This window comes from Arachis hypogaea, chromosome 10, assembly GCF_003086295.3.
Source record: "Arachis hypogaea cultivar Tifrunner chromosome 10, arahy.Tifrunner.gnm2.J5K5, whole genome shotgun sequence".
Classification (NCBI taxonomy): domain Eukaryota; kingdom Viridiplantae; phylum Streptophyta; class Magnoliopsida; order Fabales; family Fabaceae; genus Arachis; species Arachis hypogaea.
In genome coordinates, this window is record NC_092045.1 from 30,796,305 (window position 1) to 30,861,674 (window position 65,370).

At 33.0% G+C, this 65,370-nt stretch overlaps 4 protein-coding genes across 7 annotated transcripts; 3 read left to right on the plus strand and 1 right to left on the minus strand.

The window, feature by feature from the left end:
* The first annotated feature begins 5,255 nt into the window (after positions 1-5,255).
* Positions 5,256-13,001, plus strand: LOC112715508 (methyl jasmonate esterase 1-like). The gene is made up of 3 exons (XM_025767282.3): positions 5,256-5,893; positions 10,802-10,933; positions 12,600-13,001. The coding sequence occupies exons 1-3, from the start codon at positions 5,420-5,422 to the stop codon at positions 12,882-12,884; spliced, it is 891 nt and encodes a 296-aa protein (XP_025623067.1). The 5' UTR covers positions 5,256-5,419; the 3' UTR covers positions 12,885-13,001.
* Positions 13,002-21,361: 8,360 nt separating this feature from the next.
* Positions 21,362-36,377, plus strand: LOC112715510 (methyl jasmonate esterase 1). Of its 3 annotated transcripts, XR_011866554.1 has the most exons (4): positions 21,363-21,956; positions 22,207-22,338; positions 31,541-35,373; positions 35,855-36,377. XR_011866554.1 is itself a non-coding variant. In XM_025767285.3 (3 exons), the coding sequence occupies exons 1-3, from the start codon at positions 21,483-21,485 to the stop codon at positions 22,953-22,955; spliced, it is 678 nt and encodes a 225-aa protein (XP_025623070.1). In that variant the 5' UTR covers positions 21,362-21,482; the 3' UTR covers positions 22,956-30,058. The 3 variants fall into 3 exon arrangements, 2 of the variants coding, with proteins under 2 accessions (XP_025623070.1, XP_025623069.1); XM_025767285.3 differs by lacking the exons at positions 31,541-35,373; positions 35,855-36,377 and adding an exon at positions 22,884-30,058 and having other exon boundaries at positions 21,362-21,956; XM_025767284.3 differs by lacking the exon at positions 31,541-35,373 and having other exon boundaries at positions 21,364-21,956.
* Positions 36,378-47,677: 11,300 nt separating this feature from the next.
* Positions 47,678-52,576, minus strand: LOC112715511 (uncharacterized). 2 transcript variants are annotated; one of them, XR_003812010.2, is made up of 6 exons: positions 52,355-52,576; positions 50,227-50,593; positions 49,877-50,115; positions 49,583-49,798; positions 49,361-49,447; positions 47,678-48,810 (listed from the first exon to the last, which is right to left on the minus strand). XR_003812010.2 is itself a non-coding variant. In XM_025767286.3 (5 exons), the coding sequence occupies exons 2-5, from the start codon at positions 50,297-50,299 to the stop codon at positions 49,415-49,417; spliced, it is 561 nt and encodes a 186-aa protein (XP_025623071.1). In that variant the 5' UTR covers positions 50,300-50,593; positions 52,355-52,576; the 3' UTR covers positions 49,199-49,414. The 2 variants fall into 2 exon arrangements, 1 of the variants encoding a protein (XP_025623071.1); XM_025767286.3 differs by lacking the exon at positions 47,678-48,810 and having other exon boundaries at positions 49,199-49,447.
* Positions 52,577-59,065: 6,489 nt separating this feature from the next.
* LOC112718220 (methyl jasmonate esterase 1) lies at positions 59,066-62,807 on the plus strand. Its single transcript, XM_025770073.2, has 3 exons — positions 59,066-59,623; positions 61,047-61,178; positions 62,429-62,807. Exons 1-3 carry the CDS (start codon positions 59,150-59,152, stop codon positions 62,711-62,713), a joined length of 891 nt encoding a protein of 296 aa, XP_025625858.1. The 5' UTR covers positions 59,066-59,149; the 3' UTR covers positions 62,714-62,807.
* The last annotated feature ends 2,563 nt before the right edge of the window (positions 62,808-65,370 follow it).

Sequence of the window (65,370 nt, forward strand, 5' to 3'; positions counted from 1 at the left end):
CATTATCTATTCGCTCTTTTTTCTGAAAAAATGAGTGAATTGTTTTTGTCTTGACATTTTTACCTTAACTTGAGCTATCTAACAAAAAAAATTGTATGTGTTATTTTTTTAAAAAAAATTAAACCTATTGAAAAATAACAAATAAATTTAAAAAACACAAATAAATAATAACCAAGAGTAATAAGATTAAAAAGTAAAAGAAAAAAATTATTGACTTGTCTTATTATTTTTTGTTCGAAGTCTCACCTAAAAATAATTTTGTTGAGTCTTTCTCTCATCCAAGTCTTACTATCTTTTGAACGGTTTTCTTTATTATTTGGGTATAGTGTAGATACTAAAAAGAGAATTGAATAGTTACCCAAAAAAAAGAGAGAGAATTGAATCGGAAGTTAAAAAGTCTACTAATTCACAGTGATAAAGAAGAAGGGTATGCTCTGATGACTAATGGGATAGAAAATAGAATTTTAATTAAAATTTTAATTAAAACATAGATAAATGAATTTTTTTTTTTTGGACAGTGCCAGGCCCACAAAGGGCCCAAAACACAACAAGCGGTTGAACCACCCGAGACCTACCCGACTTGGAGATCAATCCCCATTAGTTCCCTTGTGCGCCATTCTTCCTAGTTCTTCCTAAGGTGGCCAATGAAGCCTAAATCCTCTCTACTGTCACCTACAGAATCCAGACGCTTGAACCCCGTTCCACATCGGCGCATCTCCGCCGAAGGGACTAAGAAAGTTGTGTGCCATTAGCTTCAACTCAGATTCTAGAGATTCCAACTTCAAATCATTAGTTTGAGAGCTCCAAGTGTCTTCATGCATATCCACCACTCCAGAGGTCTTGTTCGAAGCCATCATTAGTTGAGTAGAAATCACAGGACTAGAGCTAGAAAAAGAGTGAACTATTGAAGAGGATGACAGAACTGGGTCACAAGGACATCGATGTTTGAGACTCTTGTGCCCTATTTGCTTCAACTAAGATTGCAGGGATACCAACTCCAGATCATCAATTTGAGAATGTTGTCCTATGCTTTATCATAGTACTGATTAAGCTTCCTTTCTTTTTTTTTTTGGGGGATGGGACCACAGCTGTACTTCATTTGCCACCCCCTCAACACATCCTTCCGATTACATACATTCCCTTCAGAATAGTTGCCCACACATGCACCCGCCACAGCCCTCCAAACTATTAACTCACCTGAAAACCGTAGATTAATGAGAAGTAGCCCACCCTAGCTAACTCCTCCGGTAATGCAACAACTATCCTAACCTTCTCTACTTCAGCTCCAATCTCTGCCGCTGCTATCCGTACTGACACTTGGAGCGTCGAGTTGTCCGCCAGAGAAATCTCATTAGACCTCCTGTCCTTCCAAAAAAGCTTATGTCTTTAGTCATGATCTTTTTTCCAAACTTGACACAGCCAAATTATCCTTACGAAGGATGTTCCTGATGAAAATTGGCTTATGCATGATCCAATTTTGGTGGAGAGTTTCCTAACGTGTGAGTTTCATCACTTCATGCGCTAATGAATTTACTTTTCTGAGCACTCAGGTAAAACTATAATTTAGAATGCCTCTTGCTAACTGTACTATGTTATTTAGTACAACTTAAATTTTTGTAATTGATGCATGTGACTTTAATGCCTAAATGAGTATCTGATTGTCTGATTCTATGATAACCTTCTGCATTAGAAAATTTTGTGACATAATTAAAGTTGTCCTAACCGCTAATGCCTCCGCAGCCAATGACGAGACCGCAACTATGGTGGAGTTACTTCCTGAGAGAAGGGTTCCAAATGGATTACTTACTATTTTAATTGAGATAAAAATGGACTAGTATTATTTTTAATGGGCTCCTCTAGCAATTACCAATAATCCAAAAATTATCTTCTTTTTTAATGGGCTAGTATTATTATAAAGTTACTGTAACATATTTTCTTTTTTTTAATCTAACTAATATCTAACTAATATACCAAAAACATATAAATTGGTATTATATTGCTAATTTAAAAAAAATGGAGTGAGCATGGCCACTTTAAGAAATTTTTTATTTTAATAAATAAAATAAATGTACAAAAAAATAATTTTAAAAAATAAATATAATATTTATCAAAATATACAATTTAAAAATAATTTATCAATTTAAAATTTTCTCTCTTATCTCTTTTATACTGCAAACAAGATAGCTTTTCATGTATCTCGTTTACACTGTAAATAAAATATGACACGGCAGCCTGCCACAATCAAATATGATAGTCACTCTAAATTTATAAATGTGTTCATTTTAAAATTTAGATTCTAAGTGTTTTTTTTATCACATATTTTTTCAGTTTTGTATTTTGGTGTAATTTTTAAAAGTACTAAAATAAACTCTTTTTCGTCTTACCTATAACTAAGACTGTGTTTGGTCTTGAGAATAATATAAGATAAGATACTGAGAATAAGATATAAAAAATAGAAATATAAAAATTAGAATCTTTGTATTCTGTTTGGTGATAAATTATAACAAATTATGAAAGTCAATTTTATTTTTATTTTTTTTTCATTCAAAATATTTTTGAAAAAAATATAATAATAGAAAATATTATTATAAAAATTAACAAGAATAATAAAAAAATCGAAAAATAAATTGTGTCTCTTGTTAGTGTTTTTGTGTCTTCCTATCAGAATAGATACAAAATACTCTAATTTAATGTCTATAAACATAATATCTCTATTCATATTTTATCTGTCAAATATAATTTTATATCTCTTTATTTCTATTTTAATATTCTATTCCTATAAACAAACACGGTCTAAGAATCTAACACTAAATCCTAAAAAAAATAAAAAGAGTGCGACTTGCCTCTTAAGTATTTTCGAAACCGTTCAAAATATTAATTAAATATCATGTCCCCAAGCCCCATTATTAATGTTCAAATCTATGATAAATGACCCAAATATATTTTATTAAAATTAAAGAAAAATACCAGGTCCAAAAAAGCAAAATAAAAAATAAATTTAGTTGGTTGAATGGTTAATTTATTTGTTTGCTTAAATAAATGTTAAAGGTTTGAATCACATCTTATGCATGCAATAATTTATTGGCTAACAACGGACACTTAAATAGAGCTCAAATTTGCGAAGGAAGTCGGATTAGAAAATATCGCCAACCAGAAAAGAAAAAAAATTAAAGAAAAAACAAACCGAGAAAAAAAAATCGAAAGATCATTATGATCCAAAATAAAAGCACCTAAAAATCTTGTTGGTAATATTATTTTCTAGCAGAGCAGCAGTAGTAGTTTTGATACTTCACTCTTCTGATAATTTGCAAACAAATAACCTCTTTACAAATAAAAATATAGATAGATAAGTATGCATTAACTCATTATAGTTAAATTGTGTTTTCAAATAATCAAATACAATGAATGACTCTTGACCCCAAAACAATAAACTGTACATTGATGTGGATCCTCTACAAGAGTTAACAAACGACAAGAACCCTTCAAAGTATAGAGCAGTCAACTGGGGCAACTTTCGAATTGAAAGAATGAGAAGTAATTTTACCAAGTCCAATGTTGAAAACCTCCAAATTTATCACTTCAAATTGTCCCAGTAACTTGGTTTCAAGTTCATATTTCATTACAGCAATACAGCAGTAGAAGCATATACTAGTGGTGAGTAATAATACCAAAGAGATGGAAGTTGTTGTAATTTGATGCACATGTGATGATGTAAGACTATAAATAATGAGGTTAAAAAATAAGCTTAAAGGTATACAACCTTTCAGAAAGATAACAAGTATGGGTGGTAAAAAAATTTCAATTTATCGGAACGGTTGAGACACCATGATCTACCATTTTAACTAAATTTTCAACTGCGGAAAAATTTACACCCTCTTAAAATGAAGGTTTAGGTTAGGCGGGCATGCCACCAGAGCAAACCGTTGATCGCTGTCAATATAGTATTTTAGCTTTTTAAGATGATATATACTTATAAAAGAAAAATTCAAAGTCCATCAAATTTATTGTTTTTAGTTATTAGTACAATTTTTTTTAATTTAATAATTTAATAATATATTTTTAGTTTATATTTTTAAATATTGTTGACAAATTATTCGTCAAAGACAATAATTTTTGTTTACTTTCTAATATTATTTGTGTTATTTTTTTATATATTTTAAGTCGAAGTGTATGTATATAATATTTTTTAGTTTTTCACAGTATCTTCAATTCGATAAGCCAATGATTAATTTATGATGAATTGCAACTCTATTTAAGAGTTAACTGTTTGCTAATGAATTATTGCATACATAAAACAAAATTCGAACCACCGATAATTACTTAACCAAACTAGTCATATTTTGTAGGAATGAAAAAAAGTTCAAATCCAAAAGACGAAAGCTTTGTATTTTTTGTCAAAAGCAAAAATCCTTTCAACTTTTTTTTTATACTTAAACCCAAAAGGAAATAAAATGTAATCTTTTTAAAAAAGACTTCAAACAAATAAAAAAGAACCGGTTTGACTGCCACGAAAGAGACAGACTTATAGTTTCAGTTCATATAACAAAACTTGCGAAAATTTTGAAACAATTTTAACAGTCATACATAATAAAGAAAATAAAAATAAATTTAAATATTTATTAATATATAAAATTATATTAAATTTTTAAATTTTAAAAAATAAAAACTAATTTTTAAAAATGAAAATTATAAGTTTATAATATTTTTAATTGATCAAATACAATAATATATTTAATTATTTACGCTTTCGAAAATATAAACATCTTTTCATTCAACTTTGCCAATTTTACTAGAAACAAGACCGAGTCCATCCTTTATTTGGGAGACAGAGTATCCGCTGCTCCACTCCTAAATTTTCAATTAAGGATAATCATAATCTATTCCGATGCGACACTATTTACTACATAATTTACATAGACTAATTCATGTTGACAGCTGGAAAAAAATGCACTTTTTATTTTTTATATTGGGTTGATATAATATATTTTTAAATTATAAATAATTAGATGTTAATTTTAAATTTGACACCATTTGATTTAGGATAAAAAAATTAAATTATTTAATTTTTATTTTAAAAAATTAAAAATTTTAAAATACAAAAATTAAACCTTTCAATTTATATATTTTTAATAATTTCAAAAAATACTAAAAATTAGAATATCTAAATATATCACACGTTTCACTTCAATACAAAAAAATAATAATAATAACCAGAAAAAATACTCATTGAATCATTCAACCTCAAGAAAAAAAATATCATTTTCACGATTACCCGATCCCAACACCTTGCAATGGCCCACTGTTTTTTTTTTTTGAAATCTCTCTAGAATCTTATTGCTGCTGCTTAAAAGACTCCTTTCCCTTTGTAACGGAAGTACCAAATAACCACTGAAATAAATATTTTTTATAAGTTGAATTAATGGAACATGTAAAGAAGAAGCATCACCAAACACTAGTTTTCATCTTGTTCTTGATTATCCTATCGTCTTTAACAAGTAAGTCAGGATCATCATCACCGGAGTCATCACAAAATAGAAAGCATCACTTTGTTCTAGTGCATGGAGCGTGCCACGGAGCATGGTCATGGTACAAGGTTATTACACTTCTCAAATCATGGGGTCACAATGTGACTGCCTTAGACTTGGCAGCTTCAGGGGTCAACCAAAAGCAGGTTTTGGAGCTTAGATCAATTTCTGAGTACTTTGAGCCTCTGACTGAGTTCATGACTTCATCAGTGGGTGAAGATGAAAGAGTGGTTCTTGTTGGTCATAGCCTTGGTGGCTTGGCCATATCCCATGCCATGGAACATTTTCCTCACAAGATTTCTGTGGCAGTCTTTGTCACTGCTTTCATGCCTGGTCCAACAGCCAACATATCCGCCATGTATCAAATGGTAAAACTATTCTTCTTCGTCTTTGTTATTCAAATAGGCCAATTCTTTCGTGTCGATAACTTTCGTGGCTAATTTTTTTTATATGAGATAGACATGTGAGTTATGCTGAGTTATGGAGTATTGGAAAGATATACACGGTTGTGACGGCATTCAATTTTTTGTTTTAGTGGAAAAAAATCCGACCATTTCAGTACAGATGAGAGAGAGAGGGATATAAATTGGACGGTCCAATTTGTGTGGAGCAGAATTTCGTGAATACTAAAATTGGATCTAAGATTTTCTGTCAGTACACAAATTGGACTCAGAGTTCTCTGCCAATACACAAATCAAATACAGGATTTTTAATACCTCTAATCAGACAGTCCGATTTATTTTACGCGGTTTTCATATCCTGGTGAAACATCATATACCTTTATAATTCTGCTGTACACTAACCCTCTCTCCATATTAAAATTAAAAAGTTCAACTTTCGTTCTGAATTTGCCTAACTTTTTTTTAGGATAAATTTTAATATTTTAAAATTAGATATTTTTATATTATTTAGATTAAATATTAATTTTTAGTTTTTTTAATAAATTAAACACTAAAATTTAGACACTATAATCATGATCGTACAAATAAATTACGTGAAAAGAAAATATTGATATTAAAAATTAGAGTTGGGAGCAGGAGTGAATTCACAGTTCCATTCATAATAAATAAGAAGTAAGTTATATGGTGGCGTTATTTTATATTCAATTTTTATTTAATTTATTTTTTATAATAAATTTTAAATATTTAATAATTATTTATTTATATATTTAAAAAATTAAATATTAATTTTAAATTTTTTTTAATAATAACTTAAGTAAATATTTTTAAACACCGTAACAATACCTAAATAAAATTGGCACGAAATGAGTGACATAATAGTTGAAACGTTTAATTAAAAAGCTGTTTACTATCTCACACTTACAAAGATTATAGGAACCATATATTGATACATGAGGGACATATAATATACTTTGATTCATAAATCACATTAAGTAATTTAGATTTAAGAAGATGCCTAGCTATTTCTTCAAAAATAGAAGCTACGTATATAGATTTAAGTTGAAGGCTAAATCTCTATAACTTCGTGTGATTTATATGTATAAGTATTATCAAGAATTTTTTTTCAATTTATATTATTGCTATTTATGAGAAAATTTTAAAAATTTTGCAACTTTGTTAGGATTTATCCGTAAATAAAAAAGACACATTTTAAATATTTATAGAAGAAGCAATGCGTAAATATGCATTTTGTTTTTATGTTAAATATGTGATAAAAAAATTCTAAATGTAAAGTTCACCTAAAATATATAAATCAATGTTTTTATTCCTAATCTTTGTTCTAAATCTCATATTTGTCTTTAATTTTTTTATTCATTCTATTTACCCTTCTAGTATCCAATTTTCCTCTTACTATATCTTTCTGTTAAAATTGCTTCCGCTCCACTTCTCCTCAAAAGAAATATTCATGTGGAGAGAAAAAAAAATGAAAATAATGATTTATGATAGGAAGGGTAATATTGAGAGAAAAATTAAATGAGTAAATAGTTATTTTTGGATAAAATTGATTAAAAAATTAAAACTAAAGTTATACACATATAAGATAAATTTTATTCGATAACAATGATTAGTTGTTAAATTTTTGTTATTAATTTTGTAAATATTTTTTTTTTCTCTTTATTCTTCATTTTCCTTTTATAACCACCACCATCTCCGCTGTAAAATTTACTATCCCACTAAATCTATTTCTCTACTCCCACCTCTCTTAGATAGTTATATCTTGTCACAACCACCACAAATTTAAATTACAACAACAATTCCCAATTTGCAATTAGAACTTTAGAAACCAACCTATTTGAATGCCAGAACACATGCTTTGGTGAGAGGCTCTACGGAGCCACCCCTACTACAAGTAATGCGCTTAATACCGTCGAATTTACTGCTAGATTTAGTGACAGATATTATCGGTAGATTTTCAACGATTACGAGTGAAAATTCGTCCCTCAAATAAATTACTATCGGATTTAAAATTCCATTGCTAAATCCGACGGTAAATATAGAAGCGCGAAAATTAATTTTAACAGCACCAAATTTAGTGTGAGATTTTTCGTCGAAATTTTTTTACGGTAACACAATTTAGTGAAACGCAGCGTTTAGGCAACGACGAACACCTTACTATTGGAATTTTTCGCTAGTAAATTCCACAGTAAATTTGGGATAAATTTCAAATGCAAAAACTCTTCCTCCTCACTTTTGCAAACTCTCTCTCTCTCCCCCCTTCTTCTCTCTCTCTTTTAGTCTCTCTCTCTCTCTCTTCCTCTCTTCCATTGAAGAAGGTCGTTGCGCCAATCCCCGAAGCTGCCGTCGCTACCGCTTAGCCCATTGTCATTGCAGATCAACACGACATCATCACTATTGCTGGAGCCTCCGTGAAAAGCCTCCAGTGCCGCTATTGGTGTCCCTTACCATCAAAGGTCGTTATCGCGTCACCGTCGCCACGGCTGAGGCCCACCTCACCAAAGTTAAAGTTGTTGTTCATTTTTCTATTTGGTTGTTTGTTATATTACTAAACCTAGCTCCACCACCGTAGATTTCACTACTGCCTTCTGTCACCACCATGCTTCTACCATCCTGTAGCCACCATCAGAGGTAATGTTTCTATAGTTTTTGTATTTTTTTATATTTTTATGTTTGTTTAGGATTTTATTAAGAATTTTATTAAATTTTTGATTAAATATTTTCATGATATGTGCGATTAGGGTTTATTTGTTATATTAATTTAGTGTAATTAGAAATTAAATAATATTAGGTTAAGTAGAATGTAATTTAGGGTTTGTTTTGAGTTGATGGTATTTTGATTGATTGTTACTTTTTTGAGTTAATTATTGACTTATTTTTTATTGTTGTTAATTTTCTAAGTTTATTGTTGTCTGAGTTAATTTTTTGAGTTGATTAGTGTTAATCATTGTTAATTCTCTGAATTAATATTAGCTTGTTAAATTTTTTGAGTTAATTATTGACTTATTGTTGATTGTTGTAAATTTCTAAGTTAATTAGTGTTGATTGTTGATAATTCTCTGAGTTAATCTTAGCACTACAAAAAATGAGCTGAGTACCGTCAGAATTATCGGCAAATTGAATTTGACGGTATAAATAGCGCTATAAATTTTTACCGGCAGATTATTTCGTGAGACGCTAATTACTGGCGGATTTTGCGTCAATTTTTTCAATTAATATGACGAAACTAAGTTGATTATTACCGTCGAATTATTCCAACGGTAACTTTGACGCCATATTATGTTTTGTGGCGCTGAATTACTGTCAAATATTTTCGCCGGTAAATCCTACGGCAGTTGTGTTCTTTTTTTTCACAATTAGTCCACAATTAGAAGTCAAATTAAAATTTTTGTTTACCAAATTATGGCAGAAATTTAAAATTACCAGAAATCAACTAATGATTTTATTAAATCCGATGGTATCTGGTAATTTTCTTGTAGTGCGCCTAACCTACTACTCGTAGCCACACCACCGAAGAAGTCGCCGTGGCTGCTGTTGTTGCTTTTGCTTCATGATGATCCTCATCGTCCTCATCCTTTTCCTTCTAATCGGTATCGATAGTGTCGTCATTTATGTCCTCTATCGTTCTCACTGTCCTGACTTACCGTCACGTCCTTTACACTCTCATACTTCAACCTTATTGCTTCTTTCACACAGCTTAAAATTCATGATTAGCGTAATCGCCACAAATCCTAACAAAAACATCTCATTCTCCTACATTTTATCTCTATCTTGATCCTCTTTGGTGACATCGACGTCCTAGACGACATTCTCCCCACCTTCGGCCACGGAAAAAAGAATACGATAATGTTGAAAATAATGATTTTGAGCTCCGACGAGATGCTACAGAGCGACGATATGACAAAGTTAAAGAGCAACACAAAGTGAAAGAGCGGGTTGCCATTGAAGGTGAAGCTGGAGATGAAGGTGAAGGCCATGATGGGAATTTGAAGACACCAAAGGTCAGAGTCAGCGTTTCTTGTGAAGGTATCAAGGCCACACTTCCCTCTGAGAAGAAATCATTGACAGCGTCTACATCGAATACCAAGTGCAATGTTGATGTCAGGTTTAAAATCTGGAAATGGACCATTGGATAAATAATATCACTATGGTTGTGGCAAGATGCATCTGTTTGAAAAAGGTGGGAGTAGAGGAGTAGATCTAATGGAATGGTAGATTTTGCAATGGAGGTGGTCGTGGTTATGACGGAAGATGAGGAAGGAAGAGGAAGAAGAAGGGTATTTATGGAAACATCAACAAAAAATTAACAATTGATCATTTTTGTCGAATAAAATTTATCTTGTATGGGTATAACTTGAATTTTAATTTTTCATAGTTAGTTTTTTGTCAACGTATGAATCTTTCATAATCAGAAATGATTATTTAATCAAAATTAAATTGGAACTAAAAAACTTAAATTAGACAAAAATATTTTTTTTGTTTCTATCATATCTCCTAACATAACAAATCAATGACTAATTTATCGCGGATCAAAATTCTATTTAAAGATTTGCTACTGACTAATAAATTACTGCATTCACAAGTCAATATTTTAAAAAAATATATTGATTAAGTGTGATTTTATCCCTAATATTTGGTCACACTTTTAAATTTGTCCCGTACATTTTTTCATCATATTTTTATCTCTAACAATAGATGTTGGGATCTATAAAAAAAACATTTGTCGTAGCTAACTTAGATTAATTTAGTGGTTAATTAACTCACTAGTTTGGTTAAATAAATATCAGAAATTTATATCGATTATGTAAGAATTTGATTCTACTGTTTTTTTTTAAATGATCGATACTTCTTTTTTTAAAGGCATTTAGCAACTCAGGATCATTGTTGGATAACCACTACACTTACGATGAAGGGCGCAATAAACCAGCCACAACATTTGCATTTGGACCACACTACCTTGGATCAAGATTGTATCAGCTCAGTTCAAAACAGGTTATTTACCAAATTTTAAATTCTTCTATTATTTATTAGAGATATGATTATTCATATGTCTCTTTCTATGAGTTTAAATTTTAAGATAAGTGATTTAATAATGGAGTTTATTTTTAATGCACTAACACAAAAAAAATTTATATAGTCATATAGTCATATTAGTTCTTTTGTTTGACCATTCACACAATCAATCTAAAAAGTTACTATTTTTACTAATATAACATTACGTAATTTGATACACGAATAAAATTACTTTACACTGATAATACACCAAAATTAAATTCTTAATAATATAATATCAAAATATATTTGATCCAATATTATTAGGTCACTCACCCCAAAGACATTTATGTTCTAAATGATCATTCTTAGACATTTTATACTTCTTGAGTAACTTTTAAGATTGTGTTATATTCACTTAATTCTAATATATATATATATATATATATATTAGTAGAATTTAATTTTAATATATTATTTTATATTAAATATATATTTAATTATGTATTGTTACGTTATTAAAATTAATTATCTTTTATTTTAATAATATAAATAATCTTCTAAAAAGTAAATATAATTAAAGAATTGTATATATACAATTAAAATCATATTATTAAGGACTCCAAAAGAAAGGCCTTACTATTTTTAGACCAAAAATATGTCGTATTACTCTCTTTGTTTCTATCATTTTCTCAAGAAGAGAGCAGACTAAAAGAAATTTAATTATAATTAAGGTCGGCACAAATGGTTATTAAGATTTTAGTACTTAGTTTGTAGCTACTTATAGCTACTGCTTTTATTTCTTTTAAAGCCATGAAAAATCTAACTTAATTGGTAGGCAACCATTTGTAAAGAAATCTCGTACCGTCAAAGGACAATGTCAATTGGACAAAACCCAATAAATGGCTCATATCTCTGCTATTTGAATCTTTGATCTAGGGCATCAGAGTTTAACTGCAAGTATTGGAGGTGTCTCGATTACTAGCATAAACGATAAAATAAAAATAGTTATATAAAGACAAGATAATGGCATCACTTTTTATATATACAGTTTTTGAACACTCATTTTATTGTATAAAAAATAAACATTTTTTTTCACTTTTTGACAGTCACTTTTAGTATCAAAAGCAAGACTACTATACTAAGCGTTATTATCAACAACTCGTCATGAGGCAGGAAATTTAATTATAAAAATATACAAAAAAGTGATATATAACATTTTTTTAAATATAAATATTTATTGGAGTAGTGGAGTACAAATAGATTTTGTCAAGATAAGAGAAGATAAATTTATCTTTAATAGGTTGTTGAAATACATCTATCTTTTAAGGTATATGATAAAATAAAATCTTAATCATACCTCCACTAAATAATCTAACAATGTATACATTATACAATTTCATCAACAAGAATTTATTATATTCTATTAAAAAAAAAAACATAACTGAAAAATCAATCCTCTTACATGATTATTCGCATTTTTATTTGTATAATTTTGATTGTGCATGCCCTAATTATTAGCATTATTAACAACAACAAATGACATGGATAAAAACATATCTTATTTTTTCAACATGTTTATTAATCTACCTCGACTGAAATCTAAAATGTATATTTAGTTATTTACATGAAACAATGATCAACTACTTCAATTTATATTTTACAGGATTGGAATCTGGCAACAACGTTGGTGAGACCATTGAAACTATTCAGCAACAAAGATATAACAAAAGTGTTAACCCTATCACACACAAAATATAGTTCTGTAAGTCGTATCTTTGTTGTTTCCGAAAAAGATCTTGTAGTGAGTCCAAATCTTCAACGATGGATGATTGAGCACAATCCCCCTAATCGTGTGGTTGAGATTGCTGGATCAGATCACATGATCATGATGTCCAAGCCCATAGACCTTTGCCTTCAACTACAATCTATTGCTGCTAATTATGACTGATTATATAATTATATTTTAAACAAATAAATAATACATCAGTCTTCACTAAACCTTACATGAGTCATGTATCAAATAAATAAAAATCTCATGCCCTCTTATTATGGTATTTACTATTTAGCAACATGTTGCAAACAATTTGACTTCCTCTAAGATTATTTTATAAAAGAAAAGAAAAACTTTCTGCAATAGAGGTTAGAAGGTTAATATTTTTAGATATGAAAAAAAGATGGTGTGTAATTTTATTGTAATGGTTAATTAGTATGTTTTCTTTTTAATATAAATTTTAATTTTTTTTAATTTTAAATAATAAATTGGACCTTCGTATTTAAAAAATAATAAAGTTTATAGAGAAATCTAAGGGTCAGATTTTATATTGCACAAATTGAAGGATGTAATACCCGGTCTAACCGAAATTAATTAAATAATAAGTTAAATAGGAGCGAATATGGTTGGAAGATTTGGCAATTGGAATTTGATGATTTAAATATGATATTTGGATTCAGTGAATTTTTTCGAGTCGGAAAACATAGTTTTCTGCGTAAAAGCGCGCAATGGAATTTTGAACGGCAGTACCGGCTGAGATCTGTCTGGTACTGCAGTTGAGAAAATTGATTATGAGTAAATAAGATTAAGAAATGAGAAATTATGATTAGGGGAGGTAGAAATATTTAAAGTGCGATTTGGAGTACTAATCTTAAAGATTTTGGCCCAAAATTGGGCCAACGGACAAAAATAAGTAAACCGGGCCTAAGTGGGCCCAAGACCCAACATATATATAGCTTTATTAAGCCATTTCAGCAGCATTCCTCCCTCCATTATTGTGTTCCACGCTGAATTGAGAAGAGAGAAGAGAAGAGAGAAACCCTAACTCTCTTTGATCTTCAAATCACCATAACTTGAGCTACGGAGCTCTGATTGACAAGCCATTTGCGGCTACGCATCGCTCTTCTCATCCTCTACAATTCTATCTAAGTTTTTTGGTGAGTAATCTACTGTCCTCTGCCCAATTTTCATTTTCCTCTTCAAAATCGAATTTGGTTTGGGTTTTGAGGAAACCTTGTGATTTTGGTTGTTTAGGAGTGCTCTAGTATGAGCCATGGGTGATATTCATCACAAACTTCAGTGGGTTAAGGTAAGAAACCCTCCAACCCTTGTGAATTGTCATTTTTATGAGCCCTAGGTTGATGTATGTATGTGATATTTGTTATGTTAGTGTATTTGATGGTTTTGGTACACAATTGGGAGATTGGTGTTGCTTGAGGAGCTTTGGTGAGGCTTGGGGCTAAGGTTGGTGGAGACTTCCAAAGAAGAGGCTCAATTGATTTGGCTACAAGAGGTACGGTTTAAGTTTCATTTAAGTACCGTGTGGTGTGATGAGAATTCCTAGGCTAGATGCCCCTAGGATTAAGTTTGGATTGTGTAAATGGTTGGTGCTAATATGCATAGTTGGTATGTAATGTGAATTAATGATTGGGTTGAAAATTGTATGGCCTTGTATGCTTGGTGTATTGAGAATTTGATGTATCGGGTAATGAGTATTGATTTGTAGTTTATGCATTTAAATTGTGAACTTGGGCCAGAGGCCGTGAATCTTGGGCCGGAGGCCGGAAAGAGATAAGGAAGGTAAGTTGATGTGTGCATTGTATGATGACACAAGTGATTGGATGAATTTCAGATAATGAATATATGAATGATTGGCTTGGTTATTAAATAATAAGGTTTGAGGAGTTGAAGTGTGGAATTTGGTAATTTTGGGTAAAATTGTATAGATGAGGTATGTTTGGTTTTGGTTGAGGTATGTTATGTGGTCATATATGTGATCATGATTATTGATGCCTTGATGGTATGATGATGCATGAGAGATATGTATGTTGTGATATATGCTTGAGAAATGATTAAGGTTGATTTGTGGGTGAAACCATGTGATAGTGAGTATGATATTGATTATGTATATTGATGATTGATTGGAAATAGTATTGTGGAAATTGGGATGAGAAAGGATGTATGACATGTTAATGTGTTTGTAATTTAGCCATTTGTTTGAAATGGGTAAAAATGGTTATATGGCGGTTTTGTGAATTGTGGTAATGTGTTAGTGTATGAGTTGAGGAGGCTTAATGTCAATTTTGATATACTTTTATTGATTTCAAAGAAAAGGAATGAAATTGGCATGTTTTGTTTGATTTTGAAAAAAGTTGAAAATGGCTTGTTTTGAAAATGGCACTTTGTGGTTTTGAGTGAAAACATGGTTTTTGGGCATACTTTGACGGGACATAACTTGGACTGCAGATTTCTGTTTTGTGCCAAACTTGTTTAGAAGTAAAGTTGGATCCGGGATGTCCATGCCGTTCGAAGAACGGGCGAAAAACAATTTAAAATGAGAAAGTTATGTCCGTCAGAAGATTGGGGTTGAATTTGTGAATTCTGCAGCTTTTAACTTAGAAAATTTTTAGCAGAATGACCCTCCACGCGTAGGCGCACTTGGCGCGTATGCGTCGTTCTTCAAGAAGGCACCATCCACGCGTGCGCGTGGTGTGCGCGTGCGCGTCGATGCGCTGCACCCAATACCCAGCCATTTTCCCGAGAGTTGTGCCAGAGTTGTGCCAGTTTTGTGCCTGGGGCGCAAATGCACCCACGCGTACGCGTCGTCTGGCTGTGTTTCAATCCGCGCGTCTGCGTGTATGACGCATACGCGTCGACGAGCTTTGTGGCCATCCATGCGTGCGCATGAAGTACGAGTGCGCGTGACCCTGTTTTCATCCCAAAGTTGATTTGTGAGTTTTAAAAGCTAAATCTCATACTTCTAAGCCTCTGATCTCACCCCTTATGTATTAAATCATTATGATATGCCTAGCAATGAGAAAGGAGCTAGGGGATGTGGTAACTTGCGAATGAAGCAAGGGGAAAAGTTATGATCAATGATGATCAAAGATGATTATATGAGATACGGAGGATGGCGGTGGAAGTACTGTGTATGCCATGAGCCGAAGGGCTATATTTATTGATAAATGGTTGGTTCTTGATTGAACCATGAGCCGGATGGCTGAGTTATTGCCGGATACGGTGGAGCCATGTTGATAAATTGGCTAGTTCTGGATTGAACTGTGAGCCGGATGGCTGAGTTATTGCCGAGTTACGGCAAAGCCATTATGGATTATGGCTGAGTATAAAGGCATATATGATAAATGAACAAATATGATAAATGAATAATGATGGAAAATGTTGAATGTAAGCATGCTTGTGTTTTCTCTCTGGTTGTAAGGGTGACAGGGCACCGATACCCTCTAATGGCGACATAGCGCAGATACCCTCTAATGGTGACAGGGCGCAGATACCCTCTAATGGCGACATGGCACATATTCCCTCTAATGATATTAATACGAAACAGAGAGACTGTGCCCGGGTTAGCTACCGGACACGTCGGGTTGGCTTGATAACCGACAGATGATATCATCAGTCATAGGGCAGGCATTCATCATTTGCATATGTTTGAATTGTTTGGGTTTGCCTATTTGTTTTGGATTTCTACATTATATATGCTAAGTTACCTGATTATGTGCTACTTGTTCTACTTGTACCTTAATTGTGTATTACTTGCCTGTATTGCTTGTGTTTGTACAACTGAGAGGCCCCTCATGTTGGTGTCGGTGGAGGTTGAGGGCTGTTCTTGATGAGATGAATTGATGATGCGATTGCATGATGATGATGATCATTGGTTGAGATGATTTGAGCTCCCTGGGTAGACGCAGTGATGTGGTTTCACTAGCTCCAGGTGAGGGTATGATGTATTGATATAGAATTGTTGAGACATCACGACTGATGATGGTTTTGTTTATGATTCTGAATCTGATTCATGGGAGAGTCAGCGAGTTGGGAATCATATGAGATATGAACTAGATTTAGTATCCTCTTACGACAGATGCCTATTTATGGATTAGTGAGAATCTAGGCTGGATACTCAGTGAAACGGAGTTTAGGATGCTTAATGAGTTTTTATTGCAGTGCATTGTATTTATTTGGCACTTTTACCGTACTGGGAATCCATGGGCCCGGGGTTCTCATTCCGTATATATCTCTTGTTTTTCAGATACAGGTCCAGGTGCTCAGCAGTGAGTTGTGGGTCGTCTGAGAGACGGCGAAGATCTTTATTTTCTCTACTTTGTGTTTTGCTTAGAATCTCTCCACCTTTGTTTCGAAAAGATTATATCATGTATTGTACTCTTTTAAACTTGCCTATAAAGGCTCTCATGTTTCCTTTGGGAGAGATTAGGATATACTATTGTCAGCTACTTTAATACTGTACCCTAGCCGGCCTAAACTTCGCGGGTCGCGACTAGTGGCTATTTACTTATGCTGTAAATATCTATCTGTTATCTATCTCTTAATCTCCTTTATGCCTTGTCCGTATATCGCGTTCGGCTTCACGGTTTATCTTTTTGTTGTTGAGACGTGAGTGATACGTCTTCGTGATTTTATTCCTACTCTTTTCAGGCTTCTCGATTAATACTCCTTTTGAAATTACCTATATCTATATATTAAAAAAAATCCACCTGAGAGTCGTACCACCGTAGTATCATTGACTTATGACTCGAGCATAAGGATTTGTATATTAGGGTGTTACAAAGGATCCAACTCATGTTACAACAACAACAACAACAATAAATTCTTGTCCCACTAAGTGGGGTCGGCTACATGAATCAAACGATGCCATTGTCCTCTGTCATGTATCATATTTGCAGAGAGACCGTTTACATGTAGATCTCGTTTGACCACCTCATGGATGGTCTTCTTAGGTCTTCCTCTGCATTTCATCACTTGTCCATCTTCCATCTCACCCACCCTCCTGAATGGATGTTCTATTAGTCTTCTTCTCACATGTCCAAACCACCTGAGACGCGATTCAACCATCTTTTCCACAATGGGTGCTACTCCAACTCTCTCCCTTATATCTTCGTTCCTTATTTTATCCAATCGCGTATGATCACTCATCCATCTCAACATCTTCATCTCTGCCACACTCAGCATATGTTCATGCTCCCCTTTAGCCGCCCAACACTCCGTACCATAAAGCATAGCCGGTCTTATAGCAGTGCGATAGAATTTACCTCTAAGTTTTAAAGACACTTTTTTGTCGCATATAAAACCAGATGCACTCCGCCATTTTGACCAACCTGCTTGGATCTTATGATTTACATACTTTCAATCCATTATCCTGTATGATGCACCCAAGATACTTAAAACTTTTAACTTTTTGTAGGATGTTTTCTCCAATCTTCACCTCTATATTAGGGTTTTCCCTTATCAGACTGAACTTACATTTCATATATTTCGTCTTGCTACGGCTTATGCGCAGATAGGTACCATTAATCTATATATTCCATATATAGTTTTCGCAACTTTGTATATCCCCCTTATTCTTGTAGATAGGTACCAAGGTGCTCCTTCTCCACTCATCAGGCATCTTCTTTGACCTTAAAATCTCATTAAAAAGTTTGGTTAACCAATTGATGCCTTTTTCTCCAAGACCTTTCCAAACCTCAATTGGAATATTATCAGGTCCTACTGTCCTACCATTTTTCATTTGCTTTAGAGTCTTTTTTACTTCGAAATCTCAGATCCTTTGATAGTAGTCAAAATTTTGATCTTCTTCCCTTGTGCATAACCGACTAAGGCTCGCAAGAGTCTTTTGTCCCTCACTAAATAACTTGTAGAAGTAGCTCTTCCTTATCCTTATCCTTTATGCACTTAACCTGATCCAAATCTCTCGTTCTTCTTTCACGGCTCTTTTGGAATTCTATATATACCTTTTTCTCCTTCTTTCATGTCCAAAGACTGGTAGAGGCCCTCATATGCTCTTGTTCTTGCTTCACTTACAGCCACTTTTGTCTCTTTCTTAGCCGCCTTATATTTTTCCCAGTTATCTGCATTGTGGCATAAATACCACTCTTTAAAGTACTCCCTTTTTATCTTTATCTTATCTTGTACACTCGCATTCCACCACCACGACTCTTTGTCTCTTGGTCCTATTCCTTTGGATTCACCAAAGCTTTCTTTTGCTGTTCTTCTAATAACTTCTGCCATCTCCCTCGACATCTCTTCCACGCTTCCATTCCCATCCCACTTTGCCTCTTCTCCTACCCGTCTTAGGAAGCTTCTTTGTTCCTCACCTTTCATCCGCCACCACCTCGTCCTTGGGTTCTTCGTATGATGTCTTTTTCTCAAATTTTGCTTAACGCAAAAATCCATGACGAGCACCATATGTTGTGTTGTCAAACTCTCTCCCGGAATAATTTTACAATTAATGCAAAATTTTCGGTCGACTCTCCTCAACAAGAAGAAGTCAATTTGAGAGTTTGTCATGTTACTCTTATAGGTTATAAGATGTTCGTCTCTCTTTTTAAAACATGTATTTGCGATGAGAAGATCAACGGTTGAGGAAAAGTCCAAAATAGTTTTACCATCGACATTGATCACCCCGAAACCATGGCCTCCGTGAATACTCCCATATCCAGTCACTTCTCTCCCAACATGGCCATTTAAATCTCCTCCTAAGAAAATCTTATCTCCCAAAGGTATGTCTTGAACCAAATTTTCTAGATCCTCCCAAAACCTTATCTTGTGTTGTTCGTCCGAACCCACTTGTGGTGCATAAGCGCTAATCACATGGAAAGCACCTCCCTGCACCACAAGTTTGATAGAGATGATCCGATCTCTCACCCTCTTGACATCTACTACGTCATTTTTCCACTGCTTATCCACAATTATTCCAACCCCATTCCTATTCTTCATCTTTCCTGTATACCAAAGTTTGAAATCAGAAGTATCCAACTCTCTAGCCTTCGCACCAACCCATTTTATTTCTTGTAGGCACATAATGCTAATATTCCTCCTTGTTATGGTGTCCACCACCTCCATGAATTTTCCTGTTAGAGTGCCTATGTTCCATGTCCCAAATTTCAACCTTCTGTCGCTCTGACCTTTACCTTTTACTTTGTGAACTAGCTTATTTATCCTCGTCCGTTCACGAAAACACGAGAACCCTTGCTCATTTAACACTACATCTGGGTACCGATGTAGCGGCTCTTGCTCATTTGACACCGTACTCGAGCCATACAGCACGTTGCTTCTGAGCAACGACCTAACTTTAGCGCAATAATGTCTTTGATTCATGTCATGGGGGTTCCACTATATTTTTATGTTGGTTGTCGAAAATCTAACACAACCCTCCTCCTTTATCCGAGTTTGGGACCGGCTATATACCACAAATGTAACATACGCGGAGTTATCCGACTCATGTTAAAATAATTTTTTTTACTGTAAAAAATTAGAGGATCCAATTTCTATATTTAAAAAAATATTAAAATATAAATTTGCAAATTTGCATGTTTTAAAAATAAAAAATAAAAGTCACAAATTTAATTTTTATATTTATAATTTTTATATAAAAAAATACACTAAATTTTAATATTATTAAAAAACGTCACTGAAAACACAACATCAAAATTAAAAGACGAGTTTAGAAAGCCATCAATCTTGTAGGATAGAATCATTCTTCTTTTCTGGACATGTAGAGTATGAAAGAATTCGATAATGATAGAAAGAAAAAAAATTCATCAGAATTTGTGTTATTTAATATTTATTAATTATTATAATAATTAATAAATATTAAATAAAATATAAGATAATTTTCTAAACTGTAATATAAAAATATAAGATAATTAAAATTTATTTTATATTACTTCAAAAATGATTAAAATTATTATATTAAAATTTTATTAAATTATTTTGTTAAAAATATTATTATATAAAAAAGTAAATTGAAAAATAAATAAATAAATCATGAGACACAATGCCGCAATAAATTAAAAGCGACTTCTATTAATGGGGTTTTATTTTTTATTTCTTTTCATAAAAGATATGCATATTCCTTTTTTTTATTCAAAACAATTTTCTTAAAAAAATTTGAAAAATAAAAAATTCAATATTTTTATATATTATATATAATATTTTAAATAAATTAGATTTTTATAAATATTTTAAGAAAAATTTACATTATAATATAATAATTTAACAAAATAATTTGTTAATAAAATTTTAATATAACAATTTAATTATTTTTTAAGTATTATAAAATAAAATATAATTATTTTATATTTTTATGTTGTAATTTAAAATATTATTTTAATATAATTTTTTAATATTATAAAAAATTTATTGCATGATAATTAACCTTATAAATAAAAAAGATTTATATTTTATATATTTATATATTTTATATTTATTAGAAAGAAGCCTTCCATCTATATATGGCGTTTGAAAACTTCTACTCACTAAATAATTTACATGTTGACCGAAGGGGACAAATAGTTAAATATTAATTGAATCATTCAAACTAAAGAAGATTATATATTTTGAGGATTACCAAATAACACCACCTTGCCATGGCCCACTGTTCGGGGAAAAAAACTTGTCTATCTAAAACCCTTTTTTTTTTTGGTGACTATCTAAAACCCTTTGTAACCAGACAACAACCCCGGAGAAAACTTAATATAAATTGACAATTTATTTTCAATCTCCCAAGTCAAAGAAGTTGAATTAATGGAAAAAGTAAAGAAGCAGCATCACCAAACACTAGCTTTCATCTTCTTGTTGATTATCCTATTGTCTTTAACAAACAAGTCAGGATCGTCGTCATCGGAGTTATCAAAAGCTCGGAAGCATCACTTTGTTCTAGTGCATGGATCATGCCACGGAGCATGGTCATGGTACAAGGTTATTACACTTCTCAAATCGTGGGGTCACAGTGTGACTGCCTTAGACTTGGCAGCTTCAGGGGTCAACCAAAAGAAGGCTTTGGAGCTTAAATCAATTTCTGAGTACTTTGAACCTTTGAGTGAGTTCATGGCTTCATCAGTGGGTAAAGGTGAAAGAGTGGTTCTTGTTGGTCATAGCCTTGGTGGCTTGGCCATATCCCATGCCATGGAGCATTTTCCTCACAAGATTTCTGTGGCTGTCTTTGTCACAGCTATGATGCCTGGTCCAACACTCAACATATCCACCCTCAATCAGAAGGTAACTTCATGTCTTCTTTGCTCTACTTATTCTTCTTTGTCTTTCTTGTTCAATTTAAGCAATTGGGAGGAAAAATTGAATTGTGACTAAAAGACTTAAGTAGGACAAACATACATCTGTTAGAAGTAAAAGCATGATGAAAGAATATAGTGATGAATATGAGAGTTTGACCAAATACTACGGGCATTTTGTGATTTCTTTTTTTTTTTTTTAACTTTTGACTATTGATACTTTGTGTGTTTTTTTAAAGGCATTAAGCAAATTACAACCGCTACTGGATAATCATTACACTTACGATGAAGGACCTAATAAATCGGCCACAACATTTGTATTTGGACCAAAATTTCTTGCATCTAAAGTGTATCAACTCAGTCCAGACCAGGTTACTCTCCAAATTTTAAATTCTCTTGTTATAATTCGTTAGAGATATATTTTTTTATGCATCTCTTTTTATGAACTTAAACTTTTAGATAAATAATTTTATAATATGATATCATAATAAGAGCCCGAATCCTAACCCAATGATAGAGGCTGATGATGATGAAGTGATTGGACTGAAAAGGGTGAGGAAGTCATCCGTGTGGTTGAAAGACTAAAAAACATAAAAAAGGTGTACTGTAGGAGAATATTAGAAGAGGGTAATGTCAGAAGTTAGTTACGTAACAACTTGACATGAGATTTATAAGGGAAGGAGTGAGTTTAAGGGAGTCATGCTTATTCTTGTAAACATTTGGATTGGAGTGCATCCCTCACTCGAAAAGGGACTCTTTGTTTCTCACATACTAATCATATCTTTCATATAATTGCATTTTCTATTCTCTGCATCATTCTTCTGCATAATTTCTGATCATTACTATTCTATCATCATTGTCCTACTTGCGAATTGAATTAGCAACTATTAACTGGTGTTTTCATTGAGAGAAGCAGCTGCTGCAATGGTGGACAGAACTCGACTCAATCGTTTGGAGGAGCTCACGATCTCGAACAAGTAAGAAGTAGCCACTCTGCATCGTGGGTTGGCTTAAGTCAATGAGAGGATCACGGAGACCTAGCTTCAACTAACCACCATCGAAAAGTTGTTCTGCGACAGCATGAAGATGAAAACCCAAGTTGGATATTGTAGCCATTCAGGGGATGAGGTGATGGATAGCCCCATGTTAGGTTCAGTAAGCGTTAACTTGGAGTTGCTGTGGTCTCACAAGTTGAAGGTGGCTGATCTACCCATGTTTAAAGGCGATGGGTAGAGGATTGGGTGGTTAGAGCAAAGCAATACCTTTAAACTTTTGTCATTCTGACTGAGTAGAGGATCAAGGTGTTATAATTCCATCTGGTGGGAGCGGCCTACGCCTGGTATCGGTGGGGTAGGGGGAGGCGGAAGGGTTTAACAACAATATTGCTTATATCTGGGAGACTTTTCTCGATGGCATGAATATCAAGTTTGGGAAGAATGTGTTATATGACCCTTAGGTAGCGTTTGTTTTGACGTATTGGGACAGAGACCGAGAGACTGAGACACAGTATCATGTTTGTTGGCTTAGAGACTGGTACTAAAATTTTTGTTTCTGTCTCTAAAATTCTCTAAAATTTTAGTATTTCAGTACTTCCAAAAAGTAGGGACACAGGAGACAGAGACAGAAACTGAAATTTTAATAACATTTTATACCTAAAATACCCTCATTTCAATTAATTAATTTCAATTTTATCCTTTGTGCAAATTAAATTAAAGTTTTATTCTTGTTTCAATTTCTGTCTCTCACTTTACACCAAATAGAATACTGAAATTTATTTCGATCTCTGTCTCTTAGTTTCTGTCTCTCAGTCTCAGTCTTTCAGTCTCTATTTCTCTATCAAACGCTACCTTAAGGAACTGAAACAAGGAGGATCGATGGAAGATGAGTACCAAGTTCGATTTGAGAAACTTACTAAGAGAGTTTCAGGATGGGTTAAGTACTTTTTTCGTCCCTAAGGTCTTACGTCAAAATCAAAATCGTTCCTGACTTTTTTTTCTTATTAAAATCATCTATCCTCAACGTTACAAAACGTTATAAAATCATCTTTTTGTCCATAAACAACATTTTTGAAGCGATTTTGCCCTTAAAAAATATCCTTTCCCTCACCACTAACCTCCAACCCCCTTCATCATCGTCATCATTGAGCCTCTTTCTCGTTCTCTTTCTCTTAGACTCCTACTCTCCCTCAACACTAACCCCTAACCCCTTCATCATCATCATCACCGAACCTCTTTCTCTTTCTCTTTGTCCCAAACTCCTACTCTCCTTCACCACTAACCTCCACTCATCTTCTTCTCATCACCATCACCATCACCATCACCATTATCACAATAACAAAGATTGAATCACACACAAATTAAAGAATCACAAAACAAAAAGACTTCATCCAGTAGAAGCTTCTTTAACAGCTTGAACCATAGGCGGTTATTGCTGCTGTCGGAGGAGGAGCTGCAAAGATAGTGGCGGCGCTGTGAACGACACGGTGGAGGAGAGAGGCATCGACGACGAAGCAGATCCGGTCTCCATTCTGTCCAAAGATACGGTAGTCGTCGAAGAGAGTTCCACGGTGGAATTGAATGACGAATTGAAAGCGCTTCTTGAGAAGAAGGTTATGGGATTGAGAAATGAGGGAACCACGGAGAGGGGGCTGTTGCGAACAGAAAGGAGATGCCAACAGAGGAAAAAACAAAAAGGTTTTGGCTAAGGCATGGTGCTGTCTGTGAAAGAGGAGAAGATGTGGTTAACTTGGTCAAAATAACAGTTTGTTATTTCCTAAATTTAAGCTAAACCTCTGCTCCCTTTTTTCTTCCTTTTACTTGATTTTCTGGATTTCAATTTATTCTTCATTCTTTTATTTTTTTCTAATTTTCTTTCTTTTGTATCACTTTCTTTTGATTTACTATCTCTTTTCCTCTGTTATTATTGTTGTTGTTGTTGATTTTGGGAAGAATTAAGGTTAGACTTGTGATCGTTTTGTTGTAGTAAGAGAAGAAAAGGCCATGGCAGTGGTGTGATGGAGGTAGAAGGAGTGTTGAGGGTGGGAAGTAAATGGCAGAGGTAGAAAATGAAAGGAAGAGACACTACGATTTCGATTTTCTTTCCTTGCTTGCTTTCTCTCTTCTTCGTTCTTCCTTTTTTCTTTTTTCTTTTCTTAATTTTTAAAGAACATATACATGACTTCTTCCTTTTTAATTTTTTTTATTTATGTTGTTGCTAATTTTGTAGTTGTTGTTGTTGCTGGATTGTTGATTTATTTTGTGGTTATGGCGTAGCGATGGTGATGATGATGCAGAGGTTAGTGGTGAGGGTGGAGAGAGTTTTTTATTTTTATTTAAGGGTAAAACTATCCAAAAAATATTGTTTATGACAAAAAAATGATTTTATAACATTTTGTAACGTTGAGGATGATTTTAACAAGAAAAAAAGATTGGGGATGATTTTTATTTTGACCTAAAATCTTAGGGACGAAACAAGTACTTAACCCTTTCAGGATTGAGTGAGGAAATGATCGTGTCGCTGTTTGTTGCTAGGCCTCAAGAGCACCTGAAATGTGAATTGCTTTTGGCCTCAACCCTCTTCTAACATTATTTAGGCAGTATCCATAGCAAAATTGCATGAATAGAAACACTCCATGATGCTGGGTTTCACAAAGAACAGTGGGAGCAGGTCCAACTCATCCTTTAGCACACCCACATGATTTGTCCCACAAAGAACACTGAATCCCATTGGCACGAACCAGAAATACTGTAATCCAAGCACTCACTCTGCAACATCTTTCCCACATACATCACAAGCTTCTTCTCCCTCACCTAAATCGAACTCAGCATCATTTAGAAAGCTTAGTAGTGCAGACATTCTGTAAGAAGAGAAAATGGTCTGTGTTATTATTGTGATGAAAAATACACCCCAGGACACTGTTGCAGGGCAACCTATCAGCTATTCGTCAGAGAGGAGGAGCTCCGTGAGTTGTTGCAAGAGACAACAGACGTGATAGGTGGCAATCCCAGTTTTGAGTTGGAAGAAGAGGAGGAAGGAGACACCCAAGCACTACGAATCTGCCTTAATGCCCTTGAAGGCAAATTTCATTCGGAAACTCTTCGGGTTCCAGTTACCCATGCTAATCAACCCCTAATGATTTTAATTGATAGAGGAAGAACACTCAATTTTGTTAAGAGTTCTATAGCCAGGAATTTAAATATGGTCCTTACCCTAACCAAAACTCTCCAAGTGATGGTAGGAAATTGAGACTCAATCAATTGCGGAGCTAAATGTTAGGAATTACCCTTAGTGGTGCATGGATACGATTTTGCAGTAGACGCATATGTCCTGGACTTGAAGGGAGCAGATGTAGTTCTAGGTCTAAATTGGATTATAAGGTTGGGCACCATCCAGATCAACTATATGGAGCTATTCATGAAATTCAAAGTCATGGGTAAATGGATAATCTTCAAAGGGGAGCGCTTGTTGAAGGAGGCTAGCCTTAATTCCAGGGAGTTGAGAAAGCTTAATGATAGCAAGGCTATTGCTTCTATGTTCCACTTGGAAGTTATGCAGTCTGAAGGCGGATAGAAGGGCAGAGTCGAGGAAGAAGATGTGAACCGGATCCTCGAGGATTCTCGGAGGTGTTTGCGGAATCACCCAATTACTGCCACAGAGATCAATGGATCACCCTATCCATCTAGTTCCAGGTGTTGTGCCAGTCAGTATTCAACCTTATAAGTATCCTTACTTCCAAAAAGAGATGGAGAGGCTAGTAGAAGAAACGCTACAAGTGGGAGTTATAAGAGACAACTAAAGCACATTCTCAAGCCCAGTGCTTCTGGTAAAAAAAGAAACATGGGGATGGAAATTTTATGTGGATTATAGGGCCATAAAATTGATTATGATGAAAGATAAGTTCCCGATACCCACCATCGATGAGATACTGGATGAATTGCATGGTGCTGTTTATTTTTCTAAAATTGATCTGCGAAGCAGTTACCATCAAATAAGGATCAGGGAAGAAGATATTGACAAAACGACTTTTTAGACACATGTTGGGCACTATTATCATGCCTTTCGATATGAAAAACGCACCTTCCATCTTTCAAGTTACCATGAATCGAATCTTTCAACCATTTCTAAAATGCTTTATAGTAGTATTTTTCAATGATATCCTGGTATACAACTGCACTAGGGAAGAACATGTAGAGCACTTAACCCAAGCCTTACAAGTGTTAAAAGATAATCTCTTTTTTACAAAGAGTTGCAAATACTCTTTCTCACAGCAGTAAGTTGAATATTTAGGCCATGTTATCTCTGGCAAAGGGGTCAAGGTGGATTCATCCAAGATTAAGGCAATTCTTGCCTGGCCAGTGCCTAAGTCACTCAAGAAGTTGCATGGTTTTTCGGAATTGACAGGATAATATTGCAAATTCGTGGCTAAATATGCCCACTTGGCCTTTCCTTTAATAGAGCTCTTGAAGAACAATGCTTTCCAATGGACTAATGTAACAGACCAAACTTTTCATCAGTTGAAATAATTGATGACCCATACCCCTATGCTTGCACTTTCCAATTTTTCTAAGGCATTTGTGGTTAAGAATGATGCCTCAAGCACCGCGTGGGAGCAGTCTTGTGTCAAGGTCACCCGATAGCCTGCTTTAGCAAGAAGTTTGGGGTTAGATTAGCACAAGCCTAAGCCTATGTAAGGGAGTTGTATGCAATAGCACAAGTCGTAGCAAAGTGGCGGCATTACCTTTTAGGCCAAAAATTTACTATCAAGATTGATCATCAGGGGCTCTGTCAGCTAATGACATAGGTAACACTTATCCCGAAGCAGCAACACTACCTCTGAAATTGCTTGGTTATGTAATACCATTACTATCAGAATGTTACACTTCTAGCTGCGCTACTCTGATAACATACAAGACTTCTTCTACAAGTAACTTACTAATATATCAGACATACATATTGTTACAAATCACGACTCCTATCCCTCTTACAAAAATATATAACAAGGCGAGGAAAAAATTATAACTAAGATATATGCAACACAATCAGATGCGTAGCAGAAACTCCTTAAACTCCTCATTCATCCTGAAAAGAGAATATGTAGGGGTGAAAACCTAACCACACGGTTTCACCATATAAGTTTTAGAATTGTCATAAGAATATATGTAAAAGAAAATTATTTTCAACTGCAGTGATTATCGCTCCTCTTATGAATCTTTTTGAAAACCAACAGTCAGTTATCCAAAAATCTAAATTCATATTTTATTTATAAAAACTCCAAACCAAACATAGTATACTCTAACATTCCACTAATTACCAGAGAACCATTCTAATCAAACTTACCAAGACATATAACGTATCCAAATCATGGTCCCCGGCACAACAATCACGGCCTCCGGCCTGAAACACAATCAATCAACACTCAACTGCTATAATCTGAACCAACCAGTCACAAACACAAGTAATGAAGTTCAAACACAATCAAGAGCAATTACAACAAGTATGGCAATTAGCAATTAAATATAAGTATTCACATAGGTAAATCAAATACAATAGACACACCCAAACAATGTCAAATAGATGCATATGATGCATGCTTATCCTACTGGCCATGAGCTCACGTGTCAGTTTCACATAGGTAAACCGAATACAATAGACACACCCAAATAATATCAAATAGATGCATATGATGCATGCTTATCCTACTGGCCATGAGCTCACGTGTCGGTTAAACTATCAGAACCTGATACATCCGGTAGCTAACCCAGATATCATCTCTCAACACAAAGGAAATCTTCAACATTACAAAAGGGAATTCTCAACCTTCCAATCTGAGAGAGACTGTGATGTATCAATAGAAAATCTTCAACCTAACTCGTTCATACCACAGCCAGAAATTAAATCGAAAGAAATTCTCAACCTTCTCCATTTAATTCTCCAATATAACAAGAGAGGGAATCTTCAATCCCACTTGCCCACTATAAGAAAAAAGGGAATTCTTAATCTCAACTTGTCTATGATAGCAAGAGAAAGAATCCTCAATCTTAACTTGCCTATTCATGAGCGGGACAAAGCCACCATCCTCACCACATCAATCCAAATATCATTTCAATCAAACACAATCAAACATAATCTTAACCATAACAAAAAATTGAATTAATAATACAGAATTGAAGCAAAGAGAATTCTCAACCTTCTATTCAACTCTCTGATATGACAAGAGAGAGAATCATCAATCTCAAGCTTGTCCACGCAACAAGAGAGGGGATCCTCAATTTCAACTTGTCTATCGCTACAAGAGAGAAAATCCTCAATCTCAACTAGCTTATTCCCAAAATCCTGATATTAAAAATTAATTAACTTTTTGAATCTTTAACTAAATAAATAAATCTCTTTCGTTGTTAGTCAAAAATAAATAAGTAAATCACAAACCCATTTCTCAAATCAACCAAAATCATAAAACTCATTTTCATTACTTTATTTTTTATTAAAAATCCTTAAAACCACATCTTTAATTTGAATCAATTCAATAAAACTCATTTCCATGCGATCAAGCACCCAAAACATATTTCTTTTTATAATTAACTAAACCAAAATAAATTAAATATTCAATTTACTTCTATTACTTTAGTTTCCTCAAAAACTCTGGAAAAACATAGTCTTTAAACCAAAATTAGTCAGCATTTTCGTTCAATCAAATACCCAAAACATATTTTCAACTTTATTTCTTTAGTACAAGACTTTCCCAAAAAAGAATGACTTAAAATCATTTCTTTTCACCAATCAAATTCAAATGATTTAAATCCACTCGAATTGAATAATCTATTTCATTTTTTTAAATTCATTTAAATACTTATAAAAATTTTGGCAGCATCTCCTCTAAAATTCGGCCTTTGCCATGCTTCAAGGGTCCCAACCAAATCATTTCTCAACCCTTTTCAACAGTTTCAAGACCAAATTATTCCTCAATAAAACATACAATTCAGATTTCTAAATACAAAACCATTTTTCAATATAAGCATACAAATCAGATTCCAAATCAAGCTTTATTAACTACCACAATGCCAACTCAATCAATCAATAATTCAATAGACCAAACAATTAAATTAATCCAAAACAACTCAGTCAATCCATAAGACTCACATAATCACCAAATATATAGTTTTTACATCAATATTGACTTATAACAATTCCATAATATAAAATAATTTTTAAGAAAAATTCCTACCTCGATCGCAACCTAACTAGATGACAAACTCCCCTTTATACTTATTTACGAAGCAGCAACGTCAAATCTGACCATCCCCACAACAGCAACAACCATTTAAACGCTGCATGAAAGAATCGTAGATCAACCCTAAGATATTAACGTCGCCAAAACCTAAGAAACATATAACATAATGGCAACTAAAAGGGTTTTAGAGTAAGACAACTTACTGTACTTAGAGAAGAACCAAACAACGGATCAGCTGCAGCTCCGGTGATGACTTTCAGCGAGCAGAACGATAACATAGAGTTTCAATGAGGACAGAAAACCTCAGCGGCAACAAGTGATGACAACAATATCCCCAGAAATTGAAAGAATGGAAACCAAACACAGTAACACCCTTACCAACGGCAGTAGCGTTAGCTCAACCAGTTCCAGCGGTGTTTTTCGGCCATCATAGCGCCGTTCCTGGCAGTCAAAAATGGTGGTGAGGTTTCCTCCTCCTGTACAGCACCCGCAATAGCAACCTCTCTGTTCCATCTCTCCCATTCGAGCTCCTCCTCCCGGCGACTCTAACGGCAGTAGCGGAGGAGCAATGACTCGACGACGAAGCTAGAAACCGCGAGTGAGAACAGCGGCACGGAACAGCTCCCTCCATTGATTTCTCTCTCTCTCTCTCTCTCTCTCTCTCTCTCTCTCTTGCTCTCTCTCTCCTCGAGCTACTCAGCAGCTCGTGTTCCTTTCTCTCTCGATGACGGTGATGACCTCAATGGTGGTAGCTAGGGCGACGACATGCACGGTGACGGCTTATCACAGTAGCAGCGGTGCACAACAATGGCGCCTCCTCTTCCTCTCTCTTGTGTTTGTCTCTCTCTTCTTCTTGCTCTAAATAATTTTTTGATTATTCTCCACATACAAGTCATTTTTTGATATAAGTCTATACAAGTCATTTATATTTATGTGCACACATTCTTCTTCGTGCCGTTACTGCACGTTCTTCTTCTTCTTCTTCTTCGTTATTTTTCTTTTTCATTATCGCCGTCACCAACACCACCTCCTCTTCCTCCTGCTCTTCCTCCTTCTTTTTTCATTAGAATTTATTCTCCTCCTTCCTTTTCCTTCTTCTGCTCCATCATCACTTATCTCATTGTTGAAGATAATGAATAATTCAATTTCAAATTGTCAATTGAATCAAAACAAAATTGATTATTATTTTGAATCCAATCAAGTGGCAGAGGTGTGGTTCAATTCTAGTTTATTTTTTCGTTAGTAGTTTATGATTCTGTAGGTGAATAATGTTTCATTATTGATGGTTTGAATTGAATGTAATGTAAAAGCTCTGCATTAAAGAAAATATTTTTCTGTATTTGCAGCTAATTTGAATGTAACACAAAGATATTTGGGTGTAACACGAAGATATTTGAGTGTATTTTTTAAGAATTTTTGGTATATGTGGTGGACGAAATTGTGATCATCAACAATGGCTCCAAAGACTTGGTAGTGCTCTCAAACATGAATCACACTTAGTCACAACTCCGCACAACTAACCAACAAGTGTACTGGGTTGTCCAAGTAATACCTTACGTGAGTAAGGGTCGATCCTACGGAGATTGTTGGTATGAAGCAAGCTATGGTCATCTTGTAGATCTCAGTCAGGCGAATTCAACTCTATTAAGAAATTATAGTATATGAAAATAAATAAATAAAAAAGGATAGAGTTACTCATGTAATTCAATGGTGGGAATTTCAGATAAGTGTGTGGAGGTGCTTGTCCCTGTTAGATCTCCAAACTTAGAAATCTTTAATGCTTGGACTCTAACAAACAAAAAATGCATATGAAAAACAAGAAAATACACAAAATAAGAAAACATCAAGATCAAACAAGAAGACTTACCAAGAACAACTTGAAGATCATGAAGAACACTATGAATGCATGAATTTTCAAAAAATGCATAATAATTTTAAAAACATGCAATTGACACCAAACTTAAAAATTGACTCAAGACTCAAACAAGAAACACAAATATTTTTGATTTTTTTCTAATTTTTTTGTATTTTATTTTATTTTTTCGAAAAACATATAGGAAAAAGAAAATAAGAAATTCAAAATCTTTAAGAAGAATTCCAGGAATCTTTTAATATTAGCCCAAAGCTCCAATCAAAGGGTTGGACATAGCTTAATAGCCAGTCAGCTTTAGGATGGAATTACATGCATTGTGGTGATTAGTTGAAGACCAATTCCAAAGGAGTTTGAATATGACTTTGCAGCCAGCCAAGATTCAACATGCTTCATGAAACTCTGGAATCCATTCTTAAATGTTTTGAAGCCATAGAATGATTTATTTTAAAAAAAATTCAAAAATAGGAATAAATTTTTTTTGAAAGATTTTTGAAAAGTTTTTAAAAAGAAAATTACATAATCTGAGCAACAAGATGAACCGTCAGTTGTCCATACTCGAACAATGGCTCCAAAGACTTGGTAGCGCTCTCAAATATGAATCACACTTAATCACAACTCCGCACAACTAACCAGCAAGTGTACTGGGTCGTCCAAGTAATACCTTACGTGAGTAAGGGTCGATCTCACGGAGATTGTTGGTATGAAGCAAGCTATGGTCATCTTGTAGATCTCAGTCAGGCGGATTCAACTCTATTAAGAAATTATAGTATATGAAAATAAATAAATAAAAAAGGATAGAGTTACTCATGTAATTCAATGGTGGGAATTTCAGATAAGTGTGTGGAGGTGCTTGTCCCTGTTGGATCTCTGCTTTCCTACTGTCTTCCTTCAATCTTTCTTACTTCTTTCCATGGTAAGCTATACGTAGGGCATCACCGTTGTCAATGGCTACATCCCGTCCTCTCAGTGAAAATGGTCCAAATGCTCTGTCACAGCACGGCTAATCATCTGTCGGTTCTCGATCATGTTGGAATAGAATCCCTTGATTCTTTTGCGTTTGTCATCACGCCCAACAATCGCGAGTTTGAAGCTCGTCACAGTCATTCAATCCCGGAATCCTACTCGGAATACCACAGACAAGGTTAGACTTTCCGGATTCCCATGAATGCCGCCATCAATTCTAGCTTATACCACAAAGATTCTGATTAAGGAATCCAAGAGATATGCGCCCGGTCTAAGGTAGAACGGAAGTGGTTGTCAGTCACGCGCGTTCATAGGTGAGAATGATGATGAGTGTCACAGATCATCACATTCATCAAGTTGCAGTGCAACGAATATCTTAGAATAGGAATAAATCGAATTGGATAGAAAATAGTAGTAATTGCATTAAAACTTGAGGTACAGCAGAGCTCCACACCCTTAATCTATGGTGTGTAGAAACTCCACCGTTGAAAATACATAAGTGAAAGGTCCAGGCATGGCCGAATGGCCAGCCCCCAAACGTGATCACAGGATCAAAAATACAATCCAAGATGAAAATACAATAGTAAAATGTCTTATTTATAATAAACTAGCTACTTAGGGTTTACAGAAGTAAGTAATTGATGCAGAAATCCACTTCTGGGGCCCACTTGGTGTGTGCTTGGGCTGAGCTTGAATGTTACACGTGCAGAGACTTTTATTGGAGTTGAACGCCAAGTTGTAACGTGTTTCTGGCATTCAACTCTGGTTCGTGACGTGTTTCTGGCGTTTGACTCCAGGATGCAGCATGGAACTGGCGTTGAGCTCTAGTTTACATCATCTAATTACGAATAAAGTATGGACTATTATATATTGTTGGAAAGCTCTGAATGTCTACTTTCTAACGCCGTTGAGAGCGCATCATTTGGATTTCTGTAGCTCCAGAAAATCTATTTTGAGTGCAGGGAGGTCAGATTCCAACAGCATCAGCAGTCCTTTGTCAGCCTCCTATCAGAGTTTTGCTCAGGTCCCTCAATTTCAGCCAGAAAATATCTGAAATCACAGAAAAACACACAAAATCTTAGTAAAGTCCAGAAATGTGAATTTAGCATAAAAACTAATGAAAACATCCCTAAAAGTAACTAGATCATACTAAAAACTTCCTAAAAACAATGCTAAAAAGTGTATAAATTATCCGCTCATCAATATGCATGTGTGCTGATAAGTTTTGCATAATTTAAAACTCTTCTTCTCCATCCTCCTCATCTTCTGTTGCTTCTTCTTCTTCTTCTTCTTTTATCTTCTCAAGTTTCTCCTTGTTTTACTCTTAACAAGAATAAAAATAAAAAAATCAAACAAAGAAGAAGAAGAAACACATAATACTGAAAAATTGCTTGGAAGAAGATGAACTTACATTCATTCAACTAAAAAAAAGAAAGAAATGAGGAAAAAAAAGAAAAAATGCAGCGTTAGAGGAAACATTTTTGGTATTTGCAGCAAATTTGGGTGTAACACGAAGATATTTGAGTGTAACACAATGATATTCGAGTGTATTGTTTAAGAATTTTTGGTGTATGTGTGCTGATAAGTTCTGCATAATTCAAAAATCTTCCTCTTCCTCCTCCTCATTTTCTGTTGCTTCTTCTTCTTTTTTCCATCATCATCACCATCTTCTTATTTTTTTTCTTATTCGTCTTTTTCTTTTTATTTTACATTCTCAAGTTTCTTCTTATTTTACTCTTTTAACAAGAATAAAAACAAAAAAATCAAACAAAGAAGAAGAAGAAACACATAATGCTGCAAAATTACTTGGAACAGGATGAACTTACATTCATTCAACTAAAAGAAAGAAAGAAATAAGGAAAAGAAGAAGAAGAAAAAATGCAGCATTAGAGGAAATATTTTTCTGTATTTGCAATAAATTTGGGTGTAACACGAAGATATTTAGGTGTAACACGAAGATATTCGAGTGTATTGTTTGAGAATTTCCGGTATATGTGTACTCATAAATTCTGCATAATTCAAAACTCTTCCTCTTCCTCTTCCTCCTCCTCATCTTCTGCTTCTTCTTCTTCATCTTCTTATTTTATATTCTTATAATTCTTCTTGGGAGGAAAAAATCAAACAAAGAAGAAAAAAATATATAATGTTGCAAAATCAATAGATAGAGGAGCCAAAAAATACAGCAACAACAACAACAATAAAAAAACGACGATGAAGATGAAACACGTGAAGAAAAAGGAAGAGAAATGCAAAGAAAAAGGAAAAGAAAAAGGAAGAGGGAGAGGAAGAAGAGGAGGAACGCGGGATACAAAGAGGAACAACGTGATTTCACGCGCGTATTATGTAAGTGACTTATATGACTTGTATAGCCAAAAAGACTTGTATGTAACAGTAGTCATAATATTTTTTGTCTAAATATAAATATTTATTGAAGTGTAAATAAATTTTGTCAAAATAAGAAGTGATAAATTTATCTTTAACTAAAACGTTGAAATACATCTATCCTTATGGTACATGATAAGTAACATCTTAATTATACCTCCATTAAATAATCTAAAAATTATACAATTTCAACGAAAATTTATCATATTCTATTTAAAAAAAATAATAAAAATCAAACCTTTTATGTAATTATTTGTATTTTTATTTGCATAATCTTAATTGTGCATGCCCTATAATTAGCATTATTAACTTTGAAAAATGACATAGATAAAAACAACTATATCTTATTTTTTTTCAACATGTTTATTAATCTGCTTCGACATAAATCTAAAATGTGCTCTTAGATAAAGCAGTGATCGACTACTTCAATTTGTATTTACAGGATTGGAATCTAGCAACAACATTGATGAGACCATTGAGACTGTTCAGCAACGAAGATATGACAAAAGTGTTAATTCTGTCACACACAAAATATGGGTCCGTAAGTCGCGTCTTTATTGTGTCTGAAAAAGATCTTGTAGTCACTCCAAATATTCAACGATGGATGATTAAGCACAATCCCCCTAATCTCGTGGTTGAGATTGCTGGATCAGATCACATGATCATGATGTCCAAGCCCATACACTTTTGCCTTCAACTGCAATCCATTGCTGCTAATTATGATTGATTAACATACATAGTTATGCTTTATAATAATACAATACAACACTCCTTGCTAAATATTACATGAGGCATGTGACAAATAAATAAAAAAATCCATGCCTTGTTATTATGGTGTTTAGAAACACGTTACAAATAATTTGGCTTCTTCTAAGATTATTTTATAGAAGAAAAAAAATTTCTTCAGTTAAGTTTAGGAAGCCGTCAATCGAATATGATAGTCACTCTAAAGTTTTTGATGTGTTCGTTTTAATGTTTAAGTTTTAGACTTCTTTTATAAGATTTTTATTTTTTTGGTACAATTAACATAATCCGTTTTCCAAAGTGTTTTGGTATAGTTTTTAGAAACACTCACTCTATCACTATAGTCGTCTTGTTTCTGAAGGCGTTTTTTTTTTGTCAGAAACAGGATAAAAAAACTTAAAGAAAGAGAGATCGTTACAATCTACGTGGAATAAATATATTTTTTGTTCATCATGAGACAAAAAAACTACTACCTCTTTTAAAGGAGTATCCCAAAAGTGTAACGCTATATTTAATTCTAAACTTTTACACGCAAGACAATCAATACATTTATCGCATTCTCTATATATATTTACAAAAAGAATGTTTCAATTTTTGTTCTTCTACTTGTGGATGTTTCTGATCAACAAATTTGGATGGTTCTTCATGTTTTTGGGGTTGTTGATGACTTATATGCCTTTAAGTCAAACTCTACTCTAACTCTTCTCAAATCCGTAGTCCAAGCCAAATTAAGATCCTGATCAATTCCTCACAATTCTGCTTTAAAGACAGTGCAGCTAAATATGTAAAAGGAAATTTTTCTTAACCATTTGCTGTTCTCATTTTTCAATAAACCCCCCCCCCACATTCAGCTTTTTTGGTGATCCCATTCATAGACCATTCAATATTAAGTGTGATCCAATCATGAGGAGAGGGAAGACATCTAATGAATTGTTCTTTTTTGGGTTTTCTGAGAGTTCTTCCTTGTTCCTTGTTGAAAGCTTTTATAATCTCTTTCACATTCTTTAAAAATCTCTAGGTGTGTGACACTCTCCGGTAGTTCTGCTCGTGAATCTCCCAGTTTCTCTAGCTCTAGATCTTCCAAACGATGACGAAGAAGATATCTTCTTGTTCTCCGGCACAAAAGGGCAAATCTTCTTGTCCTCCATATATTTTGGCTTTTTTAGTGTTAGTGAGCAGTCTATTGTAGCACATTTTCTAGGCAATCACCTTTGCATTTTGAGGACCCTTAGCTTCCATCCGCATATGGTCGTCTAGCTTGGTCGGGATGGTTTTGACCACCTTGCCAGTGCTTTGAATGTCGCACCAGTGGAGAATTTACCATCCTTCGTGTGAACCCAGCCTATTCTATCTTCTCTATTTTCATCCTCGGTACGAGATGTGCTAGAATCTTCCTCATGATTTCTTCATGTGAGTGTCTTTGTAATTTATTTAATTTTTGTTCATCGTTTGCATTGCTCCATTCTAATATTGTGTTCACCATGTCTAAATAATTTTATGTTGCAAATGGGAACAAAGGTCTCACCTCTTATACCTAATTGTCAATCTAAAATTTAGTAGAAAATCCATTCCCATCCTATAGAAAGTGTAACCTAAAATCTTGAATAATTTTATTGAAAAAATATTACTCTTCAAAACCGTGACCATAGGTATCTATGGTCATTATCTTTTAAAAAAAAGTGGCCAAAGGTTTCTTTGTTAGGTCACGGCCAAAAATTGTGACCAAAGAAAGTTTTATGTTACGATTTTTAAACATGACCAAAAACCGTGGCCTAAAGCCTAAAATATTGTAGTGCCAATTAGGGAGAAGGACATCTCATTATATCCGAGCCAAAGCTTAACTAGATCTTTCCACATGTATGAATTTGTTCCTTTAGGCTGTATTTGGAGGAGAGACAAAGACTAAGAGACAGAGATTGAGAAGTGCGTTGTGAGATCTTTTTTTTATCCTTTTTTAGGGTTTCAAATAAAAAACAATGAAGATTGAGGATTATGATAGGGATGATGATGGAATCTCATATGTGAGAAAGGGTTTTAGGTTGCAAATTCCTGTATTTAAAGGAAAGAATGATGTTGAAGCTTATTTCGAATGAGAAAAAATGTAGAGCCAATTTTTTCACGTTGTATCCTTTGGAAAAAAAAGAAGGTTCGACTGGTAGAAGCTAAATTTTATGACGATGCTCGTATTTGGTGAAATGAGTTAAGAAAATCTAGAAGAAGGTAGGGAAAAGACCAATTTACAACTGGGAGAAGATAAAAAAAATCATGAGGAATCGGTTTGTGTCATCATCACATATCATAAGAAATTGGTTTGTGCCATCATTATAACGCAATGAGTTTCTTGAAAAGTTTCGTAAGTTGAAACAAGGTTCCAAATCAGTAAAGAAGTACCACAAAAGGGTCGTGAAGTTCTTATGAGGCACTTTCTTATTTGACTAAACAAAGAAATTACAAATAAGGTCAAACTTTACCATTATACAATAATAGAGCATTTAGTCACTTTGGCCATTGAGGTGGAGATGATACAATAATTTATAGCAACTTGGCGTTCTTCGGACTCTAATTCTATATAAGGTTTCTTAGGAGCGAAGTTTGAGGATAAGACAAAATTCAAAGTTGTAGATTTCAAGAAGGATTTTATAGATCGTCATAAGAAGAAGAGTTCTTCTAAGCCTATCTTTAATTCTTCTTCAAAGACAGTAATAGAAGAATTTGTTGAGTATGTTGTAGATGGAGATGTGTACTTAGAAAAACCAAAAGTGCAGAACTTCTCAAATAGGTCTTTAGGATGTGAGAAATCTGAAAAATAAGAGAGAAAAGAAAATAATTTGAGAGAAGAAGAAACTGAAAAAGAGAGTGAGTGTTTGAGTAAAAAGAATCAATGATTGAATGAAAGCTAGAGTTTTGAGAGAAAAGAAGAGAATAGTGAGAGAGATGAGTCAATGAGAGAAAACAAAAGTTGAGAGCAATGAACACACTTGTGAGAGAGATCTAAAAAGTTCTAACTTAGACAAGAGAGCATTAATATCATTGAATTCCAAAGAATTTTTAATTTTTGATATATCTAACGATGAATTGCCTAGTGTTTTTACGTCAACTTTTCAGGTTTTTCAAATTTACTGGTAAGTTATGGAGCTATTAATATGGATGGAAAGAAAGAAAGATAACTAATTCCAAACTTTGGTGAGTAATTTACATGGAACATGTCTCAAGTATTTAACATAAGACAAGGTGTTGTATGTTTCGTATTTGATAGTTCAAAGGATCTTGAACAAAAAGCATGCTAATTGGACTAAGTTAATGGATTATTTTTCATATGTGCTAGAACAAGGTAATGAGAATGTAATTGCTAATGAGTTGTCCATAAGGTATGATTTAATTACAACTTTTACTCCAAAATTCTTAGTATTTGATTATATGAAAAATTTTTATGCAACTAAATATGATTTTTATTCTATATATGTTGCTTGTGACAATATTGATTTCAAGTGTCATAGTAGAATAAAAAGAATCTCAAATATGTTATTTATATATTTTTGTTTGTCTCATAGACATAGGAGAGTTGATGGACTTTATTCTGATTTTATTGCATGTAAGAAAGTTGAATATCAAGCTTTCTTAAATATATTATGCATTTCTTTGTTTATTCCTACTCATACATAAATTGATATTTCTATGAATTTTCTGCTTGGTTTGTCTAGGATTAGAAAACGTAATTCTAGCATTATTTTTATTATGGATAATATTAGTATGATAGTATTTTTAATTGCATATCACATTGCTGAGTTGTTCCTCAAAGAAGTTGATCATGTGCTAACTTATGATAATTATTTGGATGCTCATATCTTACATAATTATAAGAGTGTTTTAGATCATTATTTACTAGAAATTGAACTTCTTTGTAATTCAGAAATTTATAACGCTGTTGATTATTATTCTTACAAGTTAGTGGATAATTTTAACTATTTGACTATTTTAGATTTAATTCTATTTTTCAGTAATGGTGTTAATGTAGAAAACAACGATAAGGTTGAAAATATCAACAAGAAGAATGTAGCCACAATTATGTGGGTAAAAAAAGCCATCAAAATATTATTTTTGAACTTGGAGATTGGGTTTAAATTCCTTGAAGGGAAGAAGAGCTTCTCATTCGAAGAAAAATGATACTTGTTGCTAGAGAAGATGGTCCATTCCATGTGTTAAAGATTATCAAGGACAATTTCAGCAAGAATAATTTTCTTAGTAAGTCTTATGGTTTAGTTGTGTTTAGTGTATGTAATTTTTCTCCTTTTGATATATATGCAGATTCGAGGACAAATAATTTTGAAGAAGGAGAGAATGATACATGATTAGGAAGGCATTTTTGTCATTTTAGAGATAAGGAAAGGAAAGGTAATCTTGTCGTATTCAAGAATCAAAATACTAGAAGAATTATACTATAGCGGTTTGGACATCAAGAAGACTAAGAATTCGTTTAAAAAATAATAGTGCTGAAATGACGACAATCATAAGGCCCATTGGGCTAAACTAGGACAACAAGAAGCTCAAAAATTCCCTTCAAGTTTATTGGAAAGACATATTCGAATTGGATTTGAATTCTTGTAAGATTTTGTTTTTTTAAGTAGTTTTTTTAGGTTTTTAAATTTAAATCAAATATGATGTAATCTAATAAGATTACATATGATTTAAATTGGTTATCATATATTTAGGATGTTAAATTAAATCAATCTGAACTAATCCAATAAGATCAAATCTGATTTTAATTAAGTTTTCTTATCTTTAGGAGATTTAAATTAAATTATGTTATCTTTTAGACTAATCTATTATTGGTTTATTTAAATAGTTTTCGTGAGACAATTTACACAATTTTTTATGAATAATAATTTGTAGTTACTTTATGCACTTTTCTTATTGTGTGATCAAGTGAAGTGAGTTATTTGCTTTGCTTGTTGCATGAAGAAAATTGAAGGATCCAACCTAAGGTAATTTTGTGTTAATTTTTTTCAATTTTCACCTTTTGATCTAGGTTGTCAATGATAAGCTCTTTAAAGGTCTAGTAGAGAATCCCTTTTGGTGACCTAGGTTGCTAATAATAAATTTTTCAGAGGTCTACTAGAAAAAATTCCTTTATCTATCTTTTTATATTTCTGTTGTATGTCTTTTTGTTTGTGTCTTTTCTTATTCTTCTCATCCTCGTCTGTGTTTCTTATTAGTTGTCCTATGGAAAATAAAAAATAAGATGGGTACTAACTAGATATGCTTGCCCCACAAAATAAAGATATAATTGTTGAATTATCTGAGGTAAATTGTGATGACAGTATAATGATGAGTTTTTATTTGAAAGTATAATTTCAAATATTCTCAAATATTTTTTAAGACATGATGCATGATTGTTGTGTTGTTGTCGTTGCTTTTCTTTTTTGTACACATCTTTGTTCTCATCGATTGTATTTAAAGATGAATGAACTTAAAACATTCTTATTCTCTTTTTCTTTTATCTTGTTTTGTGAATGGACCATATGATCTTCATTATCTTTGCTTTGAAAAAGTGCATAATCTTATGTGACATTTGGTATTTTTCTCTTTTTTTTCTTGTAGGATTAGCATATGTTTCACATTCCAGTATTAAAAATAAAAATGCACATTGAAACAAGTAAAGGTGGTGTTAATGAGATAATTAACAAAAGGATAATAAAATCAAAGATAAAAGAAAAAACAAATAATTCCATAAAAGATGCACATTAAAGCAAATGGGTGTGGTATTGAGGAGACGATTGACACAAAGGTCACAAACCTAAGATAGAAGAGAATACAACTAGTTTTTCAAATAGACTTTTTCAAAATGACAACACTAGTAAACCGTTTTGGTACATCTATTCTTCACCGCGAGGGACGAGAGTAAAAGATCTCGTAAATCTTGCTTTTCCTTCTTTTCACCATTTTATGCTTCTCTGGAGAAGATATTGCTCCTATTCAGACTAATTGTCCTCATTTGGAGCTCCTGCCAGTCTCCCGTCACCGGACATGGTGGTTGAAAACGGCTAAAAGCTTGAAAAAACATGTTAATTCGGAGAGAGAAGTCTAACAGTTATATTTTTTCCAATGTTTTTGAAAGTGTTATTTTGTATACTTTTAATGCAAGTATATTTGCCTCTTATTTTTTTCTGAATGAAAAATTCCAAATCCAAAAAGCTGTATATGTTGTCAAAAACAAATAACGGCTCATTTTTTCGTTATGGAAAAAATGTTGGTGTAGTGCAATGAAATGGACATCTACAAAAAATTTTCACTGCTATGGTGTCAGTCCAAAACACAACCTGCGTTTTACTCTTTTCTTTTTTTTATTTTTTTGTTCATCAAATTAAACAAACGCAGGCTACGTTTTAGTTTTTTTGAATGTTTTCAATTTTTTTATTTTGTTTTAGCCCAAACACAGGCTACGTTTAGTGTGGGAGCAATATTTTATTTTTTTGAAATAACAAAACGCAGCTTGCATTTTTCTTTTTGTGTCAGCTTTTTTTTTGGAAGACCCAAAACGTAGGTTGCATTTTTAAAGTGTTAGGAATTTTTTTTCCGAAAGCTTAAAACGTAGGTTACGTGTTGTTTTAAAAAAATATTTTAATCAAGAGTCCTGCCTATAAATACGAAGTAGGATTCATTCAAAATGCTTCATTCCACTTCTACTCCTCCTATTCTTTTTTCTTGTATATATGTCATAGTTTTGATTTTTTTTTTGCAGTTAGTTGTGTCAAAAAAGTTGGGTTAGGTAAGGTTAAAGTTATGGAAGATATTGCAAATTTACGAGTATAATATAACGGTGAGATTATACCAAAAACAAACGAAGGAGTGACTTTTTTTGTGAATGTCCGCTGTCATTTGCTATTCCATGCACCATGAATTTCGTAGAGTTGCAAAATGGTCTTTGTGATTACATACAAAGTCATATTTCGAAAGGGGTGAGAAAAATTTTATACAGAAATTCTGTACAAGTATTTTGTGGACTGATACAATTTCAAATAATGCCCATCACTGACGATGCCAGTATGCAGAAGATGTTCTGTATTTATCTACAAGCCCGATTTCACGTGCCAATGATAGAGTTGTACGTTGAGTTTGAGCAGCAATCGGGTCTGGATCAGTTGGCAATGAGGTCAATGTTGATGAGTTCGGGGATATAGATTGAGAAGAAGATAACAATGACTGTGAAGAGGAGTTCGAAGCCAACTATGAAGTCGATGATGGAAAATGATGACGAAGACTTGGCAGGCAATCCGGCGGTGCAAAATGAAGCGAATGCGATTGTAATCTGACACCCCTTTGGTGTTCCGTCTTTTATGCAGACTCTGGATCTCGAAGTCATGCATGCCCCGAAATTTCTTGAGTATGCGAATATGGGTATGTTATGATTATTAATTCAAGTTACCACTAGTATGTATTTTATTTGCCTTGTCTGACTAATGGTGGTGCACATGTTGCAGGTGAAGGCAACGTTGCGGTGAAAGATGGTGAGTTTAGTGTAAGAATGGAATTTGGCTCTAAAGAGTCGGTGATATATGTAATCAAAAGCTACACTATTTCTAGAGGAGTTGATTATGTTGTGTATGAGTCTGAGCCGCAGACATTCTATACGAAATGCAAGGGTTATGGTGTTGGGTGCGATTGGCTTATCCGAGTTAGCTTGATTCGAAAGAAAGCTTGTTGGGAGATTAGGAGATACAATGGAAAACACACATGCACCATGGGCACCATCTCACAAGATCATGCTAAATTGGACTCAGACACAATTGCAGATGCTATTAGGCCATTGGTCGAAGCAGACCCGTCGATAAAGGTGAAGTCTATTATTGTAGAAGTTCAATCCCTGTTCAACTACACTGTTAGTTACCGTAAGGCTTGATTGGCAAAGTAGAAATCTGTCGCAAAAGAATTAGGTGATTGGAAAATTCTTACCAGACTCTGCTAGTATGGTTAAAAGCAATGACTGTGAAGATGCCAAGGTCTTGTGTTCAAATAAAGACGCTCCCCATTTACCGTGAAAGTGTGGAGGTTCAAGGTGTAAGAGTTCTCCATCGCATTTTTTTGAGCTTCTATCCATGTATAGTAACATTCAGACACTGTAAGCCACTGGTGCAGGTTGATGGCACACACCTGTACAAAAAATATAAAGGTGTACTTCTAGTTGCCGTTGCATAAGATGGGAACCAAAACATTGTGCCTATTACATTGGTGATAGTTGAGGGTGAAATGGCAGACGCGTGGAAGTTTTTCCTAACCAATTTGTGGAGATATGTTGTTACCATTGATGGCATGGGAATTATTTCTAATTGCCATAACTCCATCGACGCAGCAATAGCTCGGAGTAACGATGCATGATCACCACCAAGAGCATGACACAGGTATTTGCATCATGCACATCGGGTCCAACTTCTTAAGGAGGTTCAAGGCTCCGTATTTACATAAACTTGTGGTTAACACAGGTATTTGATCTTGCTGTTATGGTCCTATTCATTGTAATTTTGTGGCATTAGCTTATGATTAAATGGTTTGTCCAACAGGCTATTCTAGGACAGAACAGAAGTACAACAAAAACTACCAACGGCTTAAAAAGCGTGGTGAGGCGTATACTCAATGGTGTGATGTTGGTGTTCAGAGATGGGTGTTGGCATTCGACGGGGGTTATCGTTGGGGACATATGACAACAAACTTGGTAGAGTGCATAAATTCTGTCCTGAAGGATGCACGCAACCTTCTTGTGACTGCCATTCTTAGGTCTACTTTCTATCGGCTAAACGAATTGTTTACCTAGAAGAGCGTCGAGGTTCATGAGCGTGTCCGCAACGAATTCACATATTCAGAATTTGCTACCAAAAGAGTTGAAGAAAGCTTTTGATGTGTAGGAAACATTGTCGTCAATCGGTTCGACAAGCGCAACGAGATATTTGAGGTTCGCAAAATGCAAGATGGTTCTATCTACACTGTCAACCTTGCGCAAGGACAATGCGACTGTGGCCATTTCTAGGTCGAGCGACTCCCATGTCGCCACATTCTTGCATGTTCTGCTAACCAGCGTCTTGATTAGCAGGTATATGTGCATGACGTGTACAAGATGTCTGAAATTTGCAAGGTATACAGAGGCGAGTTTGTTCTAACAGGTGACCCATCTACGTGGGATAAATATGAAGGAGCGAAGGTCCTCACCGGTGTACTATATGTGGACGGGAGGGACATAGCCATAGTCAATGTCCTCAGTGCACTTGTCCAAGCTCTGCCGGAGGTCACTAGTGGTTATGCTTTATATGTAACTTTTTATGTAATTTCGTTATCTATTTTAAACTAGTATGTAAGCTTCTATGTTGTTGCGCAGTTTAGTTATGTATGCGTTAAACACTTAATAATAAATAAATATTTAGATTAAAAGTGCAACAGGCTAATCTCAAACAGAGTTATATGAGTACAAAGCTAAATATATAATAAGAATATGAGTACAAACAAAAACATCCAAATATACAAATCGATATACAATTGTGAAAACAAAATAAAACACTAAGAACAAAGCTAAACTCAAAGAGTACATGATAAACTGCAACAAACTACTTTCTCGGCGCCTTCTTCAAATACAAAGATGGCATGTATTTATTCGTGACGCAGTCTGTGTCTGTATATTATATGGATGACCCTGAGACATTCCGGTATCCATTCCACCGCCAACATCAGAATCACCGACATTTGCCATACTCGCACCACCAGTGTCGTACAAACTAAAACCACTCATCCTCGGAGCACTTGCTCCACCGTATTCATACCAGTGCTGAAGGTCATGTCCCAACTATCTTCCTGCGACGGATATTCTTTCAAATCGAATGACTCGATACACAGTAATGCGGAGGGACGAGGATGATCTACATGATATAATAATAATAATAATATATTATTAAACAGTCTTTTTATTTTAATTAACTATACAGTTTTGTCATTATCATAACATTTAATAATAAATTATTAAGAATTAATAAAAATGGTTAAACAGTATTCTTTATTTTAATTTACTACACAGAATTATTAATCACATAAAAATTAATAATAAATTACTAAAAATACTAAAAAATTATTAAACAATGTTTTTTATTTTAATTTATTACACAGTATTGTTATTATCATAAAATTAATAATAAATTATTTAAAAATAATAAAAAATTACTAAACAGTATTATTTATTCTAATTTATTACACAATATTATTATTTTCATAAAAATGAATAATAAATTATTAAAAATAGTAAAAAATTATTAAACAGTATTATTTATTATTAGAAAATAATAATAATTTATTATTATTGTCCTCTACAGTATTTTAAAAAATTAACAATATACTAATGATCATAATAATTTTTTTCCGAGACTTAATCTTAATAATAATAACAATAACAATGTCACTAATAATAACAATAATAGCAATAATAATAGCAATAATAGTAACAATAATAACAGTAATAATAACAATAATAATAATATTAATAATAAGAATAATAATAAAAATAACAATAAAATTACTAGTTAAAACAAAAATACATAAAATACAAATAAATATATTTATTTATTGATCATAAAATTAAAAAAAATTACTTACCCATTAAGGATGATTCAGATATTCAATAATGTATTTTTCTGGTTTAGTAAAATCACGAACCATTTTTTTTCTCGTTTAAATCCTAACCCTTCACCGTTAATATCTTCCTCCCACACTTGCTTCTTCAGTAACGTTGTTTTTCATTCCTACTTCCTCACTCTTGTTTTTCACTCTTGCTTCTTCCTACCTGCATTTTGGCTTTCATAATCCGGATTCATCACCCTCCATAACATGTGTCACGCATGCAAGTAGGGAGGTTGCCAATCGCAACTTGTGACTTGCATTTTGGCGAATCCCATGCTGTTCAACAACTACTCATGTCACTACAAGACATGCAAAGGATTGCAGCGGTTCAATTGCCGAATTGCGGCGGTTTAAAACCACCGCTAAACAGCTTGCCAGCGAAACAGTATCCGCAGCGCATAAAGGTGCGGGGGATCACATTTTGCGGCGGTTTCCAACGACCGTTGGCATAACCGCTGCAAATCAGGTATTTTTCATCTATCAGTTTAGCGACAATTTATAACCGCCGCTATATTATTCAAGAGTGATTTCTCTCGCGTGTTTGCGACAATCCTCAACCACCGCAATTTGCACCAACGTTTTTTATGAAATTTATTTGCGGCGGTTTTGAACCGCTGATATTTGTTGCAGCGTTTCTTATGGACTTTATTTGCTGCGGTTTTAAACCGCCGCTATTCCTAGGATTTTTTTATATAATATAATATTTTAATTTATTTTACAAACCTGGAGATTTTTTTATTTAAAGAATCCTATCCTTATTTAATTTTATTAATTTTTTTATCTTTTTTATTATATTTTATTAATTTTTTATTTAAAGAATCTTATACTTTTTTTCTCTAAAATTATGTACTATAAAAAAAACTCATACATATTTAATTGCAAAACAAACTAACATGTTTATTTTAATATCAATAAAGTATTTCAATAGTCACCCAAAAAGGTAAAGTACTTGGCTAATAATTAATGCTGCATCGTTAACATAAACAAAACATATACTGAAAAACAAACTATCACATATATCCTAATTTATATTTTCCGCCATGTCCATCCAAAGAATTCATCCGTGTAGTGTTGTCTGGTGGTAGCTAGGGGTGAAAACAGGCCAGGCCAGGCCAGGCTTTGCTCTTAACAGGCCTGGCCTGTCATACAGTTGATTGGCCTGAGCCTGGCCTGCAGCCTGTTATAGGCTCTTTATAAAGTACTAGGCCTGGCCTGTTATTCAGCCTGGCCTGGCCTGAAGCCTGTTAAAAGGCCTGATAATTTTTTTTACAAAAATAAAAATATTATTTAAAAAGTTATTTTTTAATAAAAATTGTTATATATAATATGTCATATATTTAATATTTATAAAAAACTTTAAACTTCTAACATGTTTAAAATATACAAAAATATTTATAATAAAATATAATAAATTTAAAATATCTCATAATTTTATTAATAATAAATAATTATTTATATATTTAATTATATTTTAATAGGCCAAGGCAGGCTTGCCAGGCCTATAAGGCTAATTAGTAAGCCTGGGCCTGGCCTATTAATGTATTAAGGCTTTTAAAAGAGCTTGGGTCTGTACCTATTTTATAACAGGCCAGGCCAGGCCAAACCAAACATAGGCCAGGCTGCAAACCCCTGGCAGGCCGCCTGGCCTTTTTCCACCCCTAGTGGTAGCTCCCCACCTTGCTGTTGGGCCAGATAACTCAGCACACTCTTTATTGTCTGCCTCTTTGTTTTCGCTGCTGCTAATTCATCCTTCATTGCTTTCCTTTTCAATTTTTCGTTCGTCACCTCCGCTTGTAGTTCACACAGCATCCTTTGGGCCTCTTCTACTTGAACTCTATCCACCAGTGGCTGTAAACTCGGACAGAAGAGTTGACTTAGTATCGGCCCGAAACCTATGCCACGCACTCTACCCGAGTGCTCTTTACCAAGAGCTTGGGCAAGGGAATCATTTTCTGACAATATTCTTATAGATTTATCCAGCTGCTCAATCTCAGATATTTTTTTCTACAAGCATAAATAAAATTACACAATCACACTAGGAATATAGCATACTCAAGACATTTTAATAACTAAACACAACATGTTACAACATAAATGATTGTGTGTACTTACACCAATCCTTTGAGCTTCTTCGTGTATATAGCTGCTATCAAGTCGTTTGTGCTTTAGGATCCATATTTCTCCCCTACCAACTCTCCTCCCTTGTTTTTGTGACCGTGATAATACAATTTATACCATGAATTTCACTACTTTAAATTTTTTTAATAATTCTTTGTTGTTTTACTCTATAAATAAATCAAAACTAAATGCTAACTAATTTATTTTGCCTTAATCGATAAGGTATCTAATGATTGCTCCATTTATTCTTCAAGGATTGAGTAATTGATTAAACTTAAATAGTAAAATTATTTTAATAGCTTCAGCATTACTTCTTTGGAAATCAGTATCACTTGTCAATACCTTACAAGTTAAAACTAAAGAATGATTTGCCTACAAAAAGAGAATTATTTGAGACAATGATAGGCACGTATACTTGATATCAAATCTATATTACCTCTTCTTCCCTTGGCCTAGTCAAGCTTTTAGAACCGCCAGTGTGCGTGTAAAGTTACTCCGTTCGATTCAGCGCGTTTTGCTTGCACTTCACATATTAAAAATCAACAGTAAGCTTGAATTCAATAAAGTAATCTTTAGGACTGAAGATTAGTTGTTACTATATACGTTTATCTGGAACCTAGTTGGATTAAAGACGAGGGCTACTTAAAAAATGCGGTACCTTTGTTGCAGGATCATTATGATAATCAATGAACCACCTCCAATGCTCTCTAGGAATTCCCTCCGGGCGCTTCTCAAGATTCTGCTCAAGAGTCCTTGTTAGTTTGTAATATGAGTCATACAGCCTCCCCCTTGTATCCTTCCAGGACCTCCCCATTTGTTGCAAAAATGTTTTCTTAATTCTACCACCGCTATCTTCCTGAAAGTAGAACATCTCCTGCGACGACAATGTCCAGCTATAAGTAATTGTAAGTTGAAAGGTTTGATATGATTAAAAAATGCCGAAAGTCATTACCTTTATGCAATCAACATAAACCCTGTCTTTGCCCTGCATCTTTGTCCAACTCTTTTCACAGATAGAAAATTTGCTGTAATCAGAACCCAACACTTCTAGAATACCACTCAACAGGCCATCTCCATCTCCGACTACTTGCGGTTTCTCATTGAACCTGAGTATGATCTTGCTACCATTAAGAGACCACTCCATAGCCTCCCTCACACTCATTTTAGCTTGCTTGACTATTCCATCAGAATCTATAAATAAAAATAAAAACTTATTTATGTGTCCAATGTGGCCAACATGTGAGAACATAACAATATCATTAGCTAATCAATTAAAAAATTGTATGGTTCAACACTTGTTACCAATGAGATCAACATCCCAAAACTCAGTAGTCTTTCGTCCTTTGCGCTTTTCAGCATCAGAAGCAGCAAACATCCTGTCAATGTGTTCGTCAAACGAATCTACCTCGTTCCCTTCCGGGTCGATGTCTTCATTGCACGGTTCTGTCTCTTGTGAACCGTTAGCAGTCTATGGCTCAGGTCTTGGTTCGCTCCGGGGCGAACGAAAGGGTTGGAGAGGAGCCGCTGCGGAGACACCACCATTACTAGGGGGCGGGGGGATGAGCCAGTCACCGTCACCGGATGGTAAAGACGTAGGAGGTACAGCTGGAGGCTACTGACGTGGTGGCTCCACCCTTGTGCCTTTCGTATAGCGAGCCTTCCTAGACATCTTAAAATCGTAGTATAAAAACAAATAGCATACCAAAAAATATTAATTTATCATGGAAGAATAGAATAATTAACTAACAAATAACTGTTGATTCTCTTTCACCTTCTATGTCATATTGAATTCCCATACTTAAACAGTGGATATTAATTAAAATTATCTACATTTACAGGCTGTTAAAAGAACCATCACGTCTTAGGTTAATAGCATTACTTACATTGTAACTATGTAACAAGATAGTAAATACCATTATATATACGTACATATATTAATTATATAAATAGAATCTCTTTTTCCAAATGATCCAACTACATATAAATTAGAAAAAACAAATTCCAAAGGAAAACGTGTTAATAGACGAGGAAACTAATAAAGAGATAGGACATTCTATGGCAACAATGAAACTTAGTTGCCGGAGCATAAATAAATTACTAGTTTTCCTAATTCTCTATTTGCATGAGCAGCATCTACTAAAATTAGATTATTAATTACCATTGCTAATATTCCTATTTATCACAGGTGTATTTATTTCAGATATTTTTAATTAAAAAAATATGATTAAAGTTAACAGCTATCATTAATTTTGTGAAAAAATAAATCAGAAATTAATTCAGTAGATCAGAGGCCATATTTTTAAATCTTTTTTTCTAGTTACAATGAAGATATGAACATGCAATCCCCAAACCCATCAAATATTATGCAATGTTTTCCATTAGTTATGTAATGAAAATATTTCTTTTCTTTTTTTCCTTCTGATTTTTAATTAGATTGTGATATCTAGCTTTAAGCATTCTATATGCATGTCTCTTGATCATTAACCGTCTCATATTGCCTAAAAGGAGACATTAATAATCATAACAGAATTAAAGAAGCACAAAACTAGCTACTTAGACACGATGACAGACATAACTCCTTAATTAAAGGGTTATCATTAAATGTGAGGTGAATTTGCCTACCTAATTAGTTAGAGAGGTTCATAAATTAAAAAATCAATACTTCGGTACGAAGTATTTTACTTAGCATTAATCTTCTAAAGGGCTAAACTTCATGTCACTCATTAATAATCTCACGTGATTAATTAGTTCTTCCAACTTGCATTTGTGAAGTAGTTAAGTATTATTCTCCTATAAAATGACTGAGCTTAACCAAATGATCCAACTACATATGAATTAAAAAGGACAAAAGCCAAAGGCAATGTGTATACATAGGAGAAAACCAATAAAGAGAATTATGATATTCTCTAATTCTCTATTTGCATGAGCAACATCTACACCATTAGATTATTAATTACCATTATCAATATTCATATTTCTAACAGGTGTGACGATTTCAGATATTTTTAATTAAGAAACTATGCCTAAAGTTAATATCCATCATTATCCTTTGTGAAAACTTAAATTAGAAATTAAATCAATAAATCAGTGGCCATATTCTTTAACCCTTTTTTCTAGTTATATTGAAGATATGAACATACAACCCCCCCAAACCCATTATATCTTATTTGTGATTGTTCATACTCATATAGAATTGGATTTAAAGATAAGTTGATAAAAATTAAGAACAAAAGAAAGATTGCATGCGATTAGAAAGGGTCAGCATCTCAATTAAATGGAACCTATGACCAAGGGATGTCAAGTAATGTGATTTCTTCATAATAGCATTGATATATAGTGCACCCATTCAACTAAATCGATAGGTCACAACATAAGAAACTGAAGCAATATGAGGAAGATAACAATTAACATGAAGATTGGAACTTGTTACCTCAACGAGCACAACGATCGTGTGGAAGAGTAGTTGACTGACGACCGTGAGGGAGCCAAGGCCGCAACAATACCGACTACGATGTTTAGAACTGAGAAGGAGAATACGACTTTCCACGGCAAGACAATATGTTTAGCGAAAATAAGGATTCAGCTAGGGAAGAGTGGGGATGTACGAGCGACTGGAGAGCAGTGAGGAAGTTTAATTATTTATTTAGTTAGTTTTACCTCTTCAAGGTTTGATGGTGGTGTGGGCCTTGAGAAATAGAAAAATATCATCTTCCTTATGTGGATTAAACTGATAATATAATACTACTAATTCACGGTTTTCATAATTACAAAAACACAAGAATATATAACTTTTTTGTTAACTAATCTCATCCTAAAAAAATAGTAAAACTACAATATTATATATTCTACCAAATTATTAAAAATTATAGAATAAAAAACTTAGTACATACTAAAATAATTTGCCTTAATTTTTATTATACTTTTTTAATTCTTTTAAGCATATTTGGAAATAATGCGGGATGATACCTTAACTTGCTTATTTGATTTATTTAATTGAATATTGGAAGTAAATTCGGAAAATTCATTTGATTTATTTAATTGAATATTGGAAGTGAATTCAAAAATGAATTTCGACACCTTGTATTTGTTGTCAAAACAATTTTAAATATGTAAAATTTGTGGGCATAAATGATAATTTTTCTAATTATTTTAAATATTTAAAACAATTTCCAAAGATACCTTTTATATCTTGTACTTATTAAAACTCACTTCTATTTTGATTTACCAAATATAACTGCTACAAATTTTGAAAAGTTATCTTTGAATAGCTGGCTCTACTAAGCTACAAATTTTTAATATGGTCAAAGTAATAAAAATGTAAAAAAGAAATTATAACGTTAGTTAAATATTTTTGAATAATACTCTTTAAATATATTTTTTAAACAGGTGATCATGAAATCCTTATCATAATCTAAATTACATGTTCACAGCCTTGATAAAAAAAGGCTTGTTTTCATAGACATTTGAAAAGAACAAACTAAATTAGTACATGACATTTTTTATCTTCATCTAATAATAGAAATGCAATGAGAAATCTAGATAGTATTTGTTCTAAAGAGGAGGAAATCTTCAAGATAGCGGTAGAATGTCTACTTGAGAAGCTTTTGAAAGATTACAGAAAAATAAGACTTGAAATTATTTAAAAATCAATAAATGCTTATATATAAAATGCATTGAATTGTGTTTGAAATGAATACAAATAAAATTTTATGCAAAACATAAAAACGTCTAGAAATAACAACTAAAACATAACAGGCCTTCAGGCAAACAAATAATGAGTAACATTATTTGACAAAACACCATCTCAAGAGAACAAACTAGAAATGAATCAAAATCTCTTGTTCTCGTCTGGTGTTTTATTGAGGTCATAATTTCTCATGGAAGCCTTGTGACCGGTCGAAACAACCTCATCAGAACTGTTGCTGGGCACGACTTCTTCTTACAGTGAGTCTTGAACTATCTCCCCTATCTCATCTGTTTCCTCTTGAATATTCTCTTGAGATAGTCTTGAAAGTTACAGCGTCACAAAACGAATTGAATAAGATTACACATTTTACTGAGAACATGGTCAGTCTTCTACATTCTACAAGGATTGTTGGACTTACGTTCCCAGAGTTTAGTAAGTCCTCTTTCTATGAAAATGAATTTCTCTCAGGATGCAAAATCCAGAACAATTGTTCTTGCATCGGGCCTAAATCAGAACAAAGTGATCATCAGAACAATTGGAAATCCAAGAGCTAGGAAGACAGTATATAGGAAAATCTGAACATGTTCAGGGGCAGGGGAATTGTTGAATCAATTCAAAATGTTATTGGTGTAATTGAAGGAGCAGAAGAGCCTGACCGGTATGTCAGAACTCCAAATCTACAAACCCTTAAGCTAGTTGTATGTTACGGAATCATCCGAAGAAAATAAGTTATGACAAATAAAATTTTGTTGAATCCTACCACGGACACAAATTAAACAAGCTCATACTATATACTTTTAGGTTCCATGTATGCTCATCAAGAAAAAAGGAAGGTGGAAAAAGAAGGCTAATTAATGAAAATGAAAATCTAAATAAAATAGACAACCATAAACCAGGAAGAATCACTTATTAACAGCATAAAAAGTTCTGTTGGATAAGAATAATCACCAGCCAAAAAAATATAAGTACATGTATAATAACGCAATATTGCCAAGAATAAGACTTAGGAGAGTTGGTCATTGACATGATGCAAACACATATTGCTAAGATTTCTATTCATTCCCAATAAGCGAACCAAGTTATAGTATAACCTAGAAAGTGCAAATCCTAAAGCCAATTTATTATCAGATGAATCAAGAAGTATCAGGCAGAGGCAGAAAATGGTGTAATTTTCAAGTAATCAAGTACCTGCGTCCTCTTTCTTGCACTCACGCAGGAGGGATTTCAAGTGTTCTCTTCGGTCCTCAACAGTGTAATACATATAGGCAAAATAAAATTTCATAGCTGATTCCGATTCTGTGATGAACTAACAGCATCAAATGTACCATGTCAACCTTGTATTATTGTCGAAAAACCCAACAGTAATGCTCTGATAAGTTCGCCTAGTTTGTGCTCAACAAAAGCTCTGACTTGTTCTTCAACAGTTTGGACCTTTTTATACAAAATGCGGAATTAGATACTTTGGTAAACATGACAAGTTGGCACAATATATATATATATATATATATATATATATATATATATATATATATATATATAAAATTTCCACATTGGCACAAGCATGGCCTTATTAGCATGAGAGACGATTAAATAATTAGTTCGTCCAAAAAATGCCTAAGACTAGAAGTATATCTCGTATTTTACCATTATGAAGATGCAGCAAAAAATATTCAGATAGAGATTCCAGTGATCCACGGTTAGGCTTGTTCAGCAGATATGCTTACTTGCCATTCATAAATTTCACTAAGAAAACCTAATATCCATAATTGTCAGGATAAAAACTAAACTCCATCTTTTATCCAATAGTCTTGTCTGCATCTTTCCCTTGATTATACTATCCAAATTTCGTCTTTTTCAAAACCAAAAAGAATCAACTCCAAAGAAACAGACAAAAATATCGGTTTGAAATGGAATATAACCATGAAAAAAAAAGCTTGTTGATTTAGTAAGTTAACTGAAAACACAATCTTAATGCTCTTCATATATTTAAAAAATTCTAATAGAGCTGTATCTATATATATTGGTATCTTATAAAAGAACTAACTAACTATATGCTAACTAAAATGCAAGCTTTAAACTCGGCATATAGTTATATTATAAAGGGGCTAACTAACTATATGCTTTTCTTCTTATTGATGAATTCATACTGTATATGATTGTTTAAAGAAAAAGGATAAGACTAATGAAATAAAGAGTGTGTATTCTTATTTTCAATGATTACAAGAAGCTGCTATATATAAACATCTTGTTAAAAAATCTACAAAATCCATCAAAATTATATGTCTGCACACATCTTAACAGAAAATACTTCTACAAAGTTAGAGGATAGAAGAAAATATTTAAGGGATAAAGGACAAGGGGATAAAGAAAATATTTTTAACTGGGCCAATATTGCAACTTTGTTGTTTCAGCATTTTTCTTTACTCTTAACATTGACTTCATTTGGTAGTTTAGGCCTTTCGATTGTGAATAATAGCAGGAGTTGTGTTGTTTGTAGATATATGAGTAATTGGTAAGTGTATTGGGATGAGACAAATAATAATGAGATAACAGGAATTGAGAAACAAGAGTAATAATCTAAAAAGTGTACTATTCTAGAAATGATATAATTCTTGATTTCTTTGCAAATATAACAGTCCTACACATATCAAATTTTAGAACTCAAACTTTATCTTCACTTCATTTGTAATATGTGGTATCCTCACCTTACCGTGTTGTCTATAGGCAGGCACGACCGCCCGTTACTAAGCACCTACTCATGTCATCCTTCTTGCTTGGATTACTTTGGTGAGCTTCTTCATTTACTAATTTCAGTTTATATAATGAATAAATTTTGTTATATTAATATATATAGAATTCTTGCTTCTTGAATCTTGATCGGCATATTTGGCAACCAGCTTGTGTTTCTTATTGGTCTAAACTTGACCATTCCATTACATATGAAGCTATTGCTCATCTAGCCATTCCAGTCTTAAAATTCATGTAATCTGGCATTGTCAGTATTAGCCACCACCACCATGAGACAAACTTTTACATGTCCAACTCATAATGCAAATTTGTACTGCTTTGTCATTTATCAGCATTCCAAATTCTTATTACATCTCTTATGAGTAAGAGGAAAAGACTGAGAGCTTTGGATAGTTATAGTATTCAAATTCAAACAAGTCTTTTATTTCATTGATATTTGATAATAGGATTCATTATTTTGGACTATGATTCTAGATGTAATTGATACAAATTATCTGCTTCTAGTTTGAGGGTTTATCAAATTCATTAACTTACACACTTCAAAATTTAGGTGGTAGGTTTTACTACATGAAAAGTAGTTGTCACTTCTAATTTATTTCTATGACATATTTTCAGGAAAAATTTTTGAAAAAGTACCCCCCAAACCTTTGATCTACCCTTTCAAATCCCATTTAATTTTGGAAAAAAATAAAACAGAAAAATGCATATGCGAGACAGAGATAACAAACGAAGAACAAGTTAGAACCTTACTAACAAAGAGGGATTTTGTACATACCAGTAATGTAAACCACGAAGCTGGTCGATGATGGATCCACCAGCAACGGGAAGCACGATGTGGCTGGTACTGGTGTCCGAAGGAGAACGGCGGCAAGGATGGGCGAGGGGAGATGTGTTTCGTGCCTCTGCCCCTTATGTGTTCGCGTAATGAAGAATCTAAGCTACGGATCTGATTCTGGGAAGGGTCGACGGCAGGGGGAGAAGGGTGGATCGGTAGCCACGAGACTCCACGGTGACAGAGTGGGGCACAGTAGAGCAGGTAAGAGTTTTGCGCGCTATGCATTCTCCTTTGGTGGGTTCCTCGGATTCTTGATTTTGGGTATTCTGAGGCGAATTTGGATTATATCATCACTAGATGGTTTGGCGTTAGCAGCGGGTTTGGTGGGTTCGACACAAAATCAGAGCGATTTGGCGTCAAGGCTAATTTGGGAAGGGATCGTAGCAATCCACCCTGAGTTGTTGCTGTTTGGTGACACTGCAAGAAGTTTGCCGCAGGCATCCCCTGCATCTGTTGTAGTGTGTCTGTATGCAGGGGACAATGGACACGTTTCGAAAAGTAGTTGTCCTGTCCTGTCAATTGCAGACTGCATTTTGCAGCATGCTTCACTTTCTTGGTCTTCGTCCCACCAAAAACGCAGATTACATTTTGTAGTTTCTGATAATAGTAGCTCTATATTTGTGTATAATACGCCATGCATCTATTTTCCAGCATTTCACCATTTATTCATCCATTTACAAAAAATTCTTGACAAAAAAACCTTTATTTCTTTTTTTTATTTTTAACTTAACCAAACGGAAAAAAAAATACGTTTTTTTAATACAATTCAAACAAATAAGACCCATGTCCAAAAGGCGAATAATAATAAGAAGATAGAACGGCTAGATTCCCAACAAAGGAAACAAACTAATATCTTGATTTGTATATTTGGTAAAATTTATGTGAAATTTAAAATAATTTTAACAGATATAAATATAAGAAAAATACTTAGAATAATATTTTTATTTTTTGTTAGTAAAATATTATATTGTATTTTATTTTTTGTTGATATTTCAAAAACAAAATATATGGTAAAAACACACACTTAGAATTTTATTGTTAAAAGAAAAAAGATTTTTTTTATAAAAAAAAATAAAATAGACTAAATAATAATATAGTGGTTGTGATGTTATCCTCTTTATTGCCTTTCAGGCTTGTGGTGAATCACTATAATTGTTGCCTTGCTCTTTTTTTTTTCTATATAATTTTTTATATTAAAACAACTGATCTAAATTTTTTGTTATTTTTTTTATTATGTACTAAATAAATAAAAATAAAGTTATATAATTTGATTAAACACCAAAGATAGATAGATGAACAAATTTAGGTATTAAAAATTACAAATTAATTTTTAAGATATTTTCATAAGTATTTTTAAAAGCTTCATTGATTTTTAAAATGTAAAATATAAATACATAATCTTTTAATTTATCAAATATAATAATATGTTTAAAAAACCTTTTTAATAAATTATATCTCACTAAAAATAAGACCAATTGAACCCATGTCTTTTTGGGGAGATGGAGTGTCCCGTACGACACCCCTAAACTTTTCCATTAACATAATCTATTGTGACACTCCTCCATCTATATATATAGGTGTGTTTGAACAAGAATATTAATTGAATCTTTCAAACTTAAGAAAAAGAAAATTTAACGGTATTAACACGTCGCCATGTTCCATTGTTTGAAAACAAAAACATACTAAGTTTATATTAAAAACCAACCAAACTAATATAGAATATACATTAAAATATAAAATATATATAAAAAAATTAAAATACATATATTTATATAAATATATCATGATTAATTTTAATATATAGGTAACATTTTTAAAAAAGAAAAATAGAATAATCTCATTGCTTCTTAAAAGACCCCTTTGTAGGCAAACAATGAAACAATAACCACTGAAAATATTTTTTATAAATTAATAACAATTTGTGTTCAATCTCCCAAGGCAAAGAAATTGAAATAATGGAACAAGTAAAGAAGCAGCATCCCCAAACACGAGTTTTTATCTTGTTATTGATTATCCTATTGTCTTTCACAAGCAAATCATCAGGATCATCATCATCGGAGTCATCAAAAAATAAAAAGCATCACTTTGTTCTAGTGCATGGATCATGCCACGGAGCATGGTCATGGTACAAGGTTATTACACTTCTCAAATCACGGGGTCACAATGTGACTGCCTTAGACTTGGCAGTTTCAGGGGTCAACCAAAAGAATGCTTCGGAGCTTAAATCAATTTCTGAGTACTTTGAACCTCTGACTAAGTTCATGGCTTCATCAGTGGATGAAGGTCAAAGAGTAGTTCTTGTTGGTCATAGCTTTGGTGGCTTTGCCATATCCTATGCCATGGAGCATTTTCCTCACAAGATTTCTGTGGCTGTTTTTATCACTGCTTTCATGCCGAGTCCACTCAACGTTTCCCCCGTCTATCAAATGGTAAAGCTAAGCTACACTCTTCTTTTTCTTTATTGTTCAAGTAAACTACGTCAAAAGAAGTTATAGATGTTAGAAAGTATGGCTAACAGCGGCCGATCAAAACGGGTTGACATTGCTATGAAACTGGTAATGTTATAGGATCAGCATAATTTATTATTTTTGGCTAACAATTAATCAATAATATTTAAAAGTATAGGTTAAAATTATAGAATACGGTTTTATTCCACCAAAAGTGTTGACTAGTTGTTTAAAAATGTTGGCCAATATAAATTAAAATTTTTGGCTCTTAAAACTTTTTTTCTTGTGATAAAATTTGATAAATCATGACCATAGATTATTTTAAGTCATGCTTCAAAATTGTGATCATAGATATTTTTAAGTTACTTTCTAAAAATAGTGAATATAAATTCTTTTAAGTTATTCTTTTTTAAAAATTGTGACCATAAATCTTTTTATAGTCATTTTTTAAAATCGTGGCCACAAATTTCTTTAGATCACCTCCAAAAATCATAATAATAGATCTTTTTAAATCATTTTTTTTAATTATGACTATAGATATTCTTTTAGGTCACAGTTTTTAACCATGACTAAAAATCATAACAAAAAAATAACTGTAGCCATAGACTAAAAATATTACAGTTACAACAACTAATTTAATCCAAAAAGTTAGTTGAAAAAACAATAATTTTAAAAGCTTGGTAATTTGTATATTAGGATTTTATTCTAAATAAAAAAGACACAAATGTTAAATCTTTTACCCAAAATATAATGCCTAAATATGCATTTTGTTTTTATTTTAAAAATGTGAAAAAAAAAATGCAAATTCTATGTTCAAACTTTAAACTCCACCTAAAATATATAGACAGGATAAACCACTGTTTTATTCCTAATATTTGTTCTAAATCTCATATTTGTCTTTAATTTTTTTATTTAATTTATTCTATTTACGCTCCTAACATTCAATTTTCGTGTTATTATGCCTTCAACTGAAATTACTTCCCTTCACTCCCCAAAAAGGATCATTCATGTGGAGAGAGAGAAACAAATGAAGATAGTGATTTAACAATGGAGGGGTATAAAATTAAAAATTGTTATGTTCAAAAATGATTTTTTAAATCAGTTATTATATATTTTTGTATAAGTATATATACGTTTTAACTCATTTTAAATATATATTTTATATTTTAGTATATATTTTATACAAATAGATAATTTAGTAACTAATTTATGACTAAAAGAGCAAAGTAGAACACATATACACAACATTAGAGAAAAAAACACGACGAAAAAAAATTAGGAACAGAGTTTGAACAAAAATTATGAGAAAAATAAACATTTACTTACATATTTTGGTCTTCATAATTTGATTTTTTTGTTTCTTTTTTTTTTTTTGACAATTGATACTTGTGATGTTTTTTTTAAGGTAATTAGCGAATTAGAACCTGTTCAAGACAATCGTTTCACTTATAATAAGGGACCTAATAAATCGGCCACAACATTCATTTTTGGACCACACTACCTTGCATCTCGATTGTATCAACACAGTCCGAAACAGGTTACTTACCAAACTTTAAACTCTCTCATTATTTGTTAAATATATAATTATTTATTTATTATTTTTTATTAATATAAATTTTTAAGATAAATAATTTTTTATAATATGAGATCAAAGTATTTCTAGTCCAATGTCATTTTGTTTCCAACATCTTTTCAAGAAGAAAGCAGACTGAAGAGATATAACGCCAATTAAGGTTTGCACAAATGATTATTAAGATTGCAATACTTAGTTTGTAGCTCCTTATAGCTACTGGTTTTATTTTTCTTGAAGCCACGAAAAATCTAACTTATTAGGCAACCATTTGTAAGGAAACCATTGACAATTGGTGAATCATGTGGATGACTTTAGATTGGCATAGTTTGAAGGAAAATGAGTTCGTCTTGGACAAAAAGGGTTCATTTCATATCTCTTCTATTTGAATACCTGATCTAGGGCATGGATGAGAGTCTCACAAGTAGATACTAGATTTTTTTACTATTAGAAAATATATAATAAAAAATATTATTTGCACTATATATGAACGAGATTTTTATATAAGAATGTGAGAATGCATTTATATTCATTGGATTAATTTATTGGGAAGTGTTAGGGGAACAATGATTATCTTGAACAACATGAACAACTACCAATCAAATATAATTACATTACACCCTAATTTAATGCTACTCATTAAATTTACTCTTTTAACCCTATTAATTCACATTATTCACACATTGTTCAAGAATGTCATTAGTTACTTATATTTTTCCTAATTTAAATGGTTAAAACCAGGCCAAATGCACCTAATAATAAATGATATACAAATAATGTATTAATTATAGTTATTAAATTTATGTATAAATGCATTTATTACTATTACATTTATAGTCAATATTTTAAATTTTTATTAAAATATACTTAATAAATTAAAATACTTATATTTATTTATTGAAATAAAATTAAAAATATTTTTGATAATTGAATGTATTTTTTAAAAATTTATACAAATATGAAATACAACTTTCTAAAGAATAAGGCATTGTGAGTCTTCCAACAAAGATTCTTTTACTTTCTAGAGCTAAAGCTTTTAGTAACGAAACTACGTACATTGAATCCAACAAAGATTCCAGCAAAGATTCTTCTATCCCACTGAATTTTTGATAAATTGTTACCAGTTTATCATTTTTTGAATATGTTTGCTAATCTGCCTTAACTGAAATCTAAAATGAAGCGATGATCAACTACTTCAATTCATTTTTCTATGACAGGATTGGAATCTAGCAACAACGTTGATGAGAGCATTTAGATTATTCAGCAACGAAGATGTAACAAAGGTGCTAACTCTATCACATGCAAAATACGGTTCTGTAAGTCGTGTTTATGTTGTGTCAGAGAAAGATGTTTTGATCACTCCAAATCTTCAACGACGGATAATTAAAGACAATCCTCCAAATCGCGTGGTTGAGATTGCTGGATCAGATCACATGGTCATGATGTCCAAACCGAAAGATCTTTACCTGCAACTACAATCCATTGCTGCTAATTATGATTGACTCAATATATAATTATGTTCTATACAAGTAATACAATACAATACTCCTATCCTTGCTATACATTACATCAGTCATGTAACAATAAATTAAAATCCATGCCTTGTTATTATGGTATTTAACAAGATCTTCAAAACTTTAGCTTCCTTTAAGACCATTTTGATAAAACTAAAAATAGGAAAAGAAAAGAAAAGATGAAGAAATTTAATTGATTGTTGAATGATTGAATTTTGTATTGTAAACTATGAAGATAAAACTAAATATATATATATATATATATATATATATATATATATATATATATATATATATATATATATATATATATATATATAGCATTGTCTTATGAAAGATAAGAACAAATAAAGATAAGATAAAGAAAAGATAAGATAAGATAATAAAGACTAAAAGTGTAATGAATTTATGTATTCTGTTGGGCTGAATTTGTGGGTCACAAGATTTTTTTATTGTTCTCATGGGCTAAGGTAGAAGAATAGTTTAATACGTCCCTGCAAGCTGGTGGATGGAAGATATCAATAATTCACAGCTTAGATAAGTTTTGATGAAATTGTTGAGTGTCTGACGTGGTGACGCGGAGGAAGATGCGTGCGGCGGAGCTTGAGCTGCCAGCAAAAATATAAAAGGAGATGGTGTGCTTGAGCAGCGATTTTCAAAAAATGTGTGCGATGGAACTTGAGCTACCGGCGGCAAAAATATAAAGGAGATGCTGTGTTTGAGGAGCAATTTTCAAAAAAAAAAAAGAAAAAATAAGCACGTAGAGTGCAATAAGATTGATCTTTAGAGGGCGCGTATGGCGCAATAAGAGTGCTCTTTAGAGGCGCGTATAGCGTGATAAAAAAAAGAGGGTGCGTGGAGCACAATAAAAGTGCAGATGAAACTGCAAAAACAGAATGTAGATTGAACTGCTGAACCAGAATGCAGACGAAACTACCGGAAGAAGGCGTAGATGAAACTGCTGGAAGAAAGTGTAACATCCCAACTTTTTGAATCAAGTCATTTTTTAATAACTAATTAATTAATTAAAATGATAATGATTTAAGATTTGAATTTAAAATTTAAACATATGAAAGCATTAGTGGTAGTAAATCTCTAACCGACAGTAACCAACATTTTAAAACATAGTCATAACTAATTCTATATTTATTAAATTTGAATGATATTTTGTTATATGAAAAGATAAAAATACTAGCTCTATTCCTTAAGTTCAGTATAAAATCAAATTCAAATTAAATTAGGTAGATAAATCGGTTACAAGTTCATAGTAGAAAATCGCGCTCTTATCAGCCAGCCTAATATACTAACAGTATTTCAGGAATATCTCAAGCTGTGGTAATCCGATTGACTTTGTTTAAGATTCGTTTTAAAGATAATTCAATTCTTTATAAATTTGTCTCTAATAGCTATTTCCAGATTCTAAACATAGAAAACGTTATAGGACTCACAAAGTGACGATTCAGATTGAAGATTTCAATGCCTCCTAGTATGCACATACCTGAGAGCTATTTGATCATTCCTTTCTCATTCTATTCCCTTTTTCTATACAAAACATTCTAGTATACACAAAGTCTAGCCATGAAACAAGTCTCTCTTCACTAACAAATCGTATCTATTTGCATCGGAATACCTATTGGAACTTCACTCGAGGTAGGGGGTTTTGTGATAATTTTTATATATCATATCTTAAATGTTTTTGAATATATATGTTAGCATTGCACGTCATGATATAATGTTTCTTTTCTCCTTACCCATTATGCATTATAATAACAATCTTATGTGCATTAAAGAACTGAGGGAATGATCTTTCAGTAAGGGAAGGTGACCCCCAAAGACAAGATAATCGAGATGATCCTTCGGTAAGGGAAGGTGATCGAATCGAGATGATCCTTCGGTAAGGGAAGGTGATCGACAAACCTTTGGGATAAGAACCTTCGGTAAGGGAAGGGGACTATCCCATCAATTTTATATAATAATTTGTTGACATGACTCCCTTCTTGTGCATTTCTAAATAACCTTGATTGTAAATTAAACTGAGGGAATGATCCTTTGGTGAGGGAAGGTGACTCCTAAAGACAAGATATCGATATGATCCTTCGGTAAGGGAAGGTGATCGATTGATATGATCCTTCGGTAAGGGAAGGTGATCGCCAAAATGTTTGGGATAAGAACCTTCGGTAAGGGAAGAGGACTCCCACCATTTATACCGGTTTGACCTCAATACCTTCCATAAAAGCTACAAGAAAAAAAGTAAAGAAAAGTACAATGACAAGTATCATCATGATTGTTCTTCTTTTATCCTTTTTAATTTATGATTATGATTGCATTTAAAGATCCTTCCTTTATCCAAAATTCCTTTTGTATGATGTACGATATTGTTTAAGATCTCTATTTTATTTAGATCTATCCTTTTTGACTTATCTATGGCAATGTTACTATTCTTCTCTTATTTATTATTTATTTTGCCTTGCTTTATGGTCTATGAGAACATCATACTGGTGCGCGAAATTGTGAATAATACTTTTCACAACTCTTATAATCCCCGGTCATGAGCCCCAAGAACTTGGTAGCTCAGTACCATGGCATTACACAACTTCGCACAACTAACCAGCAAGTGCACTGGGTCGTCCAAGTAATAAACCTTA

Coding starts and splice junctions, on each gene's coding strand:
- LOC112715508 (XM_025767282.3), top strand. CDS start 5,420: ATGGAACATGTAAAGAAGAAGCATCACCAAACACTAGTTTTCATCTTG. Junction 5,894..10,801: donor TATCCGCCATGTATCAAATG/GTAAAACTATTC, acceptor CTTTTTTTAAAG/GCATTTAGCAACTCAGGATC. Junction 10,934..12,599: donor ATCAGCTCAGTTCAAAACAG/GTTATTTACCAA, acceptor TATATTTTACAG/GATTGGAATCTGGCAACAAC.
- LOC112715510 (XM_025767284.3), top strand. CDS start 21,483: ATGGAAAAAGTAAAGAAGCAGCATCACCAAACACTAGCTTTCATCTTC. Junction 21,957..22,206: donor TATCCACCCTCAATCAGAAG/GTAACTTCATGT, acceptor GTTTTTTTAAAG/GCATTAAGCAAATTACAACC. Junction 22,339..35,854: donor ATCAACTCAGTCCAGACCAG/GTTACTCTCCAA, acceptor TTGTATTTACAG/GATTGGAATCTAGCAACAAC.
- LOC112715511 (XM_025767286.3), bottom strand. CDS start 50,299: ATGTTTGCTGCTTCTGATGCTGAAAAGCGCAAAGGACGAAAGACTACT. Junction 50,116..50,226: donor TTGGGATGTTGATCTCATTG/GTAACAAGTGTT, acceptor TTTTATTTATAG/ATTCTGATGGAATAGTCAAG. Junction 49,799..49,876: donor TTTATGTTGATTGCATAAAG/GTAATGACTTTC, acceptor TTGTCGTCGCAG/GAGATGTTCTACTTTCAGGA.
- LOC112718220 (XM_025770073.2), top strand. CDS start 59,150: ATGGAACAAGTAAAGAAGCAGCATCCCCAAACACGAGTTTTTATCTTG. Junction 59,624..61,046: donor TTTCCCCCGTCTATCAAATG/GTAAAGCTAAGC, acceptor GTTTTTTTTAAG/GTAATTAGCGAATTAGAACC. Junction 61,179..62,428: donor ATCAACACAGTCCGAAACAG/GTTACTTACCAA, acceptor TTTCTATGACAG/GATTGGAATCTAGCAACAAC.